This window comes from Tachysurus vachellii, chromosome 18 (genome assembly GCF_030014155.1).
Source record: "Tachysurus vachellii isolate PV-2020 chromosome 18, HZAU_Pvac_v1, whole genome shotgun sequence".
Taxonomy (NCBI): Eukaryota; Metazoa; Chordata; class Actinopteri; order Siluriformes; family Bagridae; genus Tachysurus; species Tachysurus vachellii.
This window is the reverse complement of record NC_083477.1, coordinates 18,782,401-18,843,348: the sequence shown is the minus strand read 5'-3', so window position 1 is coordinate 18,843,348 and position 60,948 is coordinate 18,782,401. Positions and strand designations below refer to the sequence as shown.

Sequence of the window (60,948 nt, the reverse complement as noted above, 5' to 3'; positions counted from 1 at the left end):
TTGCAGTTTAAATATACAGGATACAGATAAGGACCAAAGGTCGAGTAAACATTTACTGTTGAACTGTCAGTAAAATTGGAAAGTTATGTGTACTACAAATACAAAAAGATGTAAAAACATTTCTCCATCTGTCTTTGTCTGTCATCATTTATTATTTCCTTTCAGAATAAATTAAGCGTGATGGAAAATAAAAATGGATGTGTGTGGTGGTCGGGGAAATCTTATCAGATGCAGGTGGAGGAGAATTTTATTTCAGTGTACTTGGAGTTTTTGTACATGGATGTTGTTTATTCGTCTCACTGTGGTTCACGAGCGCAGTAATACACAGCTGTGTCTTCAGTCTGCATGTTCTGTCCTGTTAATGTCACTGTGCTGCTGGACGTGTCTCTGGAAGCCTGAAACCTGCTTTTCAGTTTCTCACTGTAGTAAGTGTTACCATCACCACATATACCTCCGATCCATTCCAGAGTTTTTCCTGCAGGTTGTCGTATCCAGTGTGTACAGTAGCTGCTATCAGTTAATGAATATCCAGACACTTTACAGGTCAGAGTCAGTGACTGACCAGGAGTTAATACTGTGGATCCGGTCTGGATCAGCTCAACACTGTGAACACCTGTTAAAGAAAAGTTATTTTAATGATGTAAAAGCAAAAAGCTTTAAGGAACCAAAACTGTATTACATGTCAAATGTAAAAACACTTACAGTGTACGGCTGCCAGCAGCAGCAGCAGTAGGGATGTAGAGATCATGGTGTGTGTTGGAGCAGAAGAAGTAAAAGCTCTTGGTCTTTGTTGCTTAAATATATAACAGAGAAGGACATTTGCATAGAGACACTCCTTATCTTAGGGTCAAAATGGGATGGATTCTAGATGCTTATGTTTAAACCAATAAGAATTTTTAGGCAGGTGTTAATGAGTAAGTTTATACACTATCAGGTGTTTTCAGGTGAATTTATAATAAGAAAACTTACAGAAATGTATAGTAATTTAGAACAGGAAACTTTATTCCTGTTCATTTATAATTCTGTTTAATTTAGAACCTTACATTATAACAGCATTATAAAATACATCTTGTCATGTTACTGAGAAACTTCACAACCACAGGAGGATGTAGTTACATAAATTATAGTGTTTTTATTTGTCCAACCTGTGTTTAATAACCCAAATAACTAATCACACATTATGGAAAGAGTGAAAAAGAAGAGAAAATGTAGATATTTGTCTGATAATGACTGATACTGAATGAGTCTCATACAGAATGCAGTTTGTGGATTCCCTTTTTTTCACTTTATTTGTTGAGCTCTGCTGCCTCCTTCAGTTGTTTCAGTTATTGAACCTCAGACTATGAGAACAGACGGTGTGTTAAACACAACACACTGCTGGAAACATGCTGTATTATACCTGAATCCACTCATTAAACACTGATTCCAACTTCTGGTTAAAAATCCTGTAAAATGAAGGGATTAATAATGGTTCAGAATGAAGACTCTTTCAATAATGTTTACTTTTTTATTTAAAAATGACTTTGTGTGACTGTGTTTTAAAATGCTGCAAATGATTCTGACTTCATTCCAGTGGAAGAAAGTGACAGTGTGACTGAGATGATTTATTAGTTACACTGAGAGGATGTCTGTAACATGTCTCATAAGGTTTTTGTAAGAGGAATCCATTATTCTGTCTCTCTGTGTGTAACGAGCGCAGTAATACACAGCTGTGTCTTCAGTCTGCATGTTCTGTCCTCCAATTGTTATTGTGTTAGTAGAAGTGTCTCTGGGGATGCTGAACTTATTTTTCAGTTTCTCACTGTAAGCTGTACTCCCATAAGTATAGATGGTTCCAATCCACTCCAGAGCTTTTCCTGCAGGTTGTCGAATCCAATGTGTACAATAGCTTGTAAGTGAATATGAAACCTTGCACTGGATGGAGAGACTCTGGCCTGGCTGGACTGTCATGGAAGCAGGCTGAGTCAGTTCCTCACCATGCACATCTGTGGAGGAAAACACATGGTGATATCTCACACAATATATGCTGCACCTTTATTCTTCATCTAGTAAATGAATGAATTTGATAAAGCACTCACAAGAAGCAGCTGCCAGCAGGAGCAGTAGAGATGTAGAGAACATGGTGTGTGTTGTTTGGACTGGAGTCTTCTCTGTTCTCCAAAGTTTAACAGACACCATCACATCATATAAATAGAGTGAGATCCAGCTCTGACACTTGGATTTGTTTATCTGCTGCTGATGGGAGGAGAATGTATCTGAAATGTATTTAAATCATGAGGAGGAGATTCATCTGATGGAGGATGTGTGTGTTTATAAACTCAACTTTCAACAAGAATTTTTATTTGGAACGTTGTCTTTGGAGTTGTAAACATGTTTTCTCACAATATGTATGTTATAATTTAACTAAAATTGTGATTTACATCATTTAACTTCCACCTGAAAATGTGGGTTTGTCATGTGACTATAGTAAGTCTGTGTTTTTGTACTGATGTCTAAGGGGAAGTATCACTGTGTGTCACGGGCGCAGTAATAAACTGCAGTGTCTTCTGTCCTCATGCTGTTCATCTGCAGATACACCTGCTTCTTACTGTCGTCTCTGGAGATGGTGAAGCGGCCCTTAACAGCGCTGGAGTAATATATGTAACTACTACTGTAGATGCTTGCAACCCATTCCAGCCCTTTTCCAGGTGCCTGTCTGATCCAAGCCAAGTAATAGCCACTAATGTCTAATCCAGAGGCTGTGCAGGTCAGTTTATGAGACTGGTCAGGTTTGATGATCACTGGATCAGACTCGATCAGTGTCTGACTGCAGGAATCTGCAAGAACACACAAAGATAGGTGTTAAAGTAAAAAAGAAGATAAATAGAAAATTAAGTCATTTCTCTATAGGAAATAAATAATAATACAAACATTGAATGAAGATTGCTAGAGTAAAGTAACTCAAAACTCTGCCTAGTCCCATCTCAAAGAATTAAAATGATTCCTGCTGCTGTAAATGAACACAAACTGCTGCTATGTTGTTGGGCTGAATGTTTCAGCATAAATGGTTCAAACACAGGATTTGGTTTGCATGACACACCCACTAGAGATATAAAAACATCCACAGAGGAACAGACGAGAGGAGAAAAAGCTTCCTGTAAAACTCCTGGTGTGTTTCATGCTGTCAGCTTCATCACTGCTCTTTACTCATTAGATCTCATGTCTTTTTAGTCCATCACTGTGGATCACTGGAACATCCAGAAAAACATTCTGGCCTTTTCAGAAACTGTCATTGTTCATCTGTGTGTCTAATAAAAACTAATAAGGTAGAAATATCATAAAATAAAGAAATAATTCAGGTCACAAATCATCGCTGATTACTCATTAAACACTGATCCTGTAGTCTTTTTCAATTATGTTTTCTTCAAAAAAAATGACTTTGTGTGACTGTGTTTTAGAATGCTGCAAATGATTATGACTTCATGAAAGACTTTTCCCAGGCCAAGACACTTTTTTTTCAAATGTAATAATAAATAAACTTTAAACTTAAATTTGCTTGAATGACTGTGAGTTAAGTAGCATGTTGTGTATCACTTCAGCATGACTGCTACTGCGTGTGCTTGAATATACAGAATTTTCAAGATTTTATTTATTAATTTTTTCTTGTTAAAATAAGCAAACACATAAAGGTCTAAAATACAATCTTCAGTCAGGTCTTTGTCAAACATTCATCATGGACATGACCAAATTCAGACTAAAGGGAGCTCATCAGAGCATGACCTTGGTTTTTGTACAGCTGTGCCAGTAATCTGAATGACTGTGGCTTTCGGGCACAGTAATACTCAGCTGTGTCCTCAGTCTGAAAGTTTTGCCCCTTTAAAAACACTGTGCTGCTGGAAACGTCTGCAGAGAAACTGATTTTGTTCTTGAGTGAGTCTTTTACAGAAGAGCTGCTGCTACACACATATCCGATATATTCCATAGCCTTGGATGGCGTTTGTCGAATCCAGTATGGACAGTAGCTGGATATTGAAAACCCAGAGAATTTACAGGAGATGGTAAACACCTCACCAGGTCGCACCACTATATTATCTGACTGAGTAAATTCAACCGAATCCACACCTGTAAAGAGCAACACAGAATCAAATGCTTTGTTTGACGATGCAGTCAATGCTCTTTCATATCCATAAGAGATGCACAATGAAATAAAAACAGTTATTTTAGCGAGTGAAAAAACTGCACTTACAAGACACAGCTGTTAGAAACAGCAGGAGACAGATGGAGCTCATGGTGATTTGATTAGCACCGGGTATGGCTGCTGATCCAGAATCTCCACAGTTCAGAGAGCTTTTTATTATGTCTCTGTTCCTGACTTGATGAGAAAAAGAGAGAGCAGGGAGGAGACAGAGACTTACATGCAAATTTCTCATATTGTGTTTTAATCGTAAGCATCATCCTCTTTCATTCACATTCTCAGAAGAGGATTGCAGTCTCTGCTCACTTTATTCAACAATTTGAAATTTTGCCTACTCCATACACACCTTATTGAACTGATATAATATACATTTATACAGTATCTTATTATCAATCGGTATGATTTTATCCGTCTCTCTATAATATTTATCATTTCCTACAATTATGTAGAAGTGAATCCCACTGGACACGGAACAATTACTCAGTGGACTGCAGGACAGTAATCTGGTCATGATCAATCTTAATCATAACTTAATTATAATGTGATATACTGTAGAGATGTCAGTGTTTATTTTCTTGATTTAAAACGTATACTTTAAAAAAATCTAATTGTAGTTTAAAATTTAGCACTACAATCTCATCAAATCAACTGACAGAAAGCTAGCTGATGTTGTCTTCTTACACTTCTGAGAAACTTAGAAGGTGAAACATTTTTAGATGTAAAAACCTTCTCATCTCATGAACATCTCTAATCTGTGATTTTAAATCTATAAAATTTGGAACATTGAGAGATGTTCTCATGTAAATTTATGTGAAGTGAACACACTCTTAATATCAGCATATTCAGTAAGGAGTAAAACACATGGGGTGTGTTGTTATAGGACAATAATCAGGATGTCAGGAATTGTAGATTCCTGATGTGGTGTATGCAGTTGCTGATAATTTATTGTGTAAAATACAAACAAAACCCATGAAATTGTGTAATTCTGCACCCTTTGGTTCTACTTTGACATGAAATTACTGCTTCAAAAATTAATGGCACTGATTATTCAGCCTGATATGATCACTTTTTCTCTTATACAGCAGCAGTCTGTGAACGGTTCCGATTTATTTATTAATTAAAGAAGAATATGGTGAACTCTATTTACGTTTATACTTACAGTTAATGTTGTAGAACTTTTGTGAAATGTATGTATTCCATAATCATGAATTAAATAAAAGTCAACTATTTTTCTGTCAATGTCATTTATTTCCCTCTTTGTTCTTCTGTAAGAATTTGTTTATAAGAGACAGTCTCAGTGTTCAATGTCTCACAGAAATACATAGAAATTGCGAAGTATCTAGATCTGACTGAGGATGTGAGACTATGTTGTAATTCAAAGAAACCTAAAATGTTACAGTATATTTGTTAAGCCTTAGCACCACCTGCAGATCTTGTGAAAATGCCCCGTATATTGTATGCACTTGTTTCCTTTACCACATTTGGGGAAAGATTTTGGATGGCTCATTAACATGTTTGTACCACTATGTTGTCTAGCACAATAAATAAAAAGCAGAATACTGGGCACTCAAACCGTTCAAACCAGAATGAATCTGAAATGTATTTAAATCATGAGGAGATTCATCTGATGGAGGAAATGTGAATCATATGTAGAAACAGCCATCAAGAATTATATATAAAATTTACCTTTAAGGATTATTATCTATGAATGAGAAGATTGGGATTATGATAATAGAACATAAGGATAGTTTTACCTTTTTATAGTCATGGAATAATGCTCTCACACTTTCTCACACATGTTCACACAAATTCAGATTTTTTGATATTATTATTATTAATCAAAGACACAACAATATATAAAGTTCAGAATTGTGATATTATTATAATAGTCGTTATGATGTGCAGCAATATTAAAGATATAATATTGTGGATTTAAATCAACTTAAACAAATATCTAGCTTGAAACTTTCTGTGATAATCTGCAGGATTATTGTTTTTGATTTAGACTCGGATAGATCAGTGTTGTGTCTTGTGTCACACTGAATGAGGAGTTTTTGTACAGGGATGTTGTTTATTCGTCTCACTGTGAGGTTCTCGAGCGCAGTAATACACAGCTGTGTCTTCAGTCTGCATGTTCTGTCCTGTTAATGTCACTGTGCTGCTGGACTTGTCTCTGGAAACCTGAAACCTGCTTTTCAGTCTTTCATTGTAGCCAGTGACTCCACCAACACACTGCTGGAAACATGCTATATTATTCCTGAATCATTCAATCATTAAACACTCTGCTGGTTCCAACTGCTGGTTAAATATCCTGTAATAATCCACTGAAGTTAATCCCAGATCCTTTACAGGAAAGACTCAGAGTTTCTCCATGTTTTTCACCACTGAACCAGTGGGAATAGACACAAGAATCAGACACCTGCCACATAAAAAAAGAAAACATAAGTGTATTCATTCATTCATTCATTCATTCTCTACCGCTTATCTGAACTACCTCGGGTCACGGGGAGCCTGTGCCTATCTCAGGCGTCATTGGGCATCAAGGCAAGATACACCCTGGACGGAGTGCCAACCCATCGCAGGGCACACACACTCTCTCATTCACTCACTCACGCACTCACACACTACGGACAATTTTTCCAGAGATGCCAATCAACCTACTATGCATGTCTTTGGACCGGGGGAGGAAACCCCGGAGGCACGGTGAGAACATGCAAACTCCACACACAAGGCGGATCGAACCCCCAACCCTGGAGGTGTGAGGCGAACGTGCTAACCACTAAGCCACCGTGCCCCCCATAAGTGTATTTAAAAATAAATAAAAAAATATTTGGGATTCAGCATGAGAACTCACCTATGAGGCTGATTAGTAGCAGGAATAAGGAGAGTGGGATCTTCATGCTGAGTGGTGATGAGACTCGATCGCTCCATTCAGCTCAGCTGCACATAAATACTGCATGGACACACAGCAGTCTAGATTTGCATCATGACGTCATGATAGAAAATATGTGGGAGTCAACCTACTTTATCATAAGTTCTTCTTAGTGATATGCTTTTTCCAACTTTGCTGCTCTCTGCTTCACGGAAACCTGGCTGAACAAAGCCATTCCGGACAGCACGTTAAGGCTGCAGGGCTTTTAGCTCTTTAGATCGGATAGCGACGCAGAATCAACGGGGCAATCGCGCGACGGCAGGATGTGTTTTTACATCAATGAAAGGTGTAACTGTGTTAAAGAAGATGTGCCGTCCCGATCTTGAAACACTCTTCATTAACTGCAAACCTTTCTATTCGCCGCGGGAGTTTTGCTCATTCTTTTTGGTGAGTTTTTTTACATCCCTCCACAAGCGCACGTGAGCTTGGCCCTACAGACACTCTCTGATATGATCACAACACAATCCCCCCGCACTGTGGTGAGTCAACAACTGGCAGACGAAATGAACGAGTTCTATTGCAGGTTTGAAAAAGCCCAATTCACATTTCCTGGAACCCCCGACTCCACCACACCTAAAATCCAGTTCAGTGAAGATGATGTGTGTCAGGTCTTCAGGAATCTCAAGAGAAGAAAGGTACCAGGCCCAGACAGCATTTCACCAGCCTGTCTGAAAACCTGTGCTGATCAGCTGGCCCCCATCTTCACACGGATCTTCAACAGATCACTGGAGCTGTGTGAAGTCCCCTCATGCTTCAAAAGCCCCACCATCATCCCCGTCCCAAAGAAACCCAAAATTACCAGATTTAATGACTACAGACCTGTGGCTCTAACGTGTGTGGTCATGAAATCATTTGAAAAACTGGTTTGGCTTATCTGAAGGACATCACTGGACCCTTATTGGAACCTCTGCAGTTTGCCTACAGAGCAAACAGGTCTGTGAATGATGCAGTCAATATGGGACTGCATTATGTTCTGCAGCATCTGGACAGACCAGGGACTTATGTGAGGATCCTGTTTGTGGACTTCAGCTCTGCCTTTAACACCATCATCCCATCACTCCTTCAGCCCAAATTAACCCAACTCTCTGTGCCCTCTGTCTGTCAGTGGATCACCAGCTTTCTGACAGACAGGCAGCAGCTAGTGCGACTGGGAAAACTCAAATCCAGCACCTGCACCATCAGCACTGGTGCCCCTCAGGGTTGTGTCCTCTCCCCACTGCTCTTCTCCCTGTACACAAATGACTGCACCTCTAATGACCCCTCTGTCAAGCTCCTGAAGTTTGTAGACGACACCACACTGATCGGCCTCATCCATGATGGTGACGAGTCTGCCTACAGACTGGAGGTTGAACGGCTGGCTGTCTGGTGCAGTCTTAACAACCTGGAGCTGAACACACTCAAGACAGTGGAGATGATCATGGACTTCAAGAGAAACCCCCCCCTGTTTACCCCTGTGGAGCTTCTGTCACTAAAACAAATTCCTCATATGTGAAAACATGCCTGGCAATAAAGCTCTTTCTGATTCTGATTATTACAGTGTTTATCATGTGCAGTAATGGTAAAAAAAATTGGATTATGGTTTAAATTCTATATTTCAATTATTAAAAAATAACTAAATTCAATCTATTTGTTCTATTTTATGGATTATTTATTTATTTATTTAAAATTTTGTTAGATTTGCATACATCAGTGTTGGGTCTTGTAAATATTCTGTTATAATGAACACTGAATGAGGAGTTTTTGTACAGGGATGTTGTTTATTCGTCTCACTGTGGTTCACGAGCGCAGTAATACACAGCTGTGTCTTCAGTCTGCATGTTCTGTCCTGTTAATGTCACTGTGTTGCTGGACGTGTCTCTGGAAACCTGAAACCTGCTTTTCAGTTTCTCACTGTAGTAAGTGCCACCAGCATAACCCATATTTGCGACCCATTCCAGAGCTTTTCCTGCAGGTTGTCGTATCCATGCTGTAGCATCACTTGTAACTGAATATGAAACCTTGCACTGGATGGAGAGACTCTGGCTTGGTTGGACTGTCATGGAAGCAGGCTGAGTCAGTTCCTCACCATGCACATCTGTGGAGGAAAACACATGGTGATATCTCACACAATATATGCTGCACCTTTATTCTTCATCTAGTAAATGAATGAATTTGATAAAGCACTCACAAGAAGCAGCTGCCAGCAGGAGCAGTAGAGATGTAGAGAACATGGTGTGTGTTGTTTGGACTGGAGTCTTCTCTGTTCTCCAAAGTTTAACACACACCATCACATCATATAAATAGAGTGAGATCCAGCTCTGACACTTGGATTTGTTTATCTGCTGATGATGGGAGGAGAATATATCTGAAATGTATTTAAATCATGAGGAGGAGATTCATCTGATGGAGGATGTGTTGGTTTATAAACTCAACTTTCAACAAGAATTTTTATTTGGAACGTTGTCTTTGGAGTTTTAAACATGTTTTCTCACAATATTTATGCTATAATTGATCTAAACAATAACTGTAACATTTCTAAAAAACACAGATTATTGTAGTTAAATATTTATCAGTTTTGCAGAATCCCAATAATCAAATATCTGTCCGGTGAGTTAAATGAAGCTGGAGGACGATTATAATGTATAAAGTGAGAGAGTTTCTTTACAAAGACTGACATCTAGAGGCACATAAAGAATTATAATTATAATAATAGCTTAAATTGTGTGTTACACCAACATCCACTTCAGCAAGCTGCACAAACAGTTTGGAATATATTGGTGTGGTATTAATGATGTATTAACTGTGTATTCACTTGTGTTCAGGACAACAATTTATTTTAATGTTGAGACAAAGATGAAACCTTATGTAGATATCTTTGAACTACAGAAGTGTCTTAGCTCTGCTAGCTCATATATACCAGACCCCTCTGGGGACATGTGTACTGCAGAGAGAGGAAAATGACCAGGGATGTTTTTGTACAGGGCTTCAGTGAGTTTGTAGTGTTGTGTGTCTGGCACAGTAATACACAGCCGTGTCCTCGACCTGAAAGTTTTGTCCTCTTAAATAAACTGTGCTGCTGGATTTGTTCTGGCTGAGACTGATCTTGCTCTTCATCGTGTCTTTGAGATCAGTGCTATCACCGCTACACAGATATCCGAGCCATTCCAGTGCTTTTCCAGCAGGTTGCCGTATCCAGTTAATACAATAACTCGACACTGAGATCTTACAAGAGATGGAGAACGACTCTCCAGGCTTCACCAGCACAGAGTCTGTCTGAGTGAGCTCCACACCTCCAACACCACCTGTGAATAAGAGCGACAGAACATCATCAAAAGTCATCAAGTCATTTTCACGAAACAAGAATTAAATCTAAATTCATTCAGCCGACACGGAGACGGACAGAATGCAGCTGAAAGCAGCAGCAACACTGATAATGACAGCATTGCTGTTGATATAAAAGTGAAGTGAAGTAAAATGCTCAGCTGCTCTCCTCCTCCTCACTACACACACACTCACACACACTCACACATACCTCCTTAATGTAAGAGACACAAGTGGAGGATTTGCATGAAATGCATCATCATGATCTTGAAGTCTCAGGTTTACTCATTTATACATTAATGTTCTTCCTCTTAGAAGAATTGGTCTTAGAGTGAAATAAACAAAACACTTACGTGTCTCTGTGATTATGAGAAATGAGCCTTACACGATAAAGTCACAGTTTCTGTGTTCAGAAGGTGTTAGTTACATTTCTATAACAGAAGCTGTGTATTTTGATACTGGGATGTGTGTATTACAGTGTGTATTGGGACTGGGATGTGTGTATTACAGTGTGTATTGGGACTGAGATGTGTGTATTACTGTGTGTACTGGGACTGGGATGTTTGTATTACAGTGTGTACTGGGACTGTGATGTGTGTATTACAGTGTGTATTAGGACTGGGATGTATGAATTACAGTGTGTATTGGGACTGGGATGTGTGTATTACAGTGTGTATTAGGACTGGGATGTGTGTGTGTGTTAGGACTGGGATGTGTGTATTACAGTGTGTATTTGGACTGGGATGTGTGTATTAGACTGTGCATTGGGACTGGGATGTGTGTATTAGTGTGTGCAGTGGGGCTGGGATGTGTGTGTTACAGTGTGTATTAGGACAGTATGTTTTATACTATGGTGTGTGTTACAATGTGTACTGGGACTGGAGTGTGTGTTACAGTGTGTATTGCTAGTATGATGTGTGTATTATAGTGTTTATTGTAATAGTGGTGTCTTTATTACAGTATGGATTGGGATGTGTGTATTACAGTGTGTATTAGGACTGGGATGTGTGTATTGGGACTTTGATGTGTGTATTACAGTGTTTAATTGCACTGAGATTTTTTTTTTGCAGTGTGTATTGGGACTGGGATGTGTGTATTACAGTGTGTATTTAGACTGGGATGTGTGTATTACAGTGTGTATTGGGACTGTGATGTGTGTATGAAAGTGTTTATTGGGACTTTGATGTGTGTATTACAGTGTGTATTGTGACTGTGATGTGTGTATTACAGTGTGTATTGAGACTGTGATGTGTCTATTACCGTGTGTATTGGGACTGGGATGTGTGTATTACAGTGTGTATTGTGACTGGGATGTGTGTATTTCAGTGTGTATTGTGACTGTGATGTGTGTATTACAGTGTGTATTGGGACTGTGATGTGTCTATTACCGTGTGTATTGGGACTGGGATGTGTGTATTACATTGTTTATTGGGACTGTGATGTGTGTATTACAGTGTGTATTGTGACTGGGATGTGTGTATTTCAGTGTGTATTGGGACTGGGATGTGTGTATTACAGTGTGTATTGGGACTGGGATGTGTGTATTACAGTGTGTATTGGGACTGGGATGTGCGTATTACAGTGTTTATTGGGACTGAGATGTGTGTATTACAGTGTGTATTGGGACTGTAATGTGTGTATTACAGTGTTTGTTGGGACTGGGATGTGTGTATTACAGTGTGTATTGGGACTGGCATGTGTGTATGAAAGTGTTTATTGGGACTGGGATGTGTGTATTATAGTGTGTTTTGGGATTGTAGTGTGTTTATTACAGTGTGTATTTGTCAGTGACGTGGGGATAAAAACAGACCCAAATACAGGATAGCTAAAATAAAAGTGTTTATTAACTAAAAAACACAAAACAGGGACAAGGACACAGACGATACCAGACATGACACGACTAGACATGGGATGACAGATGACAAGGATAGTTTATTTATATTTACATTCCTAATAATTAGTTTAGGCCACGCCCACTTTAGGGTTATATCAGGTATGCTGTTTGCTGTTATTTTTGATTCAGTCGTGTGCCACGAAAGTTGTGTTAGCAAAAGGGTGCTATTTTTATAACAGGGTGAATTTGCATAAACACACTTCAGCTGTTAGATTTAATAGTTTCATGAAAACCTCTTGAAAACAAGCAGCTGCTGCCCCCTACAGGTGCAGATACAGAAGATTATAATGTTCTTGCTGCCAATAAAAAAAAATAAAAAAAAACTTTCACATGGACCAACAATGAAAATAAAGAAAGTAGGAATTCAGTAATGGATCATTTTTATCAGCATGGTTTAAAAGAGAGAAAACACTCAGCAGTAACATAGTAAATCATTTGGTTTAAATAATCAGTTAATTGGGAAATCAATATTAGTCTCAATTATTATGGCACTGAGCTCTTTTTCTAGTTTGTGAACATCTACTTCTATATTTCTCAATCTGTCGATTCAACTCAATTAATTTCTGTAATGCATTTAACAATGGACTAGATTTGTGAACATCTACTTAAATAGTTCTTAATCTGTTAATTCAATTCACTTTATTTATATAACACATTTAACAATGGATATTTTCTCAAAGCAGCTTTAAAAAAAGAAAAGAAACATACAATAAAAATTTTAAAATTAAAGTTTAAATTTTGTAACATTTTTTGTAACAGACTGTGAGCTTTTCATGTGTCTGTAGTAAGTCTGTGTTTTTGTATTGATGTCTAAGGGGAAGTATCACTGTGTGTCACGGGCGCAGTAATAAACTGCAGTGTCTTCTGTCCTCATGCTGTTCATCTGCAGATACACCTGCTTCTTACTGTTGTCTCTGGAGATGGTGAAGCGGCCCTGAACAGCACTGGAGTAAAACTTCCTATCACTATCATACTCGATAATTGCAACAAATTCTAGTCCTTTTCCAGGCGCCTGTCTGATCCAAGCCATCCAGTATCTACTAAAGTCAAATCCAGAGGCTGTGCAGGTCAGTTTATGAGACTGAGCAGGTTTGATGGTCACTGGATCAGACTCGATCAGTGTCTGACTGCAGGAATCTGAAATAGAAGAATATTTAAAAGTAGGAATTAAAGTTAATAAAGAAGTAATATTAAAAACCGTTAAAATGTTTCTCTATATGAAATAAATAATAATACTAACATTGAATGAAGATTACTAGAGTAAAGTAACTCAAAACTCTGCCTAGTCCCATCTCAAAGAATTAGAATGATTCCTGCTGCTGTAAATGAACACAAACTGCTGCTATGTTGTTGGGCTGAATGTTTCAGCATAAATGGTTCAAACACAGGATTTGGTTTGCATGACACACCCACTAGAGATATAAAAACATCATGTGTTTCAGACAAAACATTGCTGTGTTGAGTGCAGCTCTGCAGCTGTTAATCACACTCACACCCCGTTTCATCTCCATATCAATTTAATGTGGAAAATAATTCAGCTGTTTGTTATTATTATTAATGATATGAACATGTTGTGATGTAATTAACGCTTCCTGTGATGGTCAGATTGAAATCTGATCTATTTCCAGTTCCCTCAAATTAATCTGAATCTTTCCCTGGTTTCTGTTGGATCCAGTGCATGAGGTTCATGGAGAAGTGCAGTAGGAGACAGAGACTTACATGCAAATTTCTCATATTATATTTTAGCATCATCCTTTTTCATTCACATTCACAGAGTAGGACTTGCAGTCTCTGCTCACTTTATTCAACAATTTGGAGTTTTCCCTACTCCATACACACCTGATTGAACTGATATAGTATACATTTATACAGTTTCCAGCTTCGTACTCTCAATCAGTATGATTTTCTCCTTCTATCTATAATATTTAAAAAGCAGCACATCCTATTATTGTCATATATTGTAATTATTACACTTATTACAGACATATATATATGAAAGGACCACAACTGCATGATTCAAAGACTATTTATAAAATATGTAGAATTTTGCAGTCTGGTTAACTGCGTAACAAATATTACAAAAATGATACACCATAAATAATAAGTACATCACTTTCCTGTGTTCAGCACATCACCTGTTAGATAGCAGCACTTTTCTTATGCATGTAAAGTAATAGTGAACATAGTGAGATCTTACACATTAAAGCCAGAAAAAAAGACATTCAGAAAACCTCAGGATTCACAGCAAATCAATGAAAATATCTAAATAATATCAATGTTAATAGTTTAATTTGTATAACATATTTAAGAATAAATCCTGTTTTACAAATTTACAATACAAATTGAAAGAAAACTAATTTTACTATATATCAATTTATCATTTCCTACAATTATGTACAAGTCAATCTCACTGGGACAAGGAACAATGACTCAGTGAGCAGGACTGTAAATCTGGTCATGATCAATCTAAATCATAACTCAATTATAATATGATGTATAGATGTCAGTGTTAATTTACTTGATTTAAAAATATACATTTAAAATATAATTGTAGTTTAAAATTTAGCACTACAATCTCATTAAATCAAAATTTTACATTTTGATAGACTCCTATAGATCAGTGTTGTGTCGAGGAGTTTTTGTACTGCTTTTTTTTTACAGAAGTAAAAGCTCTTGGTCTTTGTTGCTTAAATATATAACAGAGAAGGACATTTGCATAGAGACACTCCTTATCTTAGGGTCAACATGGGATGGATTCTTATATATAAATATAAATTAGAAAACCTCCTCATCTTTTAAACATGTCTGTATTTTTTAGAGATATCTATCACTGCAGCTTGAGTTTATGTTTGAACCAATAAGAAGCTTAAGGCAGGTGTTAATGAGTAAGTTTATACACTATCAGGTGTTTTCAGGTGAATTTATAATAAGAAAACTTACAGAAATTTATATTCATTTAGAACAGGAAACTTTATTTCTATTCGTTTATAATTCTGTTTCATTTAGAACCTTAATTTAGAACCTTACATTATAACAGCATTATAAAATACATCTTGTCATGTTACTGAGAAACCTCACAACCACAGGAGGATGTAGTTACATAAATTATAGTGTTTTTATTTGTCCAACCTGTGTTTAACAACCCAAATAACTAATCACACATTATGGAAAGAGTAAAAAGAAGAGAAAATGTAGATATTTGTCTGATAATGACTGATACTGAATGAGTCTCATACAGAATGCAGTTTGTGGATTCACTTTTTTTCACTTTATTTGTTGAGCTCTGCTGCCTCCTTCAGTTGTTTCAGTTATTGAACCTCAGACTATGAGAACAGACTGTGTGTTAAACACAACACACTGCTGGAAACATGCTGTATTATTCCTGAATCCACTCATTAAACACTGATTCCAACTGCTGGTTAAAAATCCTGTAAAACGAAGGGATTAATAATGGTTCAGAATGAAGACTCTTTCAATAATGTTTTCTTTTTTATTTAAAAATGACTTTGTGTGACTGTGTTTTAAAATGCTGCAAACGATTCTGACTTCATTCCAGTGGAAGAAAGTGAAAGTGTGACTGAGATGATTTATTAGTTACACTGAGAGGATGTCTGTAACATGTCTCATAAGGTTTTTGTAAGAGGAATCCACTATTCTGTCTCACTGTGTGTAACGAGCGCAGTAATACACAGCTGTGTCTTCAGTCTGCATGTTCTGTCCTCCAATTGTTATTGTGTTAGTAGAAGTGTCTCTGGAGATGCTGAACTTATTTTTCAGTTTCTCACTGTAAGCGGTACTCCCACCACTATCGATGTATCCAATCCACTCCAGAGCTTTTCCTGCAGGTTGTCGAATCCAAGCTGTATTGTAGCTCGTAACTGAATATGAAACCTTGCACTGGATGGAGAGACTCTGGCCTGGCTGGACTGTCATGGAAGCAGGCTGAGTCAGTTCCTCACCATGCACATCTGTGGAGGAAAACACATGGTGATATCTCACACAATATATGCTGCACCTTTATTCTTCATCTAGTAAATGAATGAATTTGATAAAGCACTCACAAGAAGCAGCTGCCAGCAGGAGCAGTAGAGATGTAGAGAACATGGTGTGTGTTGTTTGGACTGGAGTCTTCTCTGTTCTCCAAAGTTTAACACACACCATCACATCATATAAATAGAGTGAGTTCCAGCTCTGACACTTGGATTTGTTTATCTGCTGATGATGGGAGGAGAATGTATCTGAAATGTATTTAAATCATGAGGAGGAGATTCATCTGATCTGAATTCATAATGGAACAGCAGCCTTTTTATCAAATACTGTCATTTTCCAAAACCAGAAATCTTAAAGACTCAATGAAGGAAACAAGGAACACAAATTAATTTTAGCATAATAATTATTATGTATGCTTGAGGATCCTTTTGAACATTGATACGTACAAGATCTAAATAAATCAAATGTTTAATCAGGCTTTTATTTGTATAAAATTAGACAATCATTCGTTTCACTCGATTGAGTCCACTTGAATTTTCCATGAAATCAGGTTTTCCATAATAAAGAGCCTTATTTACTGATCAACACTAAACAGGTCACCACAGACATTTTATGTCACTGAGTTTAATCCGAGTGTCATGATGCTGTATGCAGTCAGAGCAGAATGTGAAAAGAGAGATTGTCTAAATGTGCAGATGGAAACAGATGGAGATGGTTGAGTTTGTACAGACTGCCCTCTAGTGGCAAAAAGACCTGGGGTCTCGTTTATAAAGCGTGCGTACGCACAAAACGGGGCTGGAAACGTGCGTACGCCAGTTTTCGCGCAAAGGTTGTGATCTATAAAAAACAAACTTGACGGGAAAATGTGCGCACCTTTAAGCAAACTTTGAGACGTGCGTACGCACATTCTGGATACAAAGGGAATTGGCGACACAGATGGTGAGGTCGTGAACTGAAGTTAGATTGTAGAAAATACATGTGAGAAGAACGATTATAAGAATTAATGACATTTAATTTTCACCCCATTTCATACGTTATATCCGCATCATCATGAGGATTAAATCCAACAGTGTTATTTGTGCCGATTGTTTTAGGCTATATACATTTAGTAAAATCCAAACGTAATTCAAAATGTATTAAAAATAAAATAATAATAATCAGCGCTACTCCGTCCAGGGTGTATCCTGCCTTGATGCCCAATGACGCCTGAGGATAGGCACAGGCTCCCCGTGACCCGAGTAGTTCGGATAAGCGGTAGAAGATGAACGAATGAATGAATAATCAGCGCTGCCTTACAGTCACATTGTCCACAACGGGAGCGCAGGAGGAGATGACGCGACTACATGTGATACAGAATAGAATGAAATACCCTTTTATTAGAGAACTGCAGAACACAGTGTAAAAACAAAATATTTTCCTTAATGTACATATATCATAAAATGTCAAAGTCTGCAAATACAGTCATGAAGCACAATCGCTACTCATCATCGGTCCTAACTATTACGGTGTTCATTACAAAACCGTCATGAAGAAGCATGTGTTCACTATAACATTTTCGTCTTAAATTTTCGCCCACAAATTAATTCTGTGATTTTGTCAAGGTGTTAACGATCAGTCTAATTGCTAGAAACATATAAATCCTCCGGTGACCCGGGTATGTAATGCTTCATGATGGCACTGCTGGCACTGTTGGAGGATTACGCCAGTGGCAGAATAAGGAGAGAACGAGTTTTCAGGGACCATGATGGTTTCCTGGCCCATTATGATGACTGGCTAATAAGCCAATTTAGATTCCATAGAGCTGTGCTCTTAGATCTATGTGTTGAATTGGGTCCAGTATTAGAGAGGGCAACACGCCGGAACCATGCCATCCCAGTCCAAATACAAGTCCTCACCACTCTGGGGTTCTTGGCAACCGGCTGTTTCCAGCGCGAATTGGCAGACAGGTAAATTATTTATATATAAAAAACTATAAGTAATCCTCAATTTTGTCTCTAAGACCTTTTTGTATATGAAATAATTCTATTGGAATCTATCATCTCACCCTATAGGTCTGGTATATCACAGCCGTCCCTGAGTGCCATAATATCGGTCGTTTTGAATGGTATACTTAATATGGGTAGTCGATACATCAGGTTCCCCTACACTGTGCGAGAACAGGCCGAAATTAAAATGCAATTTGCAGCAATGTCTGGTTTCCCAAATGTAATCGGCGCAATTGACTGCGCTCATGTTGCTATAAGGGCACCATCTGAAAATGAATTTGCTTATGTTAATAGAAAGCATGTGCATTCTATTAATGTTCAAATCATATGTGACTCCAACATGACCCTCACAAACATTGTGGCACGCTGGCCTGGTTCAACACATGATTCCTTTATCTTGACACATAACAGTGTAGGGAACAGACTAAATGCAGTACGTGATGAGTGGCTTCTTGGTGAGTTTAACAATATTAAAAAGTAGAAACTGTAACAATTTTGTTTTTAATATAATTATAACCTGCAGGTGACAGTGGCTACCCCCTGAGACGCTGACTCCTCACCCCATTTTTAAACCCGCAGAGCGCAGAGGAAACTCATTATAACGAGGTCCACTCTCGTGCCCGCGCAGTGATTTGCATTGACTATTTATGGTTAAAAATGGGCGTGTACAGGGCGGGATTTCATGTACGCACATCTGTGGGTGATCTGTGATTTATAAAGGGAACATTGCTTAGAGGAGTGCGTACGCACGGTTTTGTAAATCCAAATTTTTTTTGCCGTACGCCATTTTTGGCTTTTGGGCGTACGTAAACTTTTAGTAGGGATCCTACGCACAGTTTTATAAATGAGACCCCAGGTGTCAGATGATACACACCTAAAATGAGAAAATGTTTCAAATGTCCTGGCTGTCAATTAAAAAAAACTTTCACATGGACCAGCAATGAAAATAAAGAAAGTAGGAATTCAGTAATGGATCATTTTTATCAGCATGGTTTAAAAGAGAGAAAACACTCAGATACAGTATCAGCAGTAACATAGTAAATCATTTGGTTTAATTAATCAATTAATTGGGAAATCAATATTAGTCTCAATTATTATGGCACTGAGCTCTTTTCCTAGCTTTGTGAACATCTACTTCTATATTTCTCAATCTGTCAATTCAATTCAATGTATTTCTGTAATGCATTTAACAATGGACTTTGTCTATTTAGTACAGAAACATGAAATAATAAATAATAAAATTTTAAAGTTTACATTTTAGCTAATTCTGGTTTTCCAATGATCAATTAATAAAACTTATTTGGTGAGATGATAAAAAACTTTTTGTTTGTTTTTTTCCTTTTCATTGGTACATTACCAAAAAATACATAATCAAATTACACAATGTTCACATTTCACATTTAATTGCATGTGATTCTTATTTATTATTAGATTTAGATTGAGGAGTTTTTGGATGGTTTTTGTTCATTCGGGATGAAGAGTTAAAGCCTGAGTGCTGAGTGTGAATGGATGTTGTTCTTTATAATAAATGTCTTTTTCAGAAACATTTCATTTCAACTAGTTATAAAAAGAGACTATTATTCCTAAGTAAACTTTTATTTATTTATTTTATTAATGCCATTGTTGGTGTCTGTGTTGAAATATTTGTAATATGGGGATTAGTTACTCAGTAAAATGTAGTTATTATTTAATTAAAGAAGTGAATTGTGATGAGGTTTTTGTGCAGCACTGCAGCTTGCCATGTCAGTGTGTGGATCACGAGCGCAGTAATACACAGCTGTGTCTTCAGTCTGTATGTTCTGTCCCCGTAAGGTCACGGAGTTACTGGAAGTGTCTCGAGAGACCACAAACTTGTCTTTAAGTGAATCTTTCTTATTAATACTCCCATCATAATAAATGCCGTTGATCCATTCTAAAGCTTTTCCTGCAGGTTGTCAAATCCAAGCTGTTCCATAGTGGCTGCTATCAGTGATAGAAGCTCCAGACACTTTACAGGTGATGGTTAAAGTCTCTCCTGGCTTTATAAGCAGTGAGTCTGGCTGGATGAGCTCAGTAGCACAGAACACATCTGTAAAAAGAGAAAAAGAAAAGGTGGACATGTCGAACTGAAAGGATCAGATGAAATAATAAAGCTTCAATCCAAACACTCACAGGGGGCGAGAGCCAGCAGCAGCAGTGGAGCTGAAGCAAACATGTTTGTGTTGAAGGAAGACTAATGAGAAGTGTTTCCTCTCTAGATCAGAACGCTGCTAATATTACAAGAGGAGATGCAGATTTGCATAAACATTACAGAGAGGCTGTGTTGAGTGCAGCTCTGCAGCTGTTAATCACACTCACACCCCGTTTCATCTCCATATCAATTTAATGTGGGAAATAATTCAGCTGTTTGTTATTATTAATAATGATATGAACGTGTTGTGATGTAATTAACACTTCCTGTGACGGTCAGATTGAAAAGTGATCTATTTCCAGTTCCCTCAAATTAATCTGAATCTCCACCATAATCCATGAAAATGATAATAATTAGATAAACGACCCTTTATGTCGTTATCAGTCATGTGTAGGCTGCACTCTAGAGAATTACATTAACACAGAAATGATTCTCATGTCTACAAATTTCCTTTTTTCTGTTTTGGTGAGCAACAGGCTGTTTTTTGTTTTTTTATAACAGAGTGAATTTGCATAAACACACTTCAGCTGTTAGATTTCATAGCTTCATAAATCCTTCTAGAAAAAAGCAGCTGCTGCCCCCTACAGGTTAATGTAATGCTGCCAGAAAAATAAATAATTAAATAACAATACATTTTTACATGGACTAGCGGAAATAAAGAAAGTAGGAATTCAGTAATGGATCGTTTTTATCAGCATGGTTTAAAAGAGAGAAAACACTCAGATACAGTATCAGCAGTGACATAGTAAATCATTTGGTTTAATTAATCAGTTAATTGGGAAATCAATATTAGTCTTAATGATTATTTACAAATGAACATCTACTTCCTCAGTTCTCAATCTATCAATTCAATTAAATTTATTTGTTTTACACATTTAACAATGTACATTGTCTCAAAGCAGCTTTACAAAAGAACAGAATCACATATATATTTTTTTTAATTTAAATTTAGTAACATTTTGAGAAAACCTTGAGAGGAACCAGGTTTACAAGGAAACCTCATCCTCATTTGGGTGACACAGGACAGGAAATAATGTAAATGTAAATAATGTGCTTTCTACAACAGTTTGTAGTCAGTTTATCACATTGTGAAATATTGGCAAGAAATATTAGATATATTCAGGGAATTAAATAAATATTATTTCAGTATAAATGTCCAGACACTGTGATCATGTCATGTGTCTGTGTTTTTGTACTGATGTCTAAGGGGAAGTATAACTGTGTGTCACGGGCGCAGTAATAAACTGCAGTGTCTTCTGTCCTCATGCTGTTCATCTGCAGATACACCTGCTTCTTACTGTTGTCTCTGGAGATGGTGAAGCGACCCTGAACAGCACTGGAGTAATATACGCTAGTAACGTCGATGCTTGCAACCCATTCCAGACCTTTTCCAGGTGCCTGTCTGATCCAAGCCATGTAATAGCTACCAAAGTTAAATCCAGAGGCTGTGCAGGTCAGTTTATGAGACTGATCAGGTTTAATGGTCACTGGATCAGACTCGATTAGTGTCTGACTGCAGGAATCTGAAATAGAAGAATATGTAGGAATTAACATTAAAACAGGAACAAAACATTTTTTTAAATGATGTAATAAATAATACTAACATTGAATGAAGATTGCTAGAGTAAAGTAACTCAAAACTCTGTCTAGTCCCATCTCAAAGAATTAAAATGATTCCTGCTGCTGTAAATGAACACAAACTGCTGCTATGTTGTTGGGCTGAATGTTTCAGCATAAATGGTTCAAACACAGGATTTGGTTTGCATGACACACCCACTAGAGATATAAAAACATCCACAGAGGAACAGACAAGAGGAGAAAAAGCTTCCTGTAAAACTAAAGGTGTTTCATGCTGTCAGCTTCATCACTGCTCTTTACTCATTAGATCGCATGTCTTTTTTGAAGCATAAGAGCTCAGTAAAAACATAGAGTAAGAACTTAAAGACATAGGGGCATGATGTTCTAGGCAGGGTGATGGGATGCAGTAGCATGTGTGGACGTCTTTTGTTCCTCTAAGACCTCTCTGTGTTGTGTCATGTTTTGAATCAACATTATTGGAGGAATTATTGTGAGTATATAACAGTGTGTTTGGAATGTAGGGATTCATTACTCAGTACATTACATTATTTGTTCATTTAGGTGAATGAGGACTGGGATGGACTCTGGAGCCTGCACTCTGACCCAATAAAACACTTCCTAATGATGACCGAGTGACTGAATACATTACCCTGATTATTGTCTGGTGATACTGAATGATTATATGATTAGTTACAGTATATATATCCTTACACCTCTAATTCCAGTAGTTTTGTTCTCTATTAATAAGAGCACAGACATTTGTTCTCTTCTGGACTCCTGAACACATAAAACCTGCAGACGCAGACGGGGAAAATGAGCTGCAGTTTATTTACAGAGTCATTTAAAGAACCGGAATATGAACATGTCTGAATCTGAACTTGGGGTGAGCAAGAGGATGTTTTTGTATTATAACAGGGTGAATTTGCATAAACACACTTCAGCTGTTAGATTTCATAGTTTCATGAATCCTTCTTGAAAACAAGCAGCTGCTGCCCCCTACAGGTGATTTTTAATTCCAGGAGTTTGTAGTAGTGATGCTGCAGTAAACATCTACATTTCAGTTTGATCTCTCATCAGATTCTGTGCTGCTGAACAGACTCTGTGTTTCTAAATTCAGGAAATGAACCATCGACCTGCAGTGTTCCTGCATTACAATCATTGTCCTAGAGCTGATTTACCTCCAGTCAAATACGTAAAGATGTTATAATGTAAATGTGATACATAAAATGGGGAATATTATTGTAGTGTTGTACTGCCCCTTTAAGAAATAACGTTCCCGGCATTGATTGCTGTTGTGATTTATGAACGGAGAGCATGTACAGTAGTGTTGCTAAGAAAAGTATGCAGTAAACCTCTTTGTAAAGTACACGTCTCAGGTGTTGTCTCGGTCATTACAATGGCGACGAGTGAGTAAAAGGCCAAATAACGCGGAAAAAAAAACCACAAAGAGAGGACAAACTAAAAAAAAATAAATAAAATAGACGCAGGGAAAGCCTGAGACGCGGCACAAAAAAAAGTTACCATCGTTTATCTTGTGAGTAAAACTACACAGAAACGATCAAGAAAGAAACTAAACCAAAATGCAGAAAAGTATAAAGTGGATTTCACACATACCTGTGTAAATTTCATACAGCTTCACACGCTTTGCCAACGCCCGAATAAACGCTAAAAGCAAAAGCTAAAAACGTGCTCAACAACAAAGCTACCATTATCCGTTAAAACATGGATGCCACTGCTGTACTGCCACATTTTCCAAGATTTGACATTGACTCAGATCAAGGCTCACTTGCAGTGAAATGGAAGAAATGGTTATCAAGATTTGGAACATTTCTAACAGCTGCTGGTGTAAAGAACAAGACCAGGCAAAGGGCGATGTTACTGCACTATGCAGGAGAACAAGTACAGGACATTTTTGACACAATTCCAGAAAATGGCGACAGTGATGATTATGATAAAGCAGCACAAGTTCTGACTGAATATTTCAGCCCAAGCCGTAATACGGAGTATGAAGTGTATGTGTTCAGACAGGCTAAACAAAAATCAGGAGAGACAATTGATGCGTTTCACACAAGATTAAGACAGCTTGCAACGACTTGTGAATTTACAAATGCAGACAGAGAAATAAAATCTCAGATCATACTCACATGCACATCATCTCGATTGCGAAGAAGAGCATTGAGGGATAGTAATCTCACATTAAAACAATTGCTAGACTTTGCCAGAGCATTTGAAACTTCAGAGCAGCAGGCGGCTGGAATTGAAAATGACACACAGGCTAATACCTTCGAAAGTGTTGCAGCAGTACCAAAAACAAACCTCAATAAGAGAGCACTTACAAACCACCAGCAGAAAATAACACAGAGAACACCACATATGACATGCAGGAACTGTGGTGGCCCTTTCCCACATCCTGGAGGACAGTTAACATGCCCAGCTAAAGGAGCATCATGCAAATTATGTGGTAAACCAAATCACTTTGCTCGTTGTTGTCTCAGCAGACCACGGATGGAGCGGGACAACAAAAGATACACAAAGCCACGACAAAGACAAGACATCTCACAAAAGGTGAGAGCAGTAAAGCTAAGTGAAAACAGCCCACCAACAAAAACACTGGAGCCGGATACAACTTCAAGCACAGATGATGAATATGTCTATGTCACACAAGAACCTGCAAATGTCAAACAACCAATGACAAAAGTCTGGATAGCCCAACAACCTCTAGATATATTAATAGACACAGGTGCTACAGTCAACCTGTTAGACAAAAACGCACATGACCAAATCAAAACGTCAACAAAACTACAACCAACCAACAAGAAAATACTGCCATATGGTAAACAACAACCACTTCCATTACTAGGAAAGCTAACTACAAACATCTCAGCACATGGTAAAACCACTGAGGCAACATTCTATGTAGTTGAAGGAGATCATGGATCTCTGCTCAGTCACAAAACGGCTACTGAAATTGGACTCATTCACATTGTCCTTTCTACAGACATAATTCAACCTACACCTTCTGTCGCTGACCAGCTCTTGTCAAAGTACCCAAACATCACAAATGGCATAGGAAAGCTGAAAAATGTTCAAGTTAAGCTACACTTGATGAGACAGTCAAACCTGTTGCTCAACCACATCGTAGAATTCCTTTCCATGTTCGAAAGAAAGTTGAGAAGGAATTACAACTTCTGGAAGATGAGGGAATCATAGAAAAGGTAGAGGGTCCAACACCTTGGGTTTCACCTATTGTTGCGATGCCAAAACCAAAAAACCCTGAGAAAATCCGAATTTGTGTTGACATGAGATTACCAAATCAAGCTGTATTGAGAGAGAGACACATTTCACCAACCGTTGATGACATTATTCGTGACCTAAATGGTGCGGTAATGTTCTCCAAACTGGATCTCAAGTCAGGATATCACCAACTTGAATTAGCACCTGAGTCCAGATACATCACAACATTTTCCACACATGTTGGATTACGAATTACAATTACAGGATTACATTTTTGGTATCTCATCAGCTGCTGAAGTCTTCCAAAACACCATCCAACAGGTCCTACAAGGCATCCCTGGAGTTTGAAATTTCAGTGACGACATTCTGGTATATGGTACCACAGCTGACGCACACAACAGATCCCTCGAAGCAGTCTTCCAACGGCTACATGAAAACAATCTGACAATCAACAAAGGCAAATGTGACTTTCACAAAACGTCCCTTGAGTTTTTCGGATACCTCTTTTCCAACAAAGGTATCGCACCTGACCCCAAAAAAATTGAGGCAATCACAGACATGCCACCCCCACAAAACCAAAGTGAGATGAGAAGTTTACTAGGTATGGTCAACTACAGTGCGAGATTCATTCCTAACTACTCATCAACAACTCAACCTCTGAGAGAGCTCACAAAGAAAGACTCAAAGTGGATATGGGGAAAAGAACAAAGAGATGCACTGAAAACACTCAAACACAACCTGGTGAATGCTCCTGTAATGAGTTACTTCCATCCTGACAGAGAAACCAACGTAATTGTCGATGCTAGTCCCGTTGGTCTAGGAGGCATACTAGCTCAGAGAGATAGAACCACAGATCACACCTACGTTGTCGCTTATGCTAGTAGAGCATTAACCCCAGTTGCGCAAAGATACTCACAGACAGAGAGAGAAGCCCTTGCTTCGGCCTAGTGAAAACTAAACAACTACTCAGGGAAAAAGTTTGGTTTCTGGGAATCGACAAACAGGCAGAACATTTACTTTCAAACTGTATACCATGCCAAGCATCCTCAACGCAGATCAAACACTCACCACTTCAGATGTCTGAACTACCTGAAGGTCCATGGCAAAATGTTTCTGTGGATTTTTGCGGTCCATTCCCATCAGGTGACTATCTTTTAGTTATCTTGGACGAATACTCCAGATTTCCTTTTGTAGAGATAACACCATCAACATCAGCAAACAAAGTCATTCCATTGCTAGACAAAGTCTTCTCCATCGCAGGAATCCCTAACGTAATGAAATCTGATAATGGCCCTCCTTTCTTCAGCCAAGAACTAGCTAACTTCACTACACACCTAGGTATACACCATCGCAAGATCACTCCGTACTGGCCTCAAGCCAATGGTGAAGTTGAGAGATTCATGAGAACGGTTAAAAAAAGCCATGTCGACAGCTTTTGCTGAAGGAAAACCTTGGAAACAAGAATTGTACAAATTTCTGAGGAACTACAGAGCAACCCCCATCAAACCACTGGAATATCCCCGGCCGAATTGTTGTTCGGAAGACCTATGCACATCAAATTACCGACAGTGCACAGCCCAGTACACGACGATGCACTTAGGCAAGCTGATTGCCACAAAAAGGAGAAGATGAAGCAATACTCGGACAAGAGAAAAAGAGTACTCATTCGTGAAAAGACAAAAGGAAAACTCAAAACGCCATATAATCCAAAACCATGCAAAGTGATAAAAACAAAAGGCACAATGATTACAGCACAAAGAGGACAACACATCATTACAAGAAACACCTCACACTTTAAACCCCTGAAACAAAGAGTACATGTACCACTCTGTGATCTCTCTGATGATGAAATGGATGAATTCGATTATAGAGACAGACCTCAAGAACAAAGAAGACCTCCAAATGTTCCTGAAAATCCTGAGCAACGAGAAAGACGTTATCCTAGAAGAGAGAATAGGAAAAGACCTCGAAAGCTAATGGATTACACTTGATGAACTAAGATTAAAGCACTATGAGGAACAGTTATAGCATTAAAAAGAAAGTTAATATGTTCTGAGTTTTTTAGTCACAATGCGGAATGTACTATAATTCAATTCACTATAATTTAAGCGAACATAATTTCGAGAAAATGCATTCCCAGTTCTCTCAAGTCTTATCAATAATGAACATGTCTAGGATAATGTGTTATTGTTGTCATGTTTAGACATTTTTCTTCTAAAACAAAGGGAGGGATGTAGTGTTGTACTGCCCCTTTAAGAAATAACGTTCCCGGCGTTGATTGCTGTTGTGATTTATGAACGGAGAGCATGTAGTGTTGCTAAGAAAAGTATGCAGTAAACCTCTTTGTAAAGTACACGTCTCAGGTGTTGTCTCGGTCATTACAATTATAAATATTAATAACCGCTAGAATAGATTGGAATAAAGAGGAAGATCAGAGTGCTGAATGTGAATGGATGATATTGTTTATAATAAAGGTCTCTGGGGTGCAGCTTCCTGCTGAGGGAATATTTACAGCTCACAAGGACGTGCTTTTTGAAGTAATTTAGTGACACATGTTTTCGTATTGTGTAGGAAACCCTTCCACAATCCCACTAAGGAATGTGTCCTAGTTTGCACGGGTTAGTGTTGAAAACACAAGATAAACTATCAGAGTTGGTCTGACCATGAACTCAGGTGTCCTTCCAAGTCCCCTCGGTCTTCTAACAAAGGATCCTCTTCAAGTTCTTCTACTTAAAGATTCAAACAATAGATTAGGTAGAAGAACAGAAAGTAAGGAATAAAACACTTGGGGAGGTTTTGTTACAGAAAAATAATCAACAATGAATCAAAGCAGAGTTTCTGTTATCATCACAACATGAAGTCTTTTATTCATCACTATTTACAATTTTTCTTTTCTTTTTATTTATTTATAGTTATGTTTAATCTTGTGTTAGAGCCAGAAAAACAAGTTATTTTCTGTTATCGTGTTCATTATTACAGCTAGAAACAGTCCTTCCCTCAACACTTGTCCTGAAACTGAGGAAAAAGTACAAAATTTTCTGTCCTGAAGACTTTCTCATGCTGAAAATAAAGTCACAGCTTTAACCCTGATCTAGCTCTGACACTGGAGACTCCTTCCAACAACACGAAATAAACATTCTCTTTACAGAAATCTTCATCATATCAAACACTGCAGATATTTTATCTTCTAATTAAATGTTCTCAAACAATTTGTACTTCAACGTATTCCTAATTGTTTGAGAAGTTTTTAAATGATGTATGTACTTGTTGCACACACAGAAAAGGCAGAAACTTCTGGTGGCACATATATTGTTTTATTGCTGTAAAAACACATAAACAAAGATACAAATTAGTTATCTTTCAACTGTGTAACAGTGACTGCCAAAGTGGCTTCTTCATATATAAATGAAGGTCTATGTCCTCAAACTCACTTTGCACAATCTTATGACAACACATCAAAAGAAAATGAGAATATATTGCTGAATACTGTCTGTAACACATTAACATTTTCATGACATCAGACAGACAATAATACTCACAATTGCGCGGGTGCAGCCAGCCGTACCTCAACCACTCTATTTATCAATAAAATATACACATTGATCAAACTAACACATATAACTAACGAATAAACATTTTATGAACACAAACTGTGATGCCACATCACTCATCTTACCTGTAAAAACACCTAAACAAAGATAGAAATTAGTTATCTTTCAACTGTGTAACAGTGACTGCCAGAGTGGCTTATTCATATATACAGTAAATGAAGCTCTATGTCCTGCGGCTCACGATCACCCTCTAGCGTCACTCGCCAGCATCTACAGGTCTAGATGATGTTCAAGCTGGCATCATAGAACAGTACTATATACAAATATATTTGCATATACATTTAACACAAGAACCATATTGAACAAATGATAACTAATAATACTAATGAGAAACAACACATACATGACTACTTGAATCCATACTGTATCACTACATACTCAGTCATATCAAAGCTGTGTATCTTACAGGAGATCTTCACAGTTGAAGTTGAGATATTCAATTCATAAAGCTACAAACCTGAAGATAATTATTTTCTAATAATCAATGGTACTGATTGCTATTATCACTTTTCCTCTTATACAGCAGCAGTCTGTGAACGGTGACAATTTATTTATTAATTAAAGAATAACTCTTTTTATGTTTATAGTTACAGTTAATGTTATGGAACTTTTGTGAAATGTATGTATTTAATAATCACTAATTAAAGTCTGACATTTTTCTGTAAATGTTATTTATTTCCCTTTTGGTTCCTCTGTAAGAATATGACTATAAGAGACAGTCTCAGTGTTCCTTGTGTCACAGAAATACATAGAAATTGTGGAGTATCTAGATCTGACTGAGGATATGAGAAAATGTTGTACTTTAAAGAAACCTATAATGTTACAGTATATTTCTTGAGCTGTAGCACCACTTGCAGATCTTGTGAAAATGCCCCAAATATTGAAAGCACTTTTCTCTTTGACCACATCTGAGATTTTGGATGATTGATTAACATGTTTGTACCACTGTGGTTTCTAGCACAGTAATAAACAGCAGAATCCTGGGCACTCAAACCAGTCAGCTGCAGATACACCATGTTTTTGGAGTTGTCTCTGGTCATTTCTAAACATCCCTCAATGTTTTTGGCGTATATTGTTTTACTGGCATCAGACCAGATAACCCCAATCCATTCTAGAGGTTATCCAGCTTGTTGTCTGATCCAGTTCATGCCATAGCCACCAAAGTTAAACCCAGATCCTTTACAGGAAAGACTCAGAGTTTCTCCAGGTTTTTTTCACCACTGAACCAGTGGGAATAGACTCAAGACTCTGACACTGAATACCTGATACAGAAAAAAAGACATTAGTGCATTTAAAAATAAATAATAAAATATATTTGGGATTCAGCATGAGAACTCACCTATGAGGCTGATTAGTAGCAGGAATAAGGAGAGTGGGATCTTCATGGTGAGTGTTGATGAGACTCGATCGCTCCACTCAGCTCAGCTGCACATAAATACTGCCATGATAGAAAGCATGTGGGAGTCTTGATGATGTAACAGAGAGGAACTGCAACTAATCCTTCAACCTACATTATCAGAAGTTCTTATTAGTGATATGATTATTACAGTGTTTATCATGTGCAGTAACATAAAAATAAATTGTATTATGGTTTAAAATCTTTATTACAATTATTTAAAAAATGAACTAACTTCAATCTCTTTGTTCTCATTTGTGGATTATTTATTTGTTTATTTATTTTACATCTTTTAAGATTTGGAAAGATTAGTGTTGTGTCTTGTTATTGTGATCACTGAATGAGGAGTTTTTGTACAGGGACGTTGTTTATTCGTCTCACTGTGCGCAGACGAGCGCAGTAATACACAGCTGTGTCTTCAGTCTGCATGTTCTGTCCTCCAATTGTTATTGTGTTAGTAGAAGTGTCTCTGGAGATGCTGAACTTATTTTTCAGTTTCTCACTGTAAGCTGTACTCCCACCACTATCGATGTATCCAATCCACTCCAGAGCTTTTCCTGCAGGTTGTCGAATCCAAGCTGTATAATAGCTCGTAACTGAATATGAAACCTTGCACTGGATGGAGAGACTCTGGCCTGGCTGGACTGTCATGGAAGCAGGCTGAGTCAGTTCCTCACCATGCACATCTGTGGAGGAAAACACATGGTGATATCTCACACAATATATGCTGCACCTTTATTCTTCATCTAGTAAATGAATGAATTTGATAAAGCACTCACAAGAAGCAGCTGCCAGCAGGAGCAGTAGAGATGTAGAGAACATGGTGTGTGTTGTTTGGACTGGAGTCTTCTCTGTTCTCCAAAGTTTAACACACACCATCACATCATATAAATAGAGTGAGATCCAGCTCTGACACTTGGATTTGTTTATCTGCTGATGATGGGAGGAGAAAGTATCTGAAATGTATTAGAGGAGGATGTGTGTGTTTATAAACTCAACTCGTTCCCTTAGGAGTTATTAACATGTTTTCTCACAATATTCATGCTATATTTGATCTAATATTGTGATTTACAGCATTCAACTGCCACCATGATCATAAAGAATGACTGGAGTTTTTCTTTCTGAACTGTGTGTATTTACAAATGATAAGTAGTTCATGCTAATAAGCATGTTATACAATAATCTTTACTCTTGTGGAAGCAGTGAGGTTGTACTTATTTTTTCACACATGGCTTCTCAATATTAGCTTCATTTCTGTTAAATAAATAATGACGGTGTAATATGTCGTGTGTTCTTTTTCATCTGAGGTTTTATTACCTGATTTGAAGACCTGCTAAAGACCTGTCAATTTTTATTATATCTTAATAGTTAAACCAAAAATTCAAGAGGGTATTCACATGACTGCAAATATGTTGAGAAGTGAATTAATAATATTTCATCAGTATAAATGTCCAGACAATGTTCAGAACAGTTCAGTAAAAGTCAGCAAGTGGTAACATGTAAGTCAGAGACACTGTAAACATTTTGGTTCTTTCACCTCCATGAATCTGAAAATGTGGGTTTGTCATGTGACTATAGTAAGTCTGTGTTTTTGTACTGATGTCTAAGGGGAAGTATCACTGTGTGTGACGGGCGCAGTAATAAACTGCAGTGTCTTCTGTCCTCATGCTGTTCATCTGCAGATACACCTGCTTCTTACTGTCGTCTCTGGAGATGGTAAAGCGGCCCTTAACAGCGCTGGAGTAATATATGTTACTACTGTAGATGCTTGCAACCCATTCCAGCCCTTTTCCAGGTGCCTGTCTGATCCAAGCCATGTAATAGCCACTAATGTCTAATCCAGAGGCTGTGCAGGTCAGTTTATGAGACTGATCAGGTTTGATGATCACTGGATCAGACTCGATCAGTGTCTGACTGCAGGAATCTGAAATAGAAGAATATTTAAAAGTAGGAATTAAAGTTAAAAAAGAAGAAATATTAAAAATCGTTAAAATGTTTCTCTATATGAAATAAATAATAATACTAACATCGAATGAAGATTGCTAAAGTAAAGTAACTCAAAACTCTGCCTAGTCCCATCTCAAAGAATTAAAATGATTCCTGCTGCTGTAAATGAACACAAACTGCTGCTATGTTGTTGGGCTGAATGTTTCAGCATAAATGGTTCAAACACAGGATTTGGTTTGCATGACACACCCACTAGAGATATAAAAACATCCACAGAGGAACAGACGAGAGGAGAAAAAGCTTCCTGTAAGACTAAAGGTGTTTCATGCTGTCAGCTTCATCACTGCTCTTTACTCATTAGATGTTTTTTTTAAGCTGAGTGTGTATTAATGAGCAGTTAAAGATGGTCTTGTTCACACAGATCGCTCTCACAAGGCATCAAACATCAGTAACTTGGTCCTGTACTGACAATAATTTCTAATTTCTCCTAGAAGAAATGAAGACCTGGACCTTTATCTAAAATCCAACAGAAACATAAGAGCTCAGTGAAACATAGAGTAAGGAATTAAAGACATAGAGGCATGATGTTCTAGGAAAATAATCAAGGGCAGGGTGACGGGATGCAGTAGCATGTGTGGACGTCTTTTGTTCCTCTAAGACCTCTTTCTGTGTGGTGTCATATATTGAATCAACATTATTGGAGGGATTATTGTGAGTATATAACAGTGTGTTTGGAATGTAGGGATTCGTTGCTCAGTACATTACATTAATTATCCATTTAAGTAAATGAGGACTGGGATGGACTCTGGAGCCTGCACTCTGACCCAATAAAACACTTCCTAATGATGACCGAGTGACTGAATACATTACCCTGATTATTGTCTGGTGATACTGAATGATTATATGATTAGTTACAGTATATATATCCTTACACCTCTAATTCCAGTAGTTTTGTTCTCTATTAATAAGAGCACAGACATTTGTTCTCTTCTGGACTCCTGAACACATAAAACCTGCAGACACAGACGGGGAAAATGAGCTGCAGTTTATTTACAGAGTCATTTAAAAACCCGGAATATGAACATGTCTGAATCTGAACTTGGGGTGAGCAAGAGGATGTTTTTGTATTATAACAGGGTGAATTTGCATAAACACACTTCAGCTGTTAGATTTCATAGTTTCATGAATCCTTCTTGAAAACAAGCAGCTGCTGCCCCCTACAGGTGGTTTTTAATTCCAGGAGTTTGCGGTAGTGATGCTGCAGTAAACATCTACATTTCAGTTTGATCTCTCGTCAGATTCTGTGCTGCTGAACAGACGTCCATGAGCGTCCATGACCACTATGGAGGTGTTCAACCCACAACCACACGCTGCTCACTGGATAGATGAGTGGATGATAAGGTACTATGTAAATCTATACAACAGAATGTTTCTCTATCAGAAAGGGAACCAAATTGAATCCTTTTTAGAAGACACCTCACTCATCTAAGGAACACATTAGGAAACCTAAATGTAGGAATGGTTACGTGGTGATGGTTTATTTCACACAGACGGCTTTCTCCTGCTCCTGTATTGAGAAGGAGTAAAGCTCAGTGACAGAAAGTAAGGAATAAAACACTTGGGGAGGTTTTGTTACAGAAAAATAATCAACAATGAATCAAAGCAGAGTTTCTGTTATCATCACAACATGAAGTCTTTTATTCATCACCATTTATAATTTTTTTTTATTTTATTTAATTATAGTTATGTTTAATCTTGTGTTAAGGCCAGAAAAACAAGTTATTTCCTGTTATCGTGTTCATTAGTACAGCTAGAAACAGTCCTTCCCTCAACACTTGTCCTGAAACTGAGGAAAAAGTACAAACTTTTCTGTCCTGAAGACTTTCTCATGCTGAAAATAAAGTCACAGCTTTAACCCTGATCTAGCTCTGACACTGGAGACTCCTTCCAACAACACGAAATAAACATTCTCTTTACAGAAATCTTCATCATATCAAACACTGCAGATATTTTATCTTCTAATTAAATGTTCACAAACAATTTGTACTTCAACGTATTCCTAATTGTTTGAGAAGGTTTTAAATGATGTATGAAGTGTTTGGAATGTAGGGATTAGTTACTCAGTAAAATGTAGTTATTATTAGAGATGAGCCGGATACTCGGCTGAAACGAGTATCCGGTACGGATAAAGCACTTCTGCCGAGTACGAGTATTATATGAGTAATACGAGTCAATATCTGTGCTCGGATTGAATGAAAATCGTCATTGGGTATCTGATTGTGTCAGCGTTCTGTGATAGGCTAGTCGCAGCGCCCCTCCCCTACACACATACAGATGTATTGTGTTGCTGTGTCTCGCTCTGCTCACTCACAGTCACACACAGAACAGCTCTCTGTCTCTCCCTCAGTCACTCGGGTTTGCGGGTCTTTTCCGTTAACGTTTAGGGTTTCTTCAGCTTTTTACTTCGGCTTGTAACGTTAATAATACATACTTACTAACCAGTAGAGTTCTGGTAAACGTGGGTTCGTTCAGACGTGGTGCTTGCTTGGTAGAATGCGACTCGCATTGCATCTCTGCCTGTCGGAGATTTTTTTTCTTTTTTAAACCTTCAGCTGTCTCTAACCAGTAACCACACACTGAGTGTCTGACACGTTTTTGCTGTATTTCATAAAAACATAAAGGTAGTAAGCTAGTGTTATAATTATTACAAATTAATTATTACCGGTTAAAGCCCCGTTTCAAGATAAGCCCCGCCCACTTCCGGGTTAGGCCCCACCCACTCCGAGTACAGATACAGATACAGATAATTCATATGGTTAACAGATACGGATACAGATACAGATAATGCTGTACTCGCTCATCCCTAATTATTATTTAATTAAAGAAGTGAATTGTGATGAGGTTTTTGTGCAGCACTGCAGCTTGTCGTGTCACTGTGTGGATCATGAGCGCAGTAATACACAGCTGTGTCTTCAGTCTGCATGTTCTGTCCCCGTAAGGTCACGGAGTTACTGGAAGTGTCTCGAGAGACCACAAACTTGTCTTTAAGTGAATCTTTTTGACGAATATCTCCATCATAAAATATTAAATTGATCCATTCTAAAGCTTTTCCTGCAGGATGTCGAATCCAAGCTGTTCCTCGGTGGCTGCTGCTATCAGTGATAGAAGCTCCAGACACTTTACAGGTGATGGTTAAAGTCTCTCCTGGCTTTATAAGCAGTGAGTCTGGCTGGATGAGCTCAGTAGCACAGAACACATCTGTAAAAAGAGAAAAAGAAAAGGTGGACATGTCGAACTGAAAGGATCAGATGAAATAATAAAGCTTCAATCCAAACACTCACGGGGCGAGAGCCAGCAGTAGCAGTGGAGCTGAAGCAAACATGTTTGTGTTGAAGGAAGACTAATGAGAAGTGTTTCCTCTCTAGATCAGAACGCTGCTAATATTACAAGAGGAGATGCAGATTTGCATAAACATTACAGAGAGGCTGTGTTGAGTGCCGCTCTGCAGCTGTTAATCACACTCACACCCTGTTTCATCTCCATATCAATTTAATGTGGGAAATAATTCATCTGTTTGTTATTATTAATAATGATATGAACGTGTTGTGATGTAATTAACGCTTCCTGTGACGGTCAGATTGAAAACTGATCTATTTCCAGTTCTCTTAAATTAATCTGAATCTCCACCATAATCCATGAAAATGATAATAATTAGATAAACGATCCTTTATATCGTTATCAGTCATGTGTAGGCTGCACTCTAGAGAATTACATTAACACAGAAATGATTCTCATGTCTGCAAATTTCCTTTTTTCTGTTTTGGTGAGCAAGAGGCTGTTTTTTGTTTTTTTTATAACAGGGTGAATTTGCATCAACACGTTTCAGCTGTTAGATTTCATAGTTCATAAATCCTTCTCGAAAAAAGCAGCTGCTGCCCCCTACAGGTGCAGATACAGAAGATGAAAATGTTCTGGCTGCCAGAAAAATAAATAATTAAATAACAATACATTTTTACATGGACTAGCGGAAATAAAGAAAGTTGGAATTCAGAAATGGAGAAATTTTTTATCAGCATGGTTTAAAAGAGAGAAAACACTCAGATACAATATCAGCAGTAACATAGTAAATCATTTGGTTTAATTAATCAGTTAATTGGGAAATCAATATTAGTCTCAATGATTATTTACAAATGAACATCTACTTCCTCAGTTCTTAGTATGTCAATTCAATTCAATTCATTTGTTTAGCACATTTAACAATGTACATTGTCTCAAAGCAGCTTTACAAAAGAACAGAATCACAAATATTATTTAAATTTAGTACCAATTTGAGGAAACCTTGAGAGGATCCAGGCTCAGTTGGGAACCTCATCCTCATTTGGGTGACACAGGACAGTAAATAATGTAAATGTAAATAATGTCCTTTCTACAACAGTTTGTAGTCAGTTTGTCACAATGTGAAATATAGTCAATAAATATTAGATATATTCAGGGAATTAAATAAATATTATATCAGTATAAATGTCCAGACACTGTGATCTTGTCATGTGTCTGTGTTTTTGTACTGATGTCTAAGGGGAAGTATCACTGTGTGTCACGGGCGCAGTAATAAACTGCAGTGTCTTCTGTCCTCATGCTGTTCATCTGCAGATACACCTGCTTCTTACTGTCGTCTCTGGAGATGGTGAAGCGGCCCTGAACAGCGCTGGAGTGATATATGTAACTACTGCCACTGTAGATGCTTGCAACCCATTCCAGCCCTTTTCCAGGCGCCTGTCTGATCCAAGCCAAAAAATGGCTACTAATGTCTAATCCAGAGGCTGTGCAGGTCAGTTTATGAGACTGATCAGGTTTGATGATCACTGGATCAGACTCGATCAGTGTCTGACTGCAGGAATCTGAAATAGAAGAATAATCAAAGGTTGGAATTAACATTAAAAATAGAAGAAAACAAAATATTTTTTAAATGATGTAATAAATAATACTAACATTGAATGAAGATTACTAGAGTAAAGTAACTCAAAACTCTGCCTAATCCCATCTCAAAGAATTAAAATGATTCCTGCTGCTGTAAATGAACACAAACTGCTGCTATGTTGTTGGGCTGAATGTTTCAGCATAAATGGTTCAAACACAGGATTTGGTTTGCATGACACACCCACTAGAGATATAAAAACATCATGTGTTTCAGACAAAACATTGCTGTGTTGAGTGCAGCTCTGCAGCTGTTAATCACACACACACCCCGTTTCATCTCCATATCAATTTAATGTGGAAAATAATTCAGCTGTTTGTTATTATTAATAATGACATGAATGTGTTGTGATGTAATTAACACTTTCCTGAACTACACTGAACATTATAATCAAACTGTGTAACCGAACATGACATTCATTCTGGTATAGGCTGAAACCCTCTACAGGCTTTATCTGATGAATCCAGAGAGAAAGAGATGAGAAGATTCTAGATCAGGTGTTTTTAAATACTAAAGATTTGTAATCTCTAGTGAGCAGAAGAGAAAGCTGAAATCTAATATCACAACAGCTAGATGTTGAAACTATTCTTTCTTCTTCTTCTTCTACTTTCTTAATCAAACGTCTAAAATAATCTGCTTCAAGAAATCGAATCAGGAGTAAATAACGTGACTCGTCTTCTGTAAATTGCCCCTCGGTGTGAATGAGTGTGTGAATGTGTAACATGACCAGAATGTACGCTCAGTGTTCCTGGGATGGACTCTGGAGCCTGCACGCTGATCCAATAAAACACTTCCTAATGATGACCGAGTGACTGAATACATTACCCTGATTATTGTCTGGTGATACTGAATGATTATATGATTAGTTACAGTATATATATCCTTACACCTCTAATTCCAGTAGTTTTGTTCTCTATTAATAAGAGCACAGACATTTGTTCTCTTCTGGACTCCTGAACACATAAAACCTGCAGACGCTTAAAGAACCAAAGTCACTTAAAGAACCGGAATATGAACATGTCTGAATCTGAACTTGGGGTGAGCAAGAGGATGTTTTTGTATTATAACAGGGTGAATTTGCATAAACACACTTCAGCTGTTAGATTTCATAGTTTCATGAATCCTTCTTGAAAACAAGCAGCTGCTGCCCCCTACAGGTGGTTTTTAATTCCAGGAGTTTGTAGTAGTGATGCTGCAGTAAACATCTGCATTTCAGTTTGATCTCTCGTCAGATTCTGTGCTGCTGAACAGACTCTGTGTTTCTAAATTCAGGAAATGAACCATCGACCTGTAGTGTTCCTGCAGCTGGCATCACAATCAGGAGGAATAAAAGCATGAATAGTACAGTATATAGTCCCAACTAACTCCCTTAAATTGGTAAAGGAAGAAACCTTGAGAGGAACCAGACTCAAAGGGGAACCCATCCTCATATGGGTGACACTAGATGGTGTGATTACAAATATACAGTCAGACAAGTGTTGTACTGGTGTAAGGATCACATGGAGTTCTGATCTCCTCTTAGTATCACAGAGTCCAACTAGAGCTGGTAGATCTGTAGATGTCTCAGGATTCTCACAGAGTCGGCCTCATCTTGGTGGAAGTCCAAAAACTTCATCGCACGGAAGATGATCGGAGCTGGTACAATGTCTGGGTGTCTCGGCATGGGTAGAAAAAGAGAAGAGCAGTGCAGAGGGATTAACATATCTGCTGTTCATAAAAATGTGCAAGTTTAGTGTAATAGTGCACAATATAATGGGATGTGTTATGTGTGTATGCCTGACTAAAGAGATGAGTTTTTAATCTACATTTAAACTGGGAAAGTGTGTCTGAGCCCCGAATACTATCAGGAAGACTATTCCAGAGTTTGGGAGCTAAATGAGAAAACGCTCTACCGCCTTTAATAGACTTAGATATTCTGGGAACTACCAGAAGTCCTGAGTTTTTTTTTATCTCAGAGAGCGTGAAGGATTGTAACGTGTTAGAAGACTAGTTAGATACGTGGGAGCTAAACCGTTAAAAGCCTTGTATGGAAGTAGCAGCAGTTTGTAGTCGATTCTAAACTTAACAGGTTCCTGCAGCTGGAAGGGGATAAAGAGGAAGACCTGAGTGCTGAGTGTGAATAGATGATGTTGTTTATAATAAAGGTCTCTGGGGTGCAGCTTCCTGCTGAGGGAATATTTACAGCTCACAAGGACATGCTTGTTGAAGTAATTTAGTGACACATGTTTTCGTATTGCGTAGGAAGCCCTTCCACAATCCCACTAAGAAATGTGTCCTAGTTTGCACGGGTTAGTGTTGAAAACACAAGATCAACTATCAGAGTTGGTCTGACCACGAACTCAGGTGTCCTTCCAAGTCCCCTCGGTCTTCTAACAAAGGATCCTCTTCAAGTTCTTCTACCTAATCTATTGTGTGAATCTTTAAATGAAGGAGTCAGACTTTGTCTTTTCAGGGTCCTCACAATGGGAGGCCTTGTTTTTATTAAACGTAGTGTAATACAGACAAATGTGTGTAATATATGTAAAGTAAAATAAAAGAAAATTACAAATAAAATCTCCTTCAAATAATCAAATAGTATTAGAATAAGTAAAAGTAATTAAAATTTAAAGATTATAACAAACCAAGAAACACTCTCCAAGTGTAAGCTTGCGTTTGTTCTATGATGCACACAGAGTATAACAAGCACTGTCTGTCTTCAATAGAATGCACACACAATGTAATTCAAGACAAGCTTTTATACTTTTCCAAGCCTTTCACCATTATTTAATATTTCAATATCAATTCTTATTGACCTTAAAACCAACATTCCTTCCCATTCCTCTTCTCCCAAACCGGTAACCCTGTGGTCAGTGACCAGTTGTATTCTTTAAGGTATATATTCCTTTTAAACAGCACAAGCTTGCAATATCATCTTACTAACTAAGTCCCTCCCTCCCCCACGAGTGTTGGGGTTTCCCTTTACGGATTACTGTCAGCGGTATCCTTCTGAGCACTGAGGGTTGACGTTTTTTATTTAAGAGAGCGTCCATATAACATACTCAGCACGTCTTATCTTTTAACACACAAGCAATATTATTGGATACATATTTTGAAAGCAAAGAAAGAAAAAAATATATGAAGAAATAAAGAAAACTTAATCACTTTAATATTCTTGATATTGATCCATTCTTCATTTCTGTCTCAGTACAGAGTCTGATTCTTTTTTCATCCATTGATTTCTTCATTCCTCAAGCTTTATATTCTTTATTTTATTCAACAGTTGTTTTATTTCTTCTGCTGCTTTTTCTATTCTCTTCTTTTTTCTTCTTTTTGTCTTTCTCGCCTAGCGCTACGTTTTCTGGTATTTGTAGCCTTAATCTCACTTTTGTTTTGTATGGAATATGAGAGCAGGTTTGTGAAGTTGGATAGCATTGATAAGGTTCATCTAATGAGCATGAAATTAAACATTCATTTCCTTCATCATCCATTCTACCTACCATTCTAACAACATTGTGTAAGTTTTTGTACAGCTGTGTTATCTATCACAGAGCTCACTGTAAACTACAGCAGCCAAGAACATGCTGTTTATACACCACTCTATTTGAATAAGGAATGTCTATGACCACTATGGAGGTGTCATACCACACGCTGCTCACTGGATAGATTAGTGGATGATAAGTATTCCTAATTGTTTGAAAAGCTTTTAAATAATGTATAAAGGATTTGGAATGCTGGGATTAGTTACTGTACTCAGTAAAATGTAGTTATTATTTAATTAAAGAAGTGAATTGTGATGAGGTTTTTGTGCAGCACTGCAGCACTTGTCGTGTCACTGTGTGGATAACGAGCGCAGTAATACACAGCTGTGTCTTCAGTCTGCATGTTCTGTCCTCTCAGTGTCACCGTGCTGCTGGAGGCATCTTTAGAAATACTGAACTTGCTTTTTAGAGACTCTTTATGATACGTGCTTCCACCCCCCCCAAATGTGGTTTATCCATTCCAGAGTTTTCCCTGCAGGTTGTCGAATCCAAGCTGTGGCGTAGCTGTTATCAGTAAGTGAGTAACCGGATACTTTACAGCTGAGGATTAAAGAATCTCCAGGCTTTAACATCACTGAGGTGTCCTGAGTGAGCTCTACCGCACATTCCACATCTGAAAAAAGACATGTCACAATTTCAGTCAAAAATCTATGTACAGTAGGTTATAACTGCAGGAATTTACTAGCAGCTCTGAGATCATTAGTGAAGTGAAACTCACAGGATGAAGCTGCCAGCAGCAGCAGAACTGGAAGGAACATCATATAACTAAAAGCAGTGCTAAACTCTCCAGAGCCCACAGTGACCGTGGCTGATATTTCTCTATATGTAGCTGTAAGGGGAACATTTTACATATTCATTTGCATATTGTTATGCTGGTCTTCTACAGGTGTCAATAATCACAGTGAAAAATGTTCCCTGGTGTTTAAATTAGTTTGTATTTATTTAACACTGAATCTGTAAGTTACATTTAGTATGTAAATGACTTTCATCCTCTGATTATAAACTGCTTCCATAGTTCTCACTCTGTCACACTGTGAAACTTTTCTACTGACTGGATCTCATTACACAGACTCCTGAAAGTGGCAAGTGGTAACTTGTAAGTCAGAGACACTGTAAACATTTTGTTTCTGTCTCCTCTATGAATGTGGGTTTGTTATGTGTCTATAGTAAGTGTACTGGTTCAGTTTAATTGTTAATTGTAAAGAGATGATTTTGTTTATATGTTGAACTTTAAGCGCCATCTTGTGGCGCGGATTGGGATGGTAACTTCCGTATTTCAAGTGTTGAGTTCATTGTTAAGTGTCATGGCTGAAGAGCGGCTTGTACAGTGAAGTTGTGACCTGCATAAAGCTGTAAGTCGCTATTATTTGTCATATAAATATAAAGATTAGTAGGTTAAAGATGTTTTACAGTAAATTTATTAGTGTAGAGATGCAAATATTGCTAAAAACAAACGTAAAGTGCAAAGAGTTAGCATTATGTAGCGCCGTATGCTAGCGGTCCTTTGTTATGCTAATGAAGGTCATTGGGATTTCGGGATTACAAGCCATTACCTATAACTAAGAATATAAGAACCAGATGCACATGACAATGTAAAGTTTAATGCTTATTGTGTTGATTTATGTTTCTTTTGAATCTTTTTGGGCAGTAAATACTGTTTAGTTAGTTATGCTTGAATATGTAATTGAATACAATTCTAATTGCTGTATATTCTTTGTTTACAGTTTTACAAGAAAAAATATTATATTATAACTTTAACATTATAATGTTAAAGTTAATTGAGAAAAGATTCATGAAAGCTATTGAAAGATTAAAAGCCATGAACCAACATCTCACTTGTTCACTGTCTGTCTAACTGGATAGAGAAGTTACATGTCTAGTGAGGACAGAACAGTAAGTCTGTGTTTTTGTACTGATGTCTAAGGGGAAGTATCACTGTGTGTCACGGGCGCAGTAATAAACTGCAGTGTCTTCTGTCCTCATGCTGTTCATCTGCAGATACACCTGCTTCTTACTGTCGTCTCTGGAGATGGTGAAGCGGCCCTTAACAGCAGTGGAGTGATATATGAGACTACTGCCACTGTAGATGCTTGCAAGCCATTCCAGCCCTTTTCCAGGTGCCTGTCTGATCCAAGCCAAGTAATAGCCACTAATGTCTAATCCAGAGGCTGTGCAGGTCAGTTTATGAGACTGATCAGGTTTGAGGATCACTGGATCAGACTCGATCAGTGTCTGACTGCAGGAATCTGCAAGAACACACAAAGATAGGTGTTAAAGTAAAAAAGAAGAAAAATAGAAAATTAAGTCATTTCTCTATAGGAAATAAATAATAATACTAACATTGAATGAAGATTGCTAGAGTAAAGTAACTCAAAACTCTGCCTAGTCCCATCTCAAAGAATTAAAATGATTCCTGCTGCTGTAAATGAACACAAACTGCTGCTATGTTGTTGGGCTGAATGTTTCAGCATAAATGGTTCAAACACAGGATTTGGTTTGCATGACACACCCACTAGAGATATAAAAACATCATGTGTTTCAGACAAAACATTGCTGTGTTGAGTGCAGCTCTGCAGCTGTTAATCACACTCACACCCCGTTTCATCTCCATATCAATTTAATGTGGAAAATAATTCAGCTGTTTGTTATTATTAATAATGATGTGAACTTTCTGTGATGGTCAGATTGAAAACTGATCTATTTCCAGTTCCCTCAAATTAACCTGAATCTCCACCCTAATCCATGCAAATTATGATAATTAGATAAAAGATGCTTTATGTCGTTATTGTAACGACGGGAAACAGAGCAGACCCAAACGCAGGATAGCATAAATCAAAATAGGGTTTAATAACAGAAAACATGAAACAGGACGCAGACTAGACAGGACAAATCACAGTAGATGCCGCGCTGCACGAAGCAACGCGGCACAGTTAAATACAAGAAGACAATGACACAATAAGGATCAGGTGTGATGACAGGGAGGAGCAGACGAAGGCGGGGCAGACACGTGACGAGAAACATAAACAGATGCACGTGGCCAGAGTCCGGGCAGAGTCCTTACAGTTATCAGTCATGTGTAGGCTGCACTCTAGAGAATTACATTAACACAGAAATGATTCTCATGTCTGCAAATTTCTTGGTTTGTGTTTTGAGAAGGTGAATATGAGCATGACTGAAGCTGTTAAAGCCAAACTTACAGTACAAAGGTACAGATATTATGGGGATCAGAAATGGTGTCACTTGGCCTTTAGAGAGTCTGAATGCTGCAGAAACATATTTAACATTTCAATAAAACATTACAGGGTTTAAAACAAAATGTTAATGAGCTCTTTAATAAACATAGAACATAACAGATAAATGATAACAGTACATGTGACTTGTTCAAAATAAACTCTGTGTGAAAATGTGTGTCTGGTTTTTGTACAGTGATCTTACAGGGGACTGAAAATGATTCTCCAGGCTTAACCAGCATGACTGCAGGCTGAACCAGTTCAATACATTTAATACCTGTGAACAACAATCATGCCATTATTCAGGTGCATTCTATCAAACAAATAAGGAAAATGTAGAAAATGATCTGCATATCTTCCAAAATTCTCCACACACTTACCAGATGTAGCTGTTAACAGCAAGAGTAGAAGTGTAGAGAACATGGTTTGATCTGAACCTGAACCCAGACCCTCACTTCTCCTGAGAACACCTCTAATCATTTATGAAGGGGTTTGATTTGCATGACAGTGTTTAGGCTTTCAGAAGACATGAGGCATTTCCTACAAATGTTAAAACAACACAATCACAAAATATTAGTTTCTTACAATGTAGCTGATGAAACAGTGTGGATGAGATGAGATGGTGATAAAATGCCGCTGTAACGTCTTAATAAGAATAAGAATGTAATGATGTAAATCCCAGGAGAACATGTTCTCATATTTATTACACAGTCAATCCTTTCATCCACAACATGTTGCTTAAATGGTGTGTGAATAAATCACACACCATTTTTGTTGAGCTCTGCTGCCTCCTTCAGTTGTTTCAGTTATTGAACCTCAGACTATAGCCTTATTCGGACGGGACTAGTTTTACAGGGGGTCGTTAGAGAAATTTCAGTTTCACAGACGTACTTTGTGATTTTAATCCCGTCCAAATCTGCCATTTCTGTCTTTTTCTCACACGACCTGTGTAAAAATTCCAGAGCAAATTACCTACAGCAAAATTTTTTTTTTGCATCAAAGTTTTTCAGCAAATCGGCGCTCCTCTGAGAAATCTAATCCCGTCTGAATGCGAATGTCTGTGATTGCCGAAAATGTTTTTCCAAAACGCGTTTTCTTGTCTGTTTCATTCAACATGAACTACCGTATTAACCCTAACGCACCGGTATTCAAGTTTCTGCTTTCTGCACACCAATATAAATATATATATATATATATATATATATATATATATATATAAATATGACCATACGCAATCCACGCATCCTGGACATGTGGTCTTGTGCAACGACCACATGTAAAACACAGACACTCCTACCTCCGTAATAAACACAGAGATGTTAGTCCCGTCCGAATCCATACACGAAATGACAGACGTTGGCTGAAAAAAAATCTAACTCAAACGTCGTTGCCGTCCGAATAGGGCTTATGAGAACAGACTGTGTGTTAAACACAACACACTGCTGGAAACATGCTTTATTTTTGAATCCACTCATTAAACACTGATTCCAACTGCTGGTTAAAAATCCTGTAAAATGAAGGGATAAATAATCGTTCAGAATGAAGACTCTTTCAATAATATTTTCTTTTTTATTTAAAAATGACTTTGTGTGACTGTGTTTTAAAATGCTGCAAACGATTCTGACTTCATTCCAGTGGAAGAAAGTGAAAGTGTGACTGAGAAGATTTATTAGTTACACTGAGAGGCTGTCTGTAACATGTCTCATAAGGTTTTTGTAAGAGGAATCCACTATTCTGTCTCACTGTGGTTCACGAGCGCAGTAATACACAGCTGTGTCTTCAGTCTGCATGTTCTGTCCTCCAATTGTTATTGTGTTAGTAGAAGTGTCTCTGGAGATGCTGAACTTATTTTTCAGTTTCTCACTGTAAGCTGTACTCCCACTAGTATAGATGATTCCAATCCACTCCAGAGCTTTTCCTGCAGGTTGTCGAATCCAAGCTGTATGATGGCTCGTAACTGAATATGAAACCTTGCACTGGATGGAGAGACTCTGGCCTGGCTGGACTGTCATGGAAGCAGGCTGAGTCAGTTCCTCACCATGCACATCTGTGGAGGAAAACACATGGTGATATCTCACACAATATATGCTGCACATTTATTCTTCATCTAGTAAATGAATGAATTTGATAAAGCACTCACAAGAAGCAGCTGCCAGCAGGAGCAGTAGAGATGTAGAGAACATGGTGTGTGTTGTTTGGACTGGAGTCTTCTCTGTTCTCCAAAGTTTAACACACACCATCACATCATATAAATAGAGTGAGATCCAGCTCTGACACTTGGATTTGTTTATCTGCTGATGATGGGAGGAGAATGTATCTGAAATGTATTTATATCATGAGGAGGAGATTTATCTGATCTGAATTTATAATGGAACAGCAGCCTTTTTATCAAATACTGTCATTTTCCCAAACCAGAAATCTTAAAGTCTCAATGAAGGAAACAAGGAACACAAATGAATTTTAGCATAATAATTATTATGTATGCTTGAGGATCCTTTTGAACATTGATACGTACAAGATCTAAATAAATCAAATGTTTAATCAGGCTTTTATTTGTATAAAATTAGACAATCATTCGTTTCACTCGATCGACTCCACTTGAATTTTCCATGAAATCAGGTTTTCCATAATAAAGAGCCTTATTTACTGATCAACACTAAACAGGTCACCACAGACATTTTATGTAACTGAGTTTAATCCGAGTGTCATGATGCTGGATGCAGTCAGAGCAGAATGTGAAAAGAGAGATTGTCTAAATGTGCAGATGGAAACAGATGGAGATGCTTGAGTTTGTACAGACTGCCCTCTAGTGGCAAAAAGACCTGGTGTCAAATGATACACACCTAAAATGAGAAAATGTTTCAAATGTCCTGGCTGTCAATTAAAAAAACTTTCACATGGACCAGCAATGAAAATAAAGAAAGTAGGAATTCAGTAGGACTTTGTCTCAAAGCAGCTTTACACAAGTACAGAAACATAAAATAAAAATTTTAAAGTTTACATTTTAGCTAATTCTGGTTTTCCAATGATCAATTAATAAAACTCATTTGGTGAGACGATAAAAAACTTTTTGTGTTTGTTTGATGATTCAAATGTGGAGTTTCAAACAAAATTTAGGAATCTAGGGGTAATTTTTGATGCCAATTTAACGTTTGAGCCACATATCCAAAATACGGTTAAAACTAGAGATGAGCCGGATACTCGGCTGAAATGAGCATCCGGTATGGATAAAGCACTTCTGCCGAGTACGAGTATTATACGAGTAATACGAGTCAATATCTGTGCTCGGATTGATTGAAAATCATCATTGGGTAGCTGATTGTGTCAGCGTTCTGTGATAGACTAGTCACAGCGCCCCTGCCCTACACACATACAGATGTATTGTGTTGCTGTGTCTCGCTCTGCTCACTCACAGTCACACACACAACAGGTTTCTTCAGCTTTTTACTTCGGGTTGTAACGTTAATAATACGTACTTACTAACCAGCAGTGTTGTATAAAGTATTAGAAAGCAATACTTGAGTAAAAGTACAAGTATCGTACTAGAAAAAGACTTTGGTAGAAGTGAAAGTCACCTTTTAGAATATTACTCAAGTAAAAGTCTTAAAGTATCTGATATTTACTGTACTTAAGTATCAAAAGTCATTTTCTGATATTTAATGTACTTAAGTATTTGAAGTAAAAGTAAAAAGTAAAATTTCAGTGTTTTTCGGTAGGCATAAGAGACACTTCATCCGGTAGGAAGAATCTTTCATTCCGATGTACAGAAATATTTCTTGCAAATACGGCCACGGGTGTATAACGTTATCTTCTTCACCCTGTTCACCACTATTGTCGGGGTGGTCGTCTACGACAGAGGTGGCTAAACCGCGGCTCCAGAGCCGCATGCGGCTCTTTGCCCGGTTTCATTCGAGATGCATGTTACGTTCATATCGAAGTTTGTGTGTCTTTTTATTGTGTGTGTTCGCTTCACTTGAGTTAAATACGGTATTTTCGTCAAACGCGCATGTGAGTGGGATGAAAATACCTCAAAGTTTCCCAGTAGGAGCAAGATCATTTGAGTAAACAATTTGTGTCAAGTTCGCTCTCAAAATGGCAGGGAAAAAAGGTGATGATCATTTGTGCCCATGTGTATGATGTGGCTCTTTGTGGTAACACAGTAAAAAATGTGGCTCTGTTGTGGCTCAGGTTCAGTTGTGCTTCCGCCTCCTTTTGGTAACATTACGCTGAAATAGAGCATGCGGAGCTGCGTAATGCAATCTAGGAGCAGTGATTCGCCAAACCTCCCTTATTGCAGTCGCAATTTTATTATTTTTTTTTATTTTGTAGTAACGAGTAACGAAGATGCCTAGTGGAAATATAGCAGAGTAAAAGCATACATTTTATCTAGAAAATGTAGTGGAGTAAAAGTGAAAGTTGACATAAATTTAAATAGCGAAGTAAAGTACAGATATGTGAAATTTCTACTTAAGTACAGTAACGAAGTATTTGTACTTTGTTACATTACAACACTGCTAACCAGTAGAGTTCTGGTAAACGTGGGTTCGTTCAGACGTGGTGCTTGCTTGGTAGAATGCGACTCACATTGCGTCTCTGCCTGTCGGAGATATTTTTTCTTTTTTAAACCTTCAGCTGTCTCTAACCAGTAACCAGACACTGAGTGTCTGACACGTTTTTGCTGTATTTCATAAAAAACATAAAGGTAGTAAGCTAGTGTTATAAATATTACAAATTAATTATTACCGGTTAAAGCCCCGCCCATTTCAAGACAAGCCCCGCCTACTTCTAGTACAGATACAGATACAGATAATTCATATGTTAACAGATACGGATACAGATACAGATAATGCTGTACTCGCTCATCCCTAGTTAAAACTTCGTTCTTCCATCTCAGAAATATTGCCAGATTGCGTCCAATTCTGTCATTTTCTGTTGCTGAGAGACTGATCAACACTTTTGTTTTTTCCCGTATTGATTACTGCAATGCCTTGTTGACTGGGGTGTCTAAAGCTACCTTAAATAAATTACAGGTAGTGCCAAATTCGGCGGCGAGAATACTTACTAGAACAAAGTTAAAAGTTCACATTACTCCCGTTCTGGAGTCCTTGCACTGGCTCCCCGTTAGGTTTAGGGTTGATTTTAAGATTCTGATGCTTACCTACAAGGCCTTACACGGGTTAGCTCCGCAATATTTGGCTGATCTTTTAATTCCTTATATTCCATCTCGCGATCTTCGTTCTTCGGAAACTGGTCTTTTAACTGTTCCTTTAACTCAGTTTAAAATCGATGGGAGATAGGGCCTTCTCTTCACTAGCTCCAAAACTGTGGAATTCATTACCAACTGAGATAAGGCAAGCAAAATCTCTTGGCACTTTTAAATCTCTGCTTAAAACTTATTTTTTTTAGGGTAGCTTTTAATTTGACTAATTGTAATTTTACATAGTGCTTATTTTATTGTCTATTTTTGTTGCTTTAATTTTAATCTTTATATTATGTGTGTAATTTTGTTGCTTTTATTTTGCTTTTGTAAAGAGCTTTGAGATGTTCTTTTAAAGGCGCTATAGAAAATAAAGGTTATTATTATTATTATTATTATTATTATTATTATTATTATTATTATTATTATTATTATTATTTTATTAATTCCAGTGTTGGTGTCTATGTTGAAATATTTGTAATATGAGGATTAGTTACTCAGTAAAATGTAGTTGTTATTTAATTAAGGAAGTGAATTGTGATGAGGTTTTTTTGCAGCACTGCACTTTAAGTTTATAGTCACAGTTATTGTTGGGAATTTTTTGTGAAATGTATGTATTCAATAATCACTGATTGAAGTCGGACATTTTTTTTTAAATGTTATTTATTTCCCTCTTTGTTCCTTTGTGGGAATTTGACAATAAGAGACAGTATCACAGAAATATATAAAAAAATATGGAGTATCTAGATCTGACTGAGGATATGAGAATATGTTGTACTTTAAAGAAACCTACAATGTTATAGTATACGGTATTTTTTTGAGCTGTAGCGCCACCTGCAGATCTTATGAAAATGCCCTTTATATTGAATGCATTTTTCTCTTTGACCACATCTGGGGGAGGATTTTGTACAGCTGATTAACATGTTTGTACCACTGTGATATCTAGCACAGTAATAAACAGCAGAATCCTGGGCACTCAAACCAGTCAGCTGCAGATACACCATGTTTTTGGAGTTGTCTCTGGTCATTTCCAAACGTCCCTCAATGTTTTTGGTGAATATTGTTTTACTGGCATCAGACAGATAACCCCATTCCATTCTAGAGCTTTTCCAGCTTGTTGTCTGATCCAGTTCATGCCATAGCCACCAAAGTTAAACTCAGATCCTTTACAGGAAAGACTCAGAGTTTCTCCAGGTTTTCTCCAGGGAATAGACTCAAGATTCATCATGAGAACTCACCTATGAGGCTGATTAGTAGCAGGAATAAAGAGAGTGGGATCTTCATGGTGAGTGTTGATGAGACTCGATCGCTCCACTCAGCTCAGCTGCACATAAATACTGCATGGACACACAGCAGTCTGGATTTGCATCATGACATCATGATAGAAAACATGTGGGAGTCATGATGATGTAACAGAGAGGAACAGCAACTAATCCTTCAACCTACATTATCATAAGTTCTTGTTAGTGATATGATTATTACAGTGTTTATCATGTGCAGTAACATTAAAAATTTTGTATTATGGTTTAAAATCTTTATTACAATTATTTAAAAAATGAACTAGCTTTAATCTCTTTGTTCTCATTTGTGGATTATTTATTTATTTATTTATTTAACATTTTCTAAGATTCGTATACATCAGTGTTGTGTCTTGTGTCCTGTTATTGTGAACACTGAAAGAGGAGTTTTTGTACAGGGATGTTGTTTATTCCTCTCACTGTGGTTCACGAGCGCAGTAATACACAGCTGTGTCTTCAGTCTGCATGTTCTGTCCTCCAATTGTTATTGTGTTAGTAGAAGTGTCTCTGGAGATGCTGAACTTATTTTTCAGTTTCTCACTGTAAGCTGTACTCCCACCACTCCAGCTGATTCCAATCCACTCCAGAGCTTTTCCTGCAGGTTGTCGAATCCAAGCTGTACTATAGCTCGTAACTGAATATGAAACCTTGCACTGGATGGAGAGACTCTGGCCTGGCTGGACTGTCATGGAAGCAGGCTGAGTCAGTTCCTCACCATGCACATCTGTGGAGGAAAACACATGGTGATATCTCACACAATATATGCTGCACCTTTATTCTTCATCTAGTGAATGAATGAATTTGATAAAGCACTCACAAGAAGCAGCTGCCAGCAGGAGCAGTAGAGATGTAGAGAACATGGTGTGTGTTGTTTGGACTGGAGTCTTCTCTGTTCTCCAAAGTTTAACACACACCATCACATCATATAAATAGAGTGAGATCCAGCTCTGACACTTGGATTTGTTTATCTGCTGATGATGGGAGGAGAATGTATCTGAAATGTATTTAAATCATGAGGAGGAGATTCAACTGATCTTAATTCATAATGGAACAGCAGCCTTTTTATCAAATACTGTCATTTTCCCAAACCAGAAATCTTAAAGTCTCAATGAAGGAAACAAGGAACACAAATTAATTTTAGCATAATAATTATTATGTATGCTTGAGGATCCTTTTGAACAGTGATACGTACAAGATCTAAATCAATCAAATGTTTAATCAGGCTTTTGTTTGTATAAAATTAGACAATCATTCGTTTCACTCGATCGACTCCACTTGAATTTTCCATGAAATCAGGTTTTCCATAATAAAGAGCCTTATTTACTGATCAACACTAAACAGGTCACCACAGACATTTTATGTAACTGAGTTTAATCTGAGTGTCATGATGCTGGATGCAGTCAGAGCAGAATGTGAAAAGAGAAAGTGCCTAAATGTGCAGATGGAAACAGTTAGAGATGGTTGAGTTTGTACAGACTGCCCTCTAGTGGCAAAAAGACCTGGTGTCAGATGATACACACCTAAAATGAGAAAATGTTTCAAATGTCCTGGCTGTCAATTAAAAAAACTTTCACATGGACCAGCAATGAAAATAAAGAAAGTAGGAATTCAGTAATGGATCATTTTTATCAGCATGGTTTAAAAGAGAAAACACTCAGATACAGTATCAGCAGTAACATAGTAAATCATTTGGTTTAAATAATCAGTTAATTGGGAAATCAATATTAGTCTCAATGATTATGGCACTGAGCTCTTTTTCTAGTTTGTAAACATCTACTTCCATATTTCTCAATCTGTCAATTCAGCTCGATTTATTTCTGTAATGCATTTAACAATGGACTTTGTCTCAAAGCAGCTTTACACAAGTACAGAAACATGAAATAATAAATAATAAAATTTTAAAGTTTACATTTTAGATCATTCTGGTTTTCCAATGATCAATTAATAAAACTCATTTGGTGAGATGATAAAAAACTTTTTTGTTTGTTTTCTTCCTATTCATTTGTACATTACCAAAAAATACATAATCAAATTATACAATGTTCATATTTTACATTTAATTGCATGGGAATCTTATTAATTATTAGATTTAGATTGAGGAGTTTTTGGATGGTTTTTGTTCATTTGGGATGAAGAGTTAAAGCCTGAGTGCTGAGTGTGAATGGATGTTGTGTGAGATATTCAGTTCATAAAGTCACTGCTACAAACATGAAGATAATTATTTTCTAATAATCAATGGCACTGATTACTATGATCACTTTTCCTCTTATACAGCAGCAGTCTGTGAACGGTGACAATTTATTTATTAATTAAAGAAGAATATGGTGAACTCTTTTTATGTTTAAAGTTACAGTTAATGTTATGGAACTTTTGTGAAATGTATGTATTTAATAATCACTAATTAAAGTCTGACATTTTTTTGTTGTTACAGCAGTGGAGTCATTCAGATTCCGTGGAACCACAATCTCCCAGGACCTGAAGTGGGACATTCACATAGACTCCATTGTAAAAAAGGCCCAGCAGAGATTGTATTTCCTTCACCAGCTGAGGAAGTTCAACCTGCCACAGGATCTGCTGAAACAGTTCTACACTGCCATCATGGAATCCATCCTCTGCACCTCAATTACTGTTTGGTTCAGCTCAGCTACCAAATCTGACCTCAGAAGACTACAGAGGGTAGTCCGGACTGCTGAGCGAACCATTGGCACAACTCTCATCACTCTCCAAGACCTGTACTTCTCCAGAGTGAGCAAAAGGGCAAAGACAATCACTCTGGACCCCTCACATCCAGCACACTCCCTCTTTGAACTGTTGCCATCTGGTCGACACTACAGAGCCCTGAGCACCAGAACGACCAGACATAGGAACAGTTTCTTCACTCAGGCAATCCATCTGATGAACACTTAACATACACAGAACAAACCCTATTCTTACATTGTTTACAAGTACTCATTTATATTTTAATTTGCACATCTATATTTGAATTTGCAAATTTATATTTGTTTGCACATTATTTTTTTCCACTGTACATACAACTGTCTATTATATATGTGTTCATTTCTTATTATTGCCATTCTGTATGCACTGTGGAGCTCCTGTACTAGAACAAATTCCTCGTATGTGAAAACATACTTGGCAATAAAGACCTTTCTGATTCTGATTCTGATTTATTTCCCTTTTGGTCCCTTATAGAATATGACTATAAGAGACAGTCTCAGTGTTCATTGTGTCACAGAAATACATAGAAATTGTGGAGTATCTAGATCTGACTGAGGATATGAGAATATGTTGTACTTTAAATAAATCTACAATGTTACAGTATATTTGTTGAGCTGTAGCGCCACCTGCAGATCTTGCGGAGGATTTTCTACAGCTGATTAACATGTTTGTACCACTGTGGTTTCTAGCACAGTAATAAACAGCAGAATCCTGGGCACTCAAACCAGTCAGCTGCGGATACACCATGTTTTTGGAGTTGTCTCTGGTAATTTCCAAACGTCCCTCAATGTCTTTTTCGTATATTGTTTTACTGGCATCAGACCAGATAACCCCAATCCATTCTAGAGCTTTTCCAGCTTGTTGTCTGATCCAGTTCATGCCATAGCCACCAAAGTTAAACCCAGATCCTTTACAGGAAAGACTCAGAGTTTCCCCAGTTTTTTTCAACACTGAAACAGTGGGAATAGACTCAAGACTCTGACACTGAATACCTGATACAGAAAAAAGAGCAACATTAGTGCATTTTAAAATAAATAATAAAATATACTGCAGATTCAGCATGAGAACTCACCTATGAGGCTGATTAGTAGCAGGAATGAGAGTGGGATTGTAAGGAATTTCTCATCTGTCGCCTGGACAGGGTAACCCTCTTTCATCTGCCGCCTGGGCAGGATCACCTTAAATTCAGCCTCTAGTTCCTCTGCTCGATTTCTGTTCTCCACAAGGCCTTGGGGAAGTCTCAATGAAACACACACGCGTCAGTCTTTCAAAGAGAAGTTCCAAAGTTTATTAGGAAAAGCAGGAATATATAGTCGTACAAGAAGAGGGAGGGTGTAGTGGGTGTGTGTGTTGGTATGTGTGTGTGCATCTGTGTTTAGGTGACCTCTCAGTTACCCCAATAAAGTCAGATCTTATAGGGATGTGAACCTATACTTCCCTTAGTTCCCATGGTTGGTAACATAAGGAATGATTATGGCAGGGCCATTTGTTCTCATTTGTGGATTATTTATTTATTTATTTATTTTACATTTTCTAACATTTGGATAGATCAGTGTTGTGTCTTGTTATTGTGATCACTGAATGAGGAGTTTTTGTACAGGGATGTTGTTTATTTGTCTCACTGTGGTCTTCGAGCGCAGTAATACACAGCTGTGTCTTCAGTCTGCATGTTCTGTCCTCCAATTGTTATTGTGTTAGTAGAAGTGTCTCTGGAGATGCTGAACTTATTTTTCAGTTTCTCACTGTAAGCTGTACTCCCATCAATATAGATGATTCCAATCCACTCCAGAGCTTTTCCTGCAGGTTGTCGAATCCAAGCTGTACGATGGCTCGTAACTGAATATGAAACCTTGCACTGGATGGAGAGACTCTGGCCTGGCTGGACTGTCATGGAAGCAGGCTGAGTCAGTTCCACACCATGCACATCTGTGGAGGAAAACACATGGTGATATCTCACACAATATATGCTGCACCTTTATTCTTCATCTAGTAAATGAATGAATTTGATAAAGCACTCACAAGAAGCAGCTGCCAGCAGGAGCAGTAGAGATGTAGAGAACATGGTGTGTGTTGTTTGGACTGGAGTCTTCTCTGTTCTCCAAAGTTTAACACACACCATCACATCATATAAATAGAGTGAGATCCAGCTCTGACACTTGGATTTGTTTATCTGCTGATGATGGGAGGAGAATGTATCTGAAATGTATTTAAATCATGAGGAGGAGATTCATCTGATGGAGGATGTGTTGGTTTATAAACTCAACTTTCAACAAGATTTTTTATTTGGAACCTTGCTTTTGGAGTTTTAAACATGTTTTCTTACAATATTTATGCTATAATTGATAAACGATAACTAAATTGATAAACGATAACTGTAACATTTATAAAAAACACAGATTATTGTAGTTAAATATGAATCAGTTTTGCAGAATCCCAATAATCAAATATCTGTCCGGTGAGTTAAATGAAGCTGGAGAACGATTATAATGTTTAAAGTGAGAGAGTTTCTTTACAATGACTGACATCTAGAGGCACATAAAGAATTATAATTATAATAATAGCTTAAATTGTGAGTTACACCGACATCCACTTCAGGAAGCTGCACAAACGCTTTGGAATAGATTGGTGTGGTATTAATGATGGATTAACTGTGTATTCACTTGTGTTCAGGACAACAATTTATTTTAATGTTGAGACAAAGATGAAACTTTATGTAGATATCTTTGAACTACAGAAGTGTCTTGGCTCTGCTAGCTCATATATACCAGACCCCTCTGGGGACATTTGTACTGCAGAGAGAGGAAAATGACCAGGGATGTTTTTGTACAGGGCTTCAGTGAGTTTGTAGTGTTGTGTGTCTGGCACAGTAATACACAGCCGTGTCCTCGACCTGAAAGTTTTGTCCTCTTAAATAAACTGTGCTGCTGGATTTGTCCTGGCTGAGACTGATCTTGCTCTTCATCGTGTCTTTGAGATCAGTGCTATCACCGCTACACAGATATCCGAGCCATTCCAGTGCTTTTCCAGCAGTTTGCCGTATCCAGTTAATACAATAACTCGACACTGAGATCTTACAAGAGATGGAGAACGACTCTCCAGGCTTCACCAGCACAGAGTCTGTCTGAGTGAGCTCCACACCTCCAACACCACCTGTGAATAAGAGCGACAGAACATCATCAAAAGTCATCAAGTCATTTTCACGAAACGAGAATTAAATCTAAATTCATTCAGCCGACACAGAGACGTACAGAATGCAGCTGAAAGCAGCAGCAACACTGATAATGACAGCATTGTTGTTGATATAAATGTGAAGTGAAGTAAAATGCTCAGCTGCTCTCCTCCTCGTCACTATACACACTCACACACAAACACTCACACACACTCACACAGACCTCCTTAATGTAAGAGACACAAGTGGAGGATTTGCATGAAATGCATCATCATGATCTTCAGGGTTCCCACTCTTTTTCAGAGATCATTTTCCAGGACTTTTCCAGGACATTTCAAATTTAGCAAAAAAAGAAAAGGCTCACAGATTCACGGCCTAAAGTAATATGTTCTTCTCTCCAGAAGTAAAAACAACGTACACTTTATGGCTATTACTAAACTATACTTTTAAAGACAATTTGTCATGTGAATGAAATTTCAACATTTATAAAATAAAAAGACCGCACATATTAATACCCTCTCCTTTCTCAGGCCAATGCCGTCATGCATGCTTAAGTTTGCTGTACATTCCCCTTGCACATGATATTCAGATTAACAAGGTTAATATAACCTGCTTACCCGTCACCATTTGCTGAAAACATTTGAGCACTTAAACCATTCCTAGCAGCTGAAACCGCCAACACAAGACAGCGTCATCCGTCACAGCGAGATTAAACAGCATAACAAAAAACCCGTCAAACTCAGCGTCCCTGTACAGAGCGCTTTCTGTAACTAATTGTTTTGACCAGTTGTAAACTGTTCTTTAAATGATCAAGAACATTTAAAAATTGTCCTGGATTTTTTCCAGGACAATTTATGTTTTCTCTCATTTTCCATGTGTTTTCCAGGACTGGAACATTGGTCATTCATTTTTCAGGATTTCCAGGTTTTCCAGGACACGTGGGAACCCTGATCTTGAAGTCTCAGGTTTACTCATTTATACATTAATGTTCTTCCTCTTAGAAGAATTGGTCTTAAAGTGAAATGAACAAAACACTAACGTGTCTCTGTGATTAACTGAACTGAACATGTTCAATCAACAATCGTCTAAAATGAGCCTTATATGATAAGGTCACAGTTTCTGTGTTCAGAAGGTGTTAGTTACATTTCTATAACAGAAGCTGTGTATTTTGATGTGTGTATTACAGTGTGTATTGGGACTGGGATGTGTGTATTACATTGTGTATTGGGACTGTGATGTGTGTATTACAGTGTGTATTGGGACTGCGATGTATGTATTACAGCAGGGGTCACCAACGCGGTGCCCGCGGGCACCTGGTCGCCCGCAAGGAGCACTTAAGGCGCCCGCGAGGCACGTTCTAAAATAGCACTGGTCAAAATATAGCTACGCCTAAAAAAATTTTCTTGCTGTAGTTTTTGAATAAAAAACGCTTGCATTAACGTAGATTTTAAAATGACGATATTTAATTTCATTTTATTTAATTAAAAAAATTAAAACAAAAATGTTTTATGTATATAACGAACTCTGGCCTTTTCTGAAGTCAAATGTCAATATTGCGCGCGCGCGTCACGTCCGACTCCTGACACAAGGAAGTGGTGCAGCAACGGTGAGGAGTTAGTTGTGATTTACCCCCCCAAAAATGGCAGAAAAGCGACAGAAAACAAGTGTGTGTGTGTCTCATTTGCGGGACGACTGGGACGGCAAAGTGGCACAATGTGGCGAGACACTTCAGTCTGCGTCACGAAAGTTTCAATGCTAACTACCAGAGGTGGGAGTAAGTCACACATGTGCAAGTCACAAGTAAGTCTCAAGTCTTAACCTTCAAGTCTCAAGCAAGTCCGAGTCATTTTTTGTGAGAGTCAAGTCAAGTCAAGTCAAGTCACTGCTTTATGTCAAGCAAGTCAAGTCAAGTCGTAGCTTGAGTCAAGCAAGTCACTGGCAAGTCATACATATGTTTGATGATTTAACTAAATGTATATATTAAACAAACTTAAATCTACAGTATTTATGGACTATGATAGTTTTATTTGCAACAAAAATGATTATATGCATTTATTTTTAAAAGGTGTCCACATACAGGTGAGTTGTAAATACAATAAAAATCTAAAAATGAATAAAAATCAAAACTACAAAGCCTAAGATGTAAATGTAACTGAAATAAGGCCAACATAAAAGCATGAAAAGTTTCAATATGCCTCAAACATGGCAGAAGACCATGGAAAAGTATATATATATAAAAAAGTACAATGGTTACTTTGCAACCAAATGGCATTTTTGAACAAGTATTCCCTTTTAATGGGACATGAACACATCCTTAAATTAGATCCTTCCTTTTTAACAACAGAATAACAACAATCAATCACGTCAACCAAAAAACGTAAATTATTGAATCCCACAAAACTTGAAGTGAATTAACTATTGGAGAGAGAGAGAGAGAGAGAGAGAGAGAGAGAGAGAGAGAGAGAGAGAGAGATGATTGAAGTGAGTGTAATTTATTAATTAAAGAGATAGTTCACCTAAAAATGAAAATTCTGTCATCTTTTTCTCACCCTCATGATGTTACAAACCTGTATAAATGTCTTTGTTCTGATGAACACACATGTAGATATTTTGAGGACTGTTTGTAACCAAACCATTTATGAGCCCCATTCACTTCTATAGTGGGAAAAAAGAATACTATGGAAGTGAATGGGGCTCATGAAGGGTTTGGTTACAAACATTCCTTAAAATATCTTCCTCCGTGTTCATCAGAACAAAGAAAATTATACAGGTTTGTAACATCATGAGGGTGAGAAAATTATAAAATATTTTTTTTTATTTTTTATTTTATCTCTTTAAATTGAATGTGTGTGCGTGTGCATGCGAGACAAGAATTTTGCTGTGCTTGCAACTCAGTGGTTTTTTATTTTTATATTTATATTTGTTTTTTATATATAATGTACATCCCCATAAACGGTCCATACGCTTTTCACTCAAAGCCTAACACTGAAGACCAAATATAAGTGCTATTGTATAACAGCTGACATTTCCACATAAACAGTGACCAAACATTTACACTACATTGCGCTTGCAAAAAAAATAATTTGATAGAACTTTGTCACTCCATTGTGAGCGATGTGGTCGCATTCTGCTGTTCTTCTCTTCTCATCTTACACAAAATCCCGGTACCCGAACTTAATTATTTTTGGTGTAGCGCCTTCCATGTTTCATCACGACTGTTAAGGTTTATTAGTGCGCGCGCTCCCTCTGCTTGTCTGCTGTGTCACGTGATTAGATTACGCTCTTGTGTGCGTTTAAAAACAGATTTAAAAACAAAATAGACAAAAAAGATAAAACAAAAACAAAAAAACAAGTTATTTCGAGTCATTTAACTCAAGTCCGAGTCAAGTCTCAAGTCATGAATGTCAAGTCAAAGTCAAGTCAAGTCTTTTTTTAATATTTGTCAAGCAAGTCTCAAGTCTCAACTGTGCGACTTAAGTCCGACTCGAGTCAAGTCATATGACTCGAGTCCCCCATCTCTGCTAACTACCCACCCGGCGGCTCATTAAGGACAGAAAAAGCCGTTACAAATCCTTTCATGCAAGTGGACATGACATGCACTGCTGAGCAACTAAGTGCTCTGTTCAAATTGGATGCTGGACAGGTAGAGATAGAAATCCTAACATTGCAAAATGACCTCCACCTCAAAGCCCATCAGTCTGCATCAAACTTTTGGTGCCTTGTGGACACAGAAAAGTACAGTGGTGTATGCACAGCAGCTATGAAATTTGCATGCCTTTTTGGTTCAACCTATCTCTGTGAATCAGCCTTTTCTAACATGAACTTTATCAAGAACAAACACAGAACACACCTTACTGATGCACATTTACAGTGTCAAATTATTCACCAGATTACAGTACACTGGTGAGCAGAATGCAGTGCCAGGCTTCCCACTAACAGACATTTACAGACAAAGAAGAGATAACATTAAACTAAAAATGGTGCACAGAAATGTGAAATTTTTTTGAAAAAGACTAAATTACTTAGTGAATATTCCTTCCATCATTGTTGTATAAATCATTGTTAATAATTGTGGAGAATAATTAACATTGACATGTGAGCAGTCTCTTCACCATATTATTATTATTATTATTATTATTATTATTATTATTATTATTATTATTATTATAAAAAAGTGATCTGTGCAATTTTGCTCTTGAGGTAGTTTGTACCAAACAGGTAGCCCTTCGTACTACTCAGTTCCCTTGAAGTAGCCCTCAGTCTTAAAAAGGTTGGTGACCCCTGTATTACAGTGTGTATTGGGACTGTGATGTGTGTGTTACAGTCTATATTGGGATTGGGGTGTGTGTATTACAGTGTTTATTGGGACTGTGATGTGTGTATTACAGTGTCTGTTGGGACTGGGATGTGTGTATTACAGTGTGTATTGGGACTGTGATGTGTGTATTACAGTGTGTATTACAGTGTGTATTGGGACTGGGAGGTTTGTATTATAGTGTGTTTTGGGATTGTAGTGTGTTTATTACAGTGTGTATTTGTCAGTGACGTGGGGTTAAAAACAGACCCAAATGTAGGATAGCTAAAATAAAAGAGTTTATTAACTAAAAAACACAAAACAGGAACAAGGACACA

At 37.6% G+C, this 60,948-nt stretch overlaps 2 pseudogenes and 6 gene segments (V, D, J or C); all 8 read right to left on the bottom strand.

The window, feature by feature from the left end:
* Nucleotides 1-296: 296 nt before the first annotated feature.
* LOC132860960 (immunoglobulin heavy variable 1-3-like) lies at nt 297-2,228 on the bottom strand. The segment is given in 2 exon segments: nt 297-613; nt 2,079-2,228. Coding segments are annotated over 2 exon segments (417 nt in total).
* Nucleotides 2,229-8,872: 6,644 nt separating this feature from the next.
* On the bottom strand, nt 8,873-9,316 carry LOC132861748 (Ig heavy chain V region 914-like). The segment is given in 2 exon segments: nt 8,873-9,180; nt 9,274-9,316. Coding segments are annotated over 2 exon segments (351 nt in total).
* A 781-nt stretch (nt 9,317-10,097) lies between these two features.
* LOC132860694 (Ig heavy chain V region PJ14-like) lies at nt 10,098-10,528 on the bottom strand (the record flags this gene model as incomplete). The annotated part of the segment is given in 2 exon segments: nt 10,098-10,387; nt 10,486-10,528. Coding segments are annotated over 2 exon segments (333 nt in total), but the record flags the coding sequence as incomplete, so codon positions are not given.
* Nucleotides 10,529-19,134: 8,606 nt separating this feature from the next.
* Nucleotides 19,135-20,469, bottom strand: LOC132861664 (immunoglobulin heavy variable 4-61-like; annotated as a pseudogene).
* A 14,695-nt stretch (nt 20,470-35,164) lies between these two features.
* LOC132860923 (immunoglobulin heavy variable 2-5-like) lies at nt 35,165-35,593 on the bottom strand (the record flags this gene model as incomplete). The annotated part of the segment is given in 2 exon segments: nt 35,165-35,469; nt 35,551-35,593. Coding segments are annotated over 2 exon segments (348 nt in total), but the record flags the coding sequence as incomplete, so codon positions are not given.
* A 3,654-nt stretch (nt 35,594-39,247) lies between these two features.
* On the bottom strand, nt 39,248-41,824 carry LOC132861663 (Ig heavy chain V region 914-like; annotated as a pseudogene).
* A 3,849-nt stretch (nt 41,825-45,673) lies between these two features.
* On the bottom strand, nt 45,674-46,117 carry LOC132860922 (Ig heavy chain V region 5A-like). The segment is given in 2 exon segments: nt 45,674-45,981; nt 46,075-46,117. Coding segments are annotated over 2 exon segments (351 nt in total).
* A 9,890-nt stretch (nt 46,118-56,007) lies between these two features.
* LOC132861468 (Ig heavy chain V region 914-like) lies at nt 56,008-56,438 on the bottom strand (the record flags this gene model as incomplete). The annotated part of the segment is given in 2 exon segments: nt 56,008-56,297; nt 56,396-56,438. Coding segments are annotated over 2 exon segments (333 nt in total), but the record flags the coding sequence as incomplete, so codon positions are not given.
* Between the last annotated feature and the right edge of the window lie 4,510 nt (nt 56,439-60,948).